Below are 72089 nucleotides of genomic sequence, written 5' to 3' on the forward strand. Positions count from 1 at the left end.
TTTTGTAATATCTGAATGCTAACACACAAGTCTTTGCTTTATATTTACTTGAAAAAAGTGTTATCTAAAAGAATATTTAGCATATTTACGTAGTGAGTAAATATTCTCTTCGCCTCGTATAAGTATACTGAAGTATAAAACAAAAGGTCATTATCTTGATTTTTTCCTTTTCCTAAACCTACTCTCTCTTATGACTCTTATTATAAGAACTTTCCTTTTTCCTAAACATACTCCCTCTTATGACTCTTATTATAAGACGATAAGAATACACGTAAATGTATAAAAAAGGCTCTGTAATATAAATAGGGGGTTAATCTATCTCTATCCTATTGTATGATCTGCATCATATCAAATGTTGCCAAAATATTTCTTGGAATTGGTTTGCGAAGCTTTTAATATTCATTAACTGTGTCAATATTTTTATTCAAAAATTTCATTTCGTCAATACTTTGACATGGTCAAATTGACACCTCTAAAACAGCTCTTTGTAGTATTTTCCTACTGAAAATTTCTACCTTGCGATATTGAAAACATCTTATTGAGCACAATAAGAATTTTTGCTACATAAAATGAAGTCTACAAAGGTCATATTTAACGACCCTGTCAATAGTTTGGTTCAAAAGGGTCATTTTGTCAATAAATGTCAAAGACATGTCAAAGGATTTTCAGCTAGTACCCAGTGAAACATAGGGCTCTACTTACTTAAAGTATTTTAACTTTTTAGAGTGATCGATTCTTATAAATAAAACTGACATGAATAAATAAGTGTGCGAAGGAAATATTTTTCTCTTCTACGAAGAAGTGCGTCTGTAAACTTTATAGAAAAAGCGCGGGAAAAAGTCATAAACAAAATAAAAGAGAGAAAATATTTTGAAGTCTTCAAAGTACGATAAAAATAAAAGAAGAAGTTTTAACTTTTTTTACCACCAAAGTTTCAGATTTTGCTAATTTTAACATGCTGAATATTTTACAGGTAATTTCGAGCCGTTTTGAGCTATTTTACAGTAGGTAGTAAGTAGTAGGTAGTAAGTATTAAGTAGTAGGTAGTAAGCGTTTTGTACTTGCCGATTGAGTATAACTTTTGATCTAATTAATCGAATTTAATAAATGACCCATCAAAATTTAAGTCTATCTTTCTTCATTCCAATGAAATAGGAATGGTTCTTTAAAAATTTTTAGATTTCGAGAAATTTGGTTTCAAAGAGAGAAACTTTTTTGTGGCCCAACCGGTAGTTTATCTAATATTCTTAGTTTTCCTATCGTATCCATTCGTATCCAATACCAAACCATTGAGCTCCTCTATTAAAAACTGATCATAAGATTTTAGTTAGTAGAAGTAATGTACAATAGTTTTTATTATAGTTTTGTATCAAAGATATAATTATAATTTACAATTATATATTTACAAATAACTGAACAAAATCAGATAAAATTTATAGCTATATCCAGGATGATATATTTTTTAATGTAATATAGTTCATAGCCATAGTTTAGCAAGTCAGTTGTAAATTTTCTTTATGATCTTGCACGGATCCATCCCATCCATCCCATCCCATCCATCCATCCATCCATCCTTTCATTGGTTATCAAAAGAGAAAGATTATTATAAGACATAACTGGTCAAAATACAAAAAAACATAATGAAAGCAGTGAACTGTTATCAGATATTATTATCCATATAGCGGTCATTAAGTAACCCATTAAAAATTCGAACGGCGGGCGTACCCGCGCTGAGAAAACTAAGGCGTCGTGCTTCAGAGGGCTGAAATATCATTAACCGCCCTGGTTATAGGGCGATAACGTCATTTGCGGCCCGCTCGGAACTTTATTGAAGTCGTTGCATTGAAGTGGCGAGACTAAACCGACGTCAGAAAAAAACACTTTTTGGTCATTTGCGGCCCGCTTGCAAGGGTACTCAAAACTTGTTGAAGTCATTGCATTGAAGCGAAAAGACTTGGCTGACGCTAGAAAAAAACGTTGTTTGAATTTCCGATATGGATAATAATAGTAATAGCGTTAAGCTTTCGTTCGTTGTTGTCATTAATTCTGCCCTTGCAGTTTGATTATTAGCCCTCTAGTACCATTTGCGCCCTCCGCTTCGCGTCGGGCCCAAATGACACTCGGGCTAATAATCAAACTGCGCGAGCAGAAAATAACAACAACGACCTCAAACTGAACGCTATTGTTATAATATAATATCTCCCTTTGGCTACTTCATCATCTATGCAGATTACCTTTGTTAACAGTGATTATAGGTCGTAAAAACAGTTTCTCAAAATCTGATACGTGGATAGACATCTCTTTATAATGGTATGTTTGCACGGTATTTTTTCTCAGTTACGAAATTTTTAGTTTTGGAAAACGATTGATATTTACAAATTTATTCTAGCTTACAATCTGGAATTTTATGAGCTGAAATTTAGTGATTCCATCGATTTTAGCTCCTAAAATTACAAAATCAATTTCAGTCTATACGGAAAGAAAGAATAACTAATTTATGAGAAAACTTGACACCCAAATTTATTTTCTTAGAAGTGCGTTTTCAAATAGTTTTCAACACTGGTGAATCTATAAAATGAGCTGATTTCAAATCGGCAAGTACAAAACGCCTACTACCCTGTGTCCTTTACTACTTTAGGTCTTTAAATTATTGAAACTTTCTATATACAGTTGGAAAAATAGGGTTATTATTAAATTATTTGTTAGAGTGCTGACGTCAGCATTAAGAATGACAATTTTTCGCCTAAAAGTAAGTAATAATAGTAATATGGTAACATGGTAAGTCCTGGGGCTGCCAAATAAACCTCAAATATTTGGGGGACCTCAGTCTTTTGGAGCAACTCAAAAAACCTCAGGTAGTCACCGTAAAAATTCTTAATTTGTGATTTTTGGCATTAATATGGTACAACTAGCTGAAAGAAAATAGAATTTAGCGACAAAACCTTTCTTCCCTTAAAAAAACAATTGTATTTTGATATGTCTCGTCAAACAAATAAAACCCCAAAGAGTTTTCCAGCTCGTGGAGCAATCTCGTTATTCATATCCCTTTTTACGCCGGCTCTTATTGGCGTTATTTTTTGGCCTCTAGACAAATAAGTTTCAGGTGGAGAAAATGAGAATATCATCATTAGTTTCTTACATGAGTGGAAAGATACATCAAAGTTTCATGAAAGATGTAAGCCTATAGACGATTTCACCTATGACATGTTTTGTTTTGAAATTCATTGTTGTATGATTTATGGCAGGCAAAAAAATGTGGGTGTTTAGCTGTAACCGTATGATCATTTTGAATTTACTCTTTGAGAAGATTCTGATTGACCGAACTTCAGTATGTTTTTCTTAATTATCAAATACAAAAAATAAATAATTATGAAAAAATTTCCATGAATTCTTTTTTGATTCATTGAGAAAGTTTTACATATTACAAGCTTTTACCTTATGTTTTATGCCTGCCAACATTTTGGCAGAACGTGCGCAATAGGAGTAAAAACGTAAACAAACAAAATCATCTATTACAAACTTTTTTTTTAACAGTCAAGTAAAAATGATAAGCCAAGATCGTCAAAAGGCGCTAATACCTTAACGGAATTTCGCGGTTCAAGGCTCAAAATTCGTAAGTTTCGCGGAATTTGATTTCGCGGGTGATGGAATTATTTGTCTACGAAAAGCTGAACGCCTGATCGGGAGTATAAAGATCGGAGCGGCGTGGCTAGATTCCTCAGACGATTAAATTTGATCGTGGTGATTTTTTTGGTCAAAATTGATTTTGTTTATCAATTCCTGAAAAAATACATAGATGATTTCCTCAACTTATTCCAATAAACACAAATAACGATTACGATCGGAAAAATCTCAGAAGTTTGGCCTAGCCTGTACCAAACCCGCACAGCGTTGCTTTTATACAAATTTTCATAACAGAACAAAAGCGTATTAGTAACCGATTATTGTATTTATTTTTTAAATAAAAGGGTTAAATTTTTTGGTAAAGATGAAAGAAACATAAATTTTGAAATATCTCAGAAGTAAGATTTGATGAAAATGCAGCCAACCTTCAACCTTTCGATTGCTACTTTTCAAAATCTGATTAGCTGATATATATGGGATCTACGCCATTCTATTGAGTAAAAATGGATCTACAAAACAGTAACGTTTATTGTTTGAGTCTTCATTACTGAGAAAATCGTGTTCAAAGTTAAGAAACAGGTACGTGTTTCATTGAATAATTTTCAGCACATTTTGAAAAGTAGCTCATCAAAGTTTAAAGGTCAACTTTTCGAAACAGGTCATTACTCATTATCAGAATGATATTCAAAAACTTTGAACACTACATTTTGGAAGCCCTTTAATGGTACTTTCCATTATTGAAAAATATTTTCTCCAAAAACTTTGAGAAATCGAATAAAAAAGATTTATATGAAAAAGGTGAAAGCCCTGTGTGTACCCTTAAGGTGATTAATTTTCGCGAAATTAAATACTCGAGAAACTTTTGCCTAAAACCCCTAGGGAAATGAAAATTAAGTTAAAAACAGGCGAAAATAAGTCCCATTAAGGCATTAAATATATTTCTCTATAAAAATTGGTTAAGGAGGTATTTGTTATAGTGACGATTGGCGTTATTTCGGCCCTAACTTTATCTCGAAATTGGGTATTATCATTATTTTGTATCTTTTTAGTCCCTTTTTTATAGAAAGAGCAAAAATTAGGTATAATAAATAGATGATTAAAAATGTGTCTATTTTTTAGCATTCGTGTGTTCATTGCAGGAAATTGTTATTTTTGTTAGGCTATTATGGTCCTAATGGGGAACCCCGGAAAATGGGTAGGTGGGAGAGAAGACCAAATGGGTAGTTTTAGTCCTCAGATGGGGGAACCTGAAAACCTGAGGGACACCATGATCCAAAATACTCTGCATTGAAGGTTTTATTTTACTTTATTGTTTTCTTTTTCTTTTAGGAAACGTGCCCACTTATCAGGAATTCGCCAAATCGAAATCTTCAGCTTGGTTTCAGCGAGTTACAAAATCAGGGAAAGGAAAGAAAAAAACGGATGATGTTGGAATCTTTGTTGGTGTCCTAGCATGGCATAAAGGTGGTATTTTGAAAAAAATACACAAAAAAAGAATTATTCTTAAGCTATCTCCAGAATCAATGATCAAACATTGAAACTTGCGAAAAAGAGAATAGAGGATTTTTTTTCCTGGAACCTTGGACTCCGAGGAACTGTATCACCTAGCTTACGAAACCGGAGTCATTGCCTATTTTATACCAGGAACGACTACAGATTTTATATTGCCAAAGTACAGGGAGGACAGTGGGATAGAATACAAAGATATGAATCTTTGCCTTTTATCTGATACAGATAATTTAACACTCGAACACATTGAAAAAAGTTTTATGTCAGAGAACCATGAAAAAGACAAAAGGAATGACGAAGACAAAAATGACCAGTGTCCGCCAAGTAAGAGAACAAAATCTGACTTTCCTTACTATGACGAAGAACCAGATTTTCAAATCTAGATGGTTATCTGTTTACACCCATACAGACTGTCCATCCGTTTTCTAATGATGCCGCCGACCAACAAGCTGGGTTATCCTCATTTCAATTCTCTTTGCACTCAACAAACTCACAACATACCTCTTTGCCATCGACAAATTCACACCCAGACAGTACTTCTGTACAACAAGCGAGAACACCCTCAGACCATACCGCTTTGTCATATTCAGATTCACACCCAGACAGTACTTCTGCACAACAATCCAGAGCAACCTCAGGCCATACTTCGTTGCAATCGGCAAGTTCACATCCAGACAGTACCCCTAGGAGAACCAATCTTAAATGTCCCCCCTGTCCAAGTAGAAGTGGACAATCAAGCCAATATTTTGAACAATTTATCCAAAAATGTTAATTATGATGAGCAATTTTTTTTGACCTTGCAGAGAAATATTTCTCTGAATCGTGCGATTTCAGTGTGGTCACGACAAAGAAAGCAGAACCCTACAAACCGTTTGATGGTGACATATATTGGGGAAAATGGTATTAATGCTGAATCTTCATAAATCCTGTATGAAATCACTATTCGTGCCGTGAGAACACCAAAAAATAGACTACAACTATTTATTATCAATTATGGGTATCAACAAAATGAAGTTTCAACAGGATATCTTAGATTTCTTCCAAGATTTCTTTTGTGAAATAGAAGACCAAAAAATTTCTTTACCAGATAATCTCGAGGTAGCAGCTTCAGCCGAGCTCGACGACGAAAACATCAATGAATCATCAAACCAAGAATATATAAGACCATAGGTGGATAAATATGTTGTCAGCATCCCTTTGATCTCTTCGGTTCGAGCTGTGTCCTCAAGCCATTGTTTAGTTTCAAGCTATTTTTCGCACTCCGACGCGGAGCCTCTATTTTTAACCAATCAGAACGCTTTATTTTCTCCCGTTTTTCCGATTTTCTTCCGGTTTTCCGATAGTTTCCCGTATTTCCCTTTCCCCGACTTCATTTTGTAAGCAAAGCGCGCCAGGTAAAAGAATTACCAAAATCAGACAGTTCAGTGGAAAAAGATGGACGAAGACCAAAATATTTGTGATAGTTTCTTAGAAGATATAGATTTTGATGAAGATATTTCACCAGAAGAAGAAAACTGGAGTAAAGAAGATGAAGTTATTATCGAAGAAGAAGAAATTGAAGAGGATTGGGAAAATTTTCACGAAGCTCCAGTGCCTAAAGTTGTAAAAGTGGTATTTGTGAACGAACAAGAAGTAGAGCAGATATTAAAAGTGGTCGAAGAAGCTCCACCAGATAAGAAAAACCCCAGGAAAAACGAGTCAAAGAAGTTTTCATGCCAAAATTGTGAAAAGAAATATGCAATTGAATACCACTTCAAAAAACACGAAGACATATGCAAAACCAAGAAGAAAGATAAACAAGAGAAAGGTGAATAGCATCACATAATTAAGTGTTTTACATGCTGTCCTTTTTTATCAAAAGTTAAGCTGCTTAAGCCAACAAGAGCTTCTGTGCTTCTCCATACTTTTCCGTTTTCCAGCTGTAAATAGTACATCTAAATATATTGAATGTATACATATTGAATATGTTGAATATATTTATATTTTCGCTGCAACGCAGCAGGATAACCCCCATCCTATCCTTGTTTGCCTTTTCATGATCATTTTCTGTGTTTCTTTGCAAAAATATCTATTAGTATTATGTTACGTGTTGTCGATAAAAAGAACAGGAAAAGATGCAAACATTCTGCTAGTTATAAAGAGAATTTAAGGTTCTGAATCGAATACATAGTGGGTTACTTTCTTAAAAAGCCATGAGTAAGTTTAATCACTGTTCTGGTCTGCAACTTGAAAATTTTCCTTAGAATTTAAACAAGCTATGTCATGTTCTGGCTTTTATGAAAGTTACCCCTCTCTTATTGAAAGTAACCCCAACTGACAGTAATTTTCAAAACATTCCTCATAAACTTTTTTATCAATTTTCAGGTCATGGTCTTGATGCAAAGCTATTCGAAATCAATGTTTATCTCTCCGTCAAGGAAGCAATTAAAAGTGCCTTGGAGGACCCATTTTTTCCAGACGCAGTCAAAAATCAAGCCAAAATTCTGAAGACAATGGAAAAAGACTTAAAGTCCTATTCTGACACAATTAGTGACAAATATTTTGAAATGTCAAATGAAAAGGACCCTCCAATGAAAATTTAATAAAACACTTCAGCAAATTTATCCAGAAAAAGGACACATTCAAATCCTGGCAAGAGAAGTTGAAAGTTGATTCAGATTGAGTTGGGCTGTATAATTATTTTCACCACAAAGTACTTCAAAATTTAATCGCCTACAGGACAAAGTTTTTGTTTCCAACACCAAGGAAAGTAGTAACAGAGCTGACGATAAACGAAATCCAATCAATAAGATATGTTGCCGGGTACATCTGCTACAGCATCAAAAAAGCCTTCAGAAAGTCCAAAACTGCAGAAGTGAATTTTGACTTTAAAAGCTCATAGGTAGAGAACAATTTGGTTAAATTTAAAAAGTGATAGCTCAAATTTTAAGTTAGGATATCTACTTTCTAAATATCAAAACTCCAAGCACTTTGGGACATTTGTTTGGCCTCAAGATGTTGGGAAACGTCTGAACTTTTTCGTGGGTCACCCGGTATGCTTGTAATAATGGTTAAAGAACAACATTTTTTCAAGAGCAATACAATTTGGATACTTTCTTGATTATCGTCAAGCTTTAAATGTTTTGAATTTTAGGAGGAAGATGTAATGATTGTTGAGTTGAAAATTCAAGGACGTACCTTGTCGAGAACGAGAATTAGGAGAGAACTTTTATAAAAATCACTCGTCATTTGGTTTAATACAACACATTTCACTTCCCTTGCTATGTTATGAGAAATTTTATTGGCAAACATTCAAGAATCTCAAGTTTTTTTGTATGCATGGATAAAAAACTGTTTGGTTTTATCACACGAACGAATTTTATACCAAAAGCTGAAAATATTTGGGTGGTCTCAAGTAGTTTTATAATTTCTTAGTTCATCAGATTTGATTTTAGTGTCTTTTATGGAAGAGCTCCAAAGTAAAAGTTAATCTGAAAATATTTTTGTTGCGTTTTCCCTTTGATTCCCAAGTCAGTTTCTCTGAAAGTCAGTTCTTTTTGGCTGTTTTGTTTTGATTTTTCTCCCGTCGCTTACCCAGTGCCCCAAAAGTCAACGCGGTCATATTTCCATACTAGAGAAATATGAAATATCACGAATATCTCGATGCTCTCGACCAATCAAAACGCTGATATTTTTTTGGGTCGGCATGTGATGACTTCAGTCTTCATGTTAAATATGAATATGAAGCTATAACCATGAAAAAGAATTCCTGACTAGCTTTTCTTGTGGGTGATTATACCTCCTGTCCCTGTGTATTCTCTGGTTGTGGAGTGGGGTGCATATACGAAGTCAAGAAGTCTAGACTGATCAGTCTTTTATTATAAAAAAAAAACAAATTTGCTTTGCATCTCCTTTAACATTAACTGAAGAATTTAAGGTCAAAAATACTTACAGTGATTTGATCCTCAACAAAATGTCTGGCACAAATGTAAACCTTGTCATTCAAAATTAGTTGTTTGAAGTGATCGTCGACCACTCGATCACGAGTGATAAAATTCAAAACATCACCTCTCCAATTTTTGGTAAAAGGGTCCCCTTTATCCTTGGTGAGCTTGAATATTGAAATGCCTGACTTCCTTGACGTATTGCAGCCAAACACTGAGCAATATTCACCAGGCATGCCAAAGAATAGTTGCAAAAACAGTAAAAATTGAAGATATTACTACAGTCAATCCGCCATTTTGTTCAATGCTATGAAGGTTCGGAAGTCTGGACCCGAGTAAAGTCGAATTCAATAACATCGAGCCGGAAAACAATAGCGCTATTTTAATTAATTAAATTCTCTTTCATCACCAAATAACGTTTTGGTATAATACTACTATGTCCCTTGAAATAAAATAAGTAAGAGCGTCTACCTACAATGTACAGTAAAAATTTCATTTTTAGGGTAAAATAAAAAAATAATCCTTATACCGTGTACTATCATACGTACTATTGTTCGCTTCCTAACTATGGAATTTTCTTGTGACTATGTCTTCACTATATATTCACGGCAGCCGACGAAACAAGATGGCAGCTTAGCTACGAAAATTTTGAGAACAATTTGAAAAACTAACTTTCCTCCAGCTTCAAAGCATCTACAACTATCTGCAACAATCTGCATAATCCTTCAACATACAATATTCAAAGAAACTGCATTAATAACTCAATAACTTGCTTCAACTGTCTTCAACCAATTTTATCATAAACTCAACCATGGCTGGAGGAGATAAAAAATCTACATCATCAAACAAAAACCTCAGATCATCAACCAAACAAACATCAAAGAACCAAGAACCGACTGAACTCACCCTTACGGAACTTCCGCGCGTTTTAAATGCATCGAATTTTTCATTGAAATTTGAGTTTAATTGCAATTTAAATGTAGTGAAACCTGGACCTGGACAAAAATGTTAAACGAATTTAAATCGCATTGCTAGAGTAAAAACTTTGTAAATAAAATGCATCATGGAATAGCATACAGTATGCACTTTAATTGCATTGAAATAACATTTGAAAAAATAGGATATATAATTCATTAGGATTTCATTTTAACTGCATTTACTTTTTTGAACAATTTTATAATTTTTTGATACTTCACAATTACAAATACATTTTTAACATGAAAAAGAGAATTGAGGAAAATTATAAATACATTTTTAATGAACGGCGTCAAAATTAAAATGCACTTTAAATAGCGGACAAGATTTCAAATGAATTGAAAATCCAAATTTAAAATGCCTTTTCAATATCTGAAATATTTCTTATAGGAAAGATTTTTCATAAGAATCGAGAATTTGTAATGCATTATTTTTCTTTTCTTTGTAAGAATACCACTACCAGTATTCGGGTTCTTATAGGGATTTTATCGGGGCATTTTTTTATTATTTTCCGAGGTTTATCGATGCTTGTAAGGGGTATACATTGTTGAGCTGTATTCGATGGGTTATTGGTTAATATTCACTCAGATTAACTGCGTTTTGAGATACAGGATACAAGTCTAATCGTTTGACTTGCAAATGGAATATTTTATTTAAAGTCTATTCACGATAAGTGTGCACTCTTTTTTCATTTACTTATAACTTTTGAAGGAATTCTTCAATCTTTATAAATTTGGTATCATTGGAAAGATATTAGTTAGTGGAACAATTTGAAATAAAAAAATCTTTAAAATGATACTAAAAATGAAGATAAAAATGAAGAAGAAGAAAATGAAGATCTTGTAGAAAAGTGCTATAACTATCATTTTCACTGAAGTAAAACCTTGATTATCGAACGTCTTCACTGTGAAAAAATTTCTCAAAAATAATCATTCAGTCAAAAGATATCAAACAAAGTTATAAGCTAATTGACGTCTAAAAGCGCTGTTTTCTGCTGTTTTCTGCTGTTTTTTTGGGGTCAATCACTTATTAACTTTGTATCATAACTTTGTATTGAATAAATATCTTAGTGAAATTTTACACAGTGATGACCTCCAAAGATCAAAGAATCTCTCCAGTGAAAATGAGAATTATAGCACTTTTCTACAAGGTCTTCATATTTTTCTTCTTCATTTTCATCTTCATTTTTAGACTTCTTTTGAAGATTTTTTTATTTCAAATTGTTCCACTCACAAATATCTCTCCAACGATACCAACTTTATAAAGATTGAAGAATTCCTTCAAAAGTTATAGGTAAAAGAAAAAAGAGTGCACACTTATCGTGAATAGACTTTAGTAGAATAAACAAAATTAAAGTTAAAATTTACAACGAAAATTCTAATAAAAGATTAAAAATTTAAAAAAAATTAAAAAATTGAAAAATAAGATGGCGTCTTCGTCTTTTGTTTGGTATATCGTGATTTTAATCATCCTTCAATTGTGTGTCAGTATTCCGTCGGTATATTATGGTTTTACCTGAAAGTTAGAAAGAAAATAAATATTAATAGATAAATTTTGGAAATAACATTGGAGTTGTTAAATTTAAGCCAAGAAGAGAGACTCTTCCTAACATAGCTCATGGCCTGACGGACATGCGACTGACACAACTGACAACTTGGCTTGTTAAAATAAAACTTTTAAACATCAATTTTCTCAAATCTTTTGTGTTCTAATTGCTCGTAATTTGATCAAACTAAACCGCCAATACACAAAACAATTTAGCTAACTAATTTGCTACAATTATCAATGGAGCAGAGCAATTTACCCAAATTATTCGAAAAAAATAAATGTATTTTAAACGTATCTGAGAATTTTGAACGTAAAAAAATTGTCACAAATTTTTACAATTTTGGTTAAGTTTCTTAACTGCATTGAAGGATAAATCAAACATCAAAAACGATATTTTCTTTGTGATAAAAACAAGATTTCTGTCCTTATTATTGTGAACTAGCTCAACTTACAAATCCATAGAAATACTGTGCTAGTCTCGTTTTTACAAGTAAGACAGAAAATTAGACCCTAGATTTTCATTTTTTTTGTCAGACAAAAAACTTATGATTAGAATCAGAAAAAAGTTGCGCCATTATTGTGAAATACTATGATATGTGATAATAATAACATCAAAAACTTTTGTTCATAATTTGCGGAAAAATTCATCCTACTTCAGGATCATGCGCTACTTGCAACTAAAAGCTAACATATTCTGTTATCTTGCGCGTAGAGCTTCTAAAAATGGCTGCTACGCGCTCGCTTTTCCAAGTTTTTTTCGAATATTTAAAGTATTTGTTGTTAGACAAATATTCACTTTTTGTCCGATAAAAAACTTATCGAAAGTTTATCTGGTTCAGAGAAAAAAAGTTTCGTTATTAATCGTGAGGGCGGCTGGGTCACTAAAATTTCAAAATTTTAAATGATTTCCCGACCCGCCCTGCATTGTGCACAAAAAGCTGTATTTGATTTTTTTAAAACTCGTGCACTGGTCGTGCTCTCAAAAAGACAGAACTCCTGAAAAGTACTTATCTATTTTCTGACATCATTTAATTTTGAAACCTACCACAATGAACTGTAATTTTTAACTCATGAAAAATAGCATATTCAATGACATATAACATTATATATTATTTTCAGATCCATTTCCTGACACCCCTGTCTCAGTGACCCTGTTAAAGTTATTTAGCCAGTGAAGATAAAATGAGCTATGCCAATGGGAGTGGAAAACCGCTTGTTTTTAAATGAGTGGGGATTTCAAATTCTAATGTTTACAGCTCAAAAATCCAGTGAGGATATGGCCTCAGTGTCTCAATGTTTTTTTCCCAGCGGCAATAAGAGCTCTTGTAGCTTTTCAATGGGGATGAAATTTCAGGGTATTTTTATCACCGGGACCATTTTTTGGCGGCTTTTTCCAGTGAGGAGGGGTCCCACCGAGTTTGTTTCTAGGGGTTGTTTCCTCTAGCTTGTGAACAGCTGCGAGAGAGTTAATCAAGGAGGAGATTTAACAAAACATGATAAACATGGATTAAAGATTTAAAATTGATGGCGAAATACTGTACTGTCATCAGTGTGCCTTATTTTTGACGATTACGATCTTCATTGTAAGGGTGCGATTTCGCGATAGCCGCATTCTTTCGTGGCTATATTTTTACTTAAAATATATTAGGTTGCATTTAGTCTCGTGACTATTTACTCTGGTATTAATCTTTACTAATTTATCTTTTTACTTATTTTTTGGTTTTACAAAATTAGAAAAAAATGAATCTCAGCAAAAAAAATTAAAACAGTATGGAATGGAAAGTGCATTTTATTTGTAAAACTATTTGAACTGCATTTTATTTTATCAAATTCGTGACCATATGGAAAAATTTAGTTTCAATACGTTTAAATATCGAATGGAAAGTGTATTTTATTTGTAAAACTATTTAAACTGCATTTTACTTTATCGAATTCATAACCATATCGAAAAATTTAGTTTCAATGCGTTTAAAAAATCGAATGGAAAGTGCATTTTATTTGTTAAAATATTTGAACTGCATTTTTTTTGTCAATTCATCAGCATATCGAAAAATTTAGTTTAAATGCGTTTAAAAAATGGAATAAAAAATGCATTTAATTTGTTAGAGCATCTGAATTGCATTTTATTTTAGTGAATCCGTGGTTCACATTAAAAATATAATTTTACTACGTTTAAAAAAGTTAATGGAAAATGAATTTAATTGAAACAACATTAGAATTGTATTTTCTTTGCTAAAGTTCAACGTAATCTTTTATTATACATTTATATGTAATTTAAAGTCTAGAACTTAAATACATTTTGATACCCAATGAATTAGAAATTCATCAAAGTTTTGAACCAAGAATTTTATTCTATTTTAATGCATTCTATATTCGTTTTCAATGGAATACGAGCATTTAGTTTCCGTAAGGGCATACCTGACCTCTCAACATCAATCAACTCTACACCAATGTCACCTGCAGTGGTTTTATCCAATAGTCCCAAGGAACTTAGGGCAATTATTGCTGCGCTACAAACAAAAGTAGACTACTTATCTGACAAAGTTGACATTCTTGGTAAGGAGGTTATATCTTTGAAGAAAGACTTGACCATCAATCAATCTGCCCTGGCTATCTCAAAGATAACATCGTCACACCTGAGAAATGAATTGGACCGACAGGAACAATACTCGAGAAGGAATTGTATTGTGATGGACGGTGTGGCTGCTACACAGAAAGATACGCCTGACGAGCAGACAACTAAAGCCAAGAGAATTCTAATAGAATCTTTTCCAGATGATGATGAAATCATAACTGGGTTCGACAAAGCCCATCCAATTGGGCCCATTCTAAATGGCAAACAATCATACATTATGAGGTTTGACAAACATTCGGTGGTCTCCAGAATCTATAAAAACCGCAATGATCTCAAAAAAAGAGGAATCACTGCACGTCCATCGCTAACCAAAACCCGATCTTCAACCTTACGACTGTGTCAACATTCTGCTGAAAGTATCAGCTCGATTAAATTTGTCTTTAGTGACATTGAGGGTAACCTCAAGGTCTGCTTCTCCAACAGAAACCTCAGAGGCAGAAATGTACATGCATTCGAGTCTGAGGACGACTTCAGACACCTTATCCTCAATCATGAACATGCAACTGATTTCCCTCAAGACACCGACACCAAAGAAAAATCTGTACTAAAATAACTTTTTTCAATATGGTTCTCACTTCTTCTTTGTTGCCGTAAGATTTAAACTTTATTTTTTATCTTGTTTATCCTTAACTGAACTTGTTTTAAAAGCCTTCTGTATGTACAACTGTTCAATATGCCTCAAGTCTGTTAGCAACAACTGCAACTGCATTCAATGTGATATTTGTGACCTATGGGTTCACCAAAAAAAATGCTCGGGCCTCAGTCGTGAAGAGTTCCAATCCTTTAGCGAGAATAATAATAATGACAACTGGTATTGTCCACGTTGTATCAATAATGCCCTTCCCCTCCCCCCAGAAGAAAGCATACAGCAGCCTGATGCTGGCGGCCCTAGTCTCAATGAAAACCTTAAATCTATCCTCTCTAACCTTAATGACATAGTTACTGGTATAACAACCAGTGACAATGATGAAAATTTTGATGACATACAATTCCAATCTAACACTTGCTCTTATACTACATGTGAAGAATTTAATTCGCTTCTATCTCACAAATCTGAGGGTCTCTCAGCATTTCACCTCAATATATCTTCCATCTCCAAACACTTTGACAAACTTCAAACCCTTTTATCTCAGCTCAACATTAATTTTGACTTTATAGGTATTTCTGAATCAAGAAATACAACTGATGATGAAAATCTTGCTCACCCTAAAGAGGGGGAACACGATTTCCCCTTAGAAAATTACAAAAAATTCTTCACCCCTACTGAGTCAACAGCTGGAGGAGTGTCCCTTTACATTTCTAGATCCCTTATTCCAGTTCCAAGGAAAGATCTAGATAGCATCTGCTATCTAGCTAAAAATCTTGAGTCCATCTTCGTAGAGATCCCTAGACCTGCACAAAGCAACCTTGTTGTGGGAACAATATATCGCCATCCATGTATGTCGATAGACCTTTTCAATACTAACTATATTAAACCTCTAATACACAAATTATCAAAGGAGAAAAAACAAATTCTCCTCCTTGGCGACTTTAACATAAATCTTTTGAAATGTGATGAAGAACCAGTCAACTCCTTCCTGGACATTCTAGGTTCAAACCTCCTACTTCCTCATATTCTTGTGCCGACCAGGGTTACTGATCACTCTAAAACTCTGATTGACAATATTTTTTCTGGACCTGCTACCTCCATGACAATCTCAGGAAATCTTTGCTATACAATTTCTGATCATCTGCCTCAGTTTTGTCTCTTTCCTGAACTTAATTACAACAAAATTAAGGATTTTGGTCCATATCTAAAACAAAATTGGTCCAAATTTGATAAGGACAACTTTATCAAAGACTACACTGCAATCGACTGGGATGCTCTATTTGACAGGTTTGACCTAGATCCTGACAAATGCTTTAACGTGTTCAATGATAAAATGAAAGTGCTTGTAGATCGGCATGTGCCCACTGTTAGGCTCACCAAACGTGAGATAAAATCTAAGCTCAAACCCTGGATTACACCCGGAATAATTAAATCAATGTCTAAGAGAGACTTCTACCAGCGAAAATCTCTCAAATCAAAATCCCAAACCATTGCTGACCACTTTGGCAACCTTTATGCGACCTATCGAAACCAAATTGTAAATCTCTGTAAGCAAAGCAAAACCAATTATTACACAAGATACTTTCAAAGATATTCAAAAAACATGAAAAAAGTTTGGTCCGGGGTACGTGATATCATTTCAACGAAGGACCAAAAAAATTCTAAACTCTATTTCAATTGATGGTCAGGTCCACTCTAGCCCTGACAAAGTTGCCAATCACTTCAATAATTTCTTTACGTCCATTGCTGATAATATCAGAGAAAAAATTCCTCCATCTTTTCAAAACTTTTCCAATTTCCTTAAACACAGAAACCAAAACTCCATATTTCTTAGGCCTACATCTTCTGATGAGGTTGCTAAGATAATTGGGTCCTTTTCTTCCTCTAAGTCATCTGGACCAAACAGTATTCCAATAAAAATCCTAAAATTACTTCAAGATAAAATCTCTAAACCTCTCTCTGTTTTAATAAATCAATCCTACACAACTGGAATTTTTCCCAATGTACTAAAAATTTCTAAAGTAATTCCAGTCTTCAAAAATAAAGGATCTCCACTAGAAGTATCAAATTATCGCCCTATTTCTCTCTTGTCCAATATCGAAAAAATATATGAGAAAATTATGTATTCTCGAGTTATTGAATTTTTCAACCAATTTAACCAAATTTATGCACGACAATTTGGCTTTCGAAAAGGTCACTCAACCTCTCACACCCTGATGAACATTCTAGAGCGAGTTCGAAATCACCTTGACTCTGGTGGGTTTGCATGTGGTGTATTTGTCGATCTACAAAAAGCTTTCGATACCGTTGATCACGAAATTCTTCTCTCAAAATTAGATCACTATGGAATCAGAGGATCTACTAAAGTCTGGTTTAGTTCATACCTGTCCAATAGATCCCAGTTTGTTTCAATTTCAGGAATAAAATCAAACTTAAAACCTATTAAACATGGTGTCCCCCAGGGTTCTGTTCTCGGACCCCTGCTTTTTCTTATATATATCAATGATCTCCATCATTGCATTAGAACTTCTGAGACCTATCATTTTGCTGATGACACACACCTCCTTAATCTTTCCCAAACCGTTTGGTCTCTCTGTGGTAGAGTAAACTCTGACCTCAGAGTTCTCGTCAGCTGGCTCAATGCAAACAAAATATCTCTAAATGCCAGCAAGACAGAATATATTATCTTCAGGTCGAACAGGCGTCCCCTTGACACTATTCCAAGGATTGAAATCTCAGGTCAACGCCTCACTCCAAGCAAAACCATAAAATACCTAGGTGTCCATCTGGACGAACATCTCTCTTGGAAACAACATGTTGCCGTTGTTGCCACTAAACTACGTCGAGCTAATGGAGCTATCTCCAAACTTCGTTACTACCTTCCTCTTCCAAATCTTATCAATGTATACCATGCTATCTTCTCTTCTCACATTCGCTATGCTTGTCAAACATGGGGTCTTTGTGATAATACTGTGACACATAGAATCCAGGTCCTGCAAAATACAGCAATCAGGCTTATGACTTTTCAAGAACCCAGAGCATCGGTTACCGTAACTTACTCTGAACTCAAAATCCTAAAATTCTTCGATCTTGTTGAAACTCTTAACATCATGTTTATATATCGCTATCTCAACAGATATCTGCCTTCCGATTGCCTTTCCACTTTCTCCATTTCCTTAATCCCTCATGACATTGAGACTAGAGCTAACCATATCAGCCTTCTCTTCATCAAAAACGTTAACACAACAACCTTTGGCCTTCACTCGCTTACACGGCTAGCTTCACGACAGTGGAATAACTTACAAGAGCATCACGATGACAAAAATCTCCAAATCCTTGAACCACTAGACTTAGTATCACATGTCCGAAAATTCTACCTTAATAAATACGCCCCTCAACCACCCCCTCATCAGGAACAGTAATTGCACACAGAATGCTTCTTAGATGTATATATTTTTCACTAAAAAACTAAAAATGTAAATATTTAACAAAAGTATATTTAAAAAACATACGACTAACATTAGATTTTATTTAGATTAGATTTTACAAAACTTTTATTTTATTTTAATAGTTTTCATTTCTTTATTAGGTTGCACCATTTGTAATTAGGTTTCTAAACTTGGTGTCCCTTCCTTCGGGTAAATATATGTTTTGAATTGAAAAAAAAAAAAAAAAGTTCGCCAGCTTTTGCGGTGAGCGGTCACGGGTGTACGGGGCTTCGAACCGGGTTCTAGTCCAACTTTTTTAAATTCTCATTCTTTTCCCACTCTTTCCATCTTCTTCTTTGAACTGTAAAATGTGTGTGAGAGCCACAGGGTTGGATAGTGGCGATCCAATCCCAGTTCCTTTCCTTCTAGTATGCTTTCTACAAAGTTGTGGCAGAAACGTGTCAAAGGTGTGGCAAATTTGTCTAGTAGAAAGTATACTTCTTTCTCATTGTTATTTTAGTTTCTTCGGCTGGTTCCTTGGATTTTAAGTTTTAGTTTATTTTATATTTGCGCGCGTTTCATACTTTCACTAAACACATCTTTTTACATCTTTTTATCTGTGGTGGTGTCTAATTAACACTGCTTGGCCTACCTACACAACCCTATTTCCATCATATAGGAGGATATTTTCGTAAAAGGCCGAAATCCTGTGTAGGTCGAAAACTGAGGAACAGATAATGTGTTTTCTTGAAATATTTTTTGACTCATATTGAGTTACTTCTTTCCATGTAGTCACTTTAGATCACTAGTTTTGCATTGAAGGATTTCTATGTAATCATATTTTCCTTTTCAATTCCAACCTGATTGATTTTCTGTGAATGTTCATTCTAGATTTTTGTTGTATTTATAGTGTCTTTTTGTTTTGTGAGTTTTGTCTTTATTGTTTCCATTTTGAGTAGTTGAAGGTTTTATACTTCAAGTTTTTCTGCGTTAGATCGCAGATCACGTGATTTTGATACCAAACACAAGCCTTGGAATATTTACAAGAATTAATATAACAAGAAGATATAATTTCAGAAAACACCCAACATAATAATAGTGTCCGTTTAATTGAGTTCAGAACTTCAATTAATCATTTATGAACTGTAATGTCATTGTGTTTACAATCATCGCAAACAAAGTTGGTAATGGGTTCCTTGACACAATTATGACAATACGCATGCCACCAATCTGCACAGCTTTCGCATTTACACCATTCAATATCTCTACTCTTTCTTGGCATTGCATCGATGTCACACTTCTCTGATGCGCAAGGCTCATCAGCATATTTGATATACTCTTCATCCTGTATTTTTTCTTGTCGTTTCGTTTTGGTATTTTTGGTAGATTTCTTTACTTTTTCCCTTTTCCTTTTGAAGTTTGTTTTTTTTCATCGAAGCTGTCATTTTCCCTTTCATTGGTTGATTTTGCAGGTTTTGGTAAGTTCTCAGTGGTTGGTGTCGGTAAGCGCTCATTGGTTGATTTCGATAGGCTCTCATTGATCGATTTGGCAAGCTGCGTCTTCTTAGTCAATTATCATTTCAGTGTTGTTTTCTCTGTCGCAATCTTCTTTGATATTTCTTTGAAACGTCAGCTCAACGTCGTTTAACCATTTCTTTTCAACGTCGCGTGACTAATACTTTTTGATCGAACGTGAGGCAGCTAAGCGACGTTGCTTTAGGAAAGTTGATGAGATGTTGTCGACGTCGTGGGAACGTTGTTGTCTCCTTAAGAAAGGGAGATTTAAGTTTTGTAAGTTTAGAATGTTTTCTTCTCTTTTCTTAACGAATATAAACCGAAAAGAAAATTTCATTAGAGCAGATTACAAAACTACCTCAATAGAATTCTATATGTTCGGTAGAGACTGTATATAAATGATAAAGCAGACATAGAAGTTCCAAAAGATGTTGAGATCGTTGGTTTGGAAAGTCTGTTTTGTTTTTATTTATAGATCTTTATCAATACTAAATATGAGATGAGATGCCTAAAGGGGAATATTTCTCCTTGCTTATTTGACCCCCCTTACAATTATGCACACGAGAGTATGTTCCTTGGGCTTTATAAAATATCAATTTCTTTAACTTCCAGGTATTACCTGGCAACCAGGAAGATTCACAAATGGATCCTACTTATACTGTTGAAAAAGAGCTGATTGAAACAAGTGAACGAACCTTCGCCTGGGTCAACCCATGCGAAGGGAAATTGGGAAGTCAGTTCAAGCTGCTGACGGGACACTAACTTGGTGTCTATAGTTGCGAAAATCCCTCACCAAAATCTTGCTGAGAGGATTGTACTTAATGTGTACTACAATCATACTTTTTTTGTACTTCTTCATATCGGAGTACATTTAAACTATACTTATTTCATACTTTAAGCAATGGAGTACAAAAAAAGTATAATTCGTCAAAATAGCGCATTTTATACTTTTTTTGTACTTCAAACAATGGAGTATAAAAAAAGTATAATTAAAAACAAAAAAAAGAAAAATGAGAGGATAAAGCCAAAAAAGAAATTTACGTTTTGGCTGTGTTTCTTATGGAGTACAAAAAAAGTATAAACTAGTAATCCGGGGTCTGGTTCGAATTCGATAAAAGCAATATAGAATTATACTCAAATGATACTCCCTTCTTTTCTTGACAGTTCAAAATTTCAAAACGAATCTTAAATCCCCATAACTCCATGACTGTACTTAAGTTATACTTAAATTGTACTTAAATTATACTTTGAACTTTTATTTCACAACTTGTACGATTGCAGACAAAAAGTAGCACGAATTGAAAGGTTTTTTTATAGTCAGATTCCTAATCAAAGTACAGCTTTCGAAGGAAAGTTCCAAACAGTTGGTTGAGTGTCGGACCCTTACAGTGCAGGAAAAATTTTGCTGAAAATCGACCCTTACCAGTGCAATTTTTCTAAATTTTTTGCCCTTTTAATGGCTAAATTTTTTGAAATTTCTCATATTTTACCTCAGAATTTGATATCTTTTCAAATTTTACACCCTTACAGTGCATATTTTTCCCACTTGCTCACCAATCGACCCTTACAGTGCACTTTCCAAAGTCCAAAAAACCTACCCTTAAGGGCCGCACATACCTGGAGTGCCCCCCCCCCCGCTGTAATATGTTAAACAAAATTGAAAAAAAGGGAATCTTACATAGATTTTGCATCCGATACTCTAACCAATGAAACCAAGATTATACAAAGCTTTTTACATATGCCAATCATCTGTCATCATTTGTCAAAGCTTCCAAATGATAGATTAAATATTAATATTATTTGTTCATATTGTTTTTTTTCTAAAACGATACAGAAACATGATCAATGAAAAGAGAGATCTCAAAAATACCAAAATATCAGTCTACCGTTGAATTTCTTTTAGAAAAAATACGGTCAAGTTAAAGGATACAAAGGAACAAGTCTGAGAATTTAATTACACTTCTCGCCTCGTCATTATCATATGATAAATTACTTTCCAAAAAAATAATTTACGGTCAGAGAAAGGTAGGTGCCTATACACAGGTTATAAGGGGATTTTAGAAACAAAATCAGAACAAGTTCAACTACTTTTTTGTCTTCGTTAAATAATTAACCAACTTTGTGGCAAGGAAGTACTCAACAAATTGTCTGGTATGTTTGGAACACCTTTATAACGTAGAAGTTCAAACTAAATAAATAAAATAAATCTCTCATTACAAGTCTAGTTTGAATATAGAATTGAATAGTTGAAGTTGACTCATAAATTAAGGCTTAACTTAGTAGTGCAAAGACAGAGGCCCAACAAAGGAAAAACAAGATGGCTGCCATGAATGAGAATGAATGAAAGCAAACACTGAAAAAGGCCACACCTACAAAAACAAAATGGCTGCCATGAAAGAAAAACAAGGAAAGCAAAACCTACCAGCTTGCCAGATATAAAATGCTGTGGCTGGCAGCAATAAGTCAAGTGAATGTATGATTGATCCACAAGACCATGAAAAATATTATTGAGTTGAGTTAGAGAGCTCCTTCCTCTGTGGTGACTTGATGTTAACTGAAGAAAAGTGTGAGTGTGCACTATTTAAGGCCACATTAAGGAGATAATAAAAACTAAGGAGATAAAATAACTAATCATATATGATAAGATTATCTCTATAATAATAGAAAATGTAAACAAATGAACTGTTCTACAAATTGACATCATGGAGATGTTTTGAAACAAAATTGTAATTTCTCATAATATTGAATGAAATTAGGGCAATGCCCGCTACAAACTTTGACTGATTCTGATTCCCAACATTCCTGGCGCTTTTCTGGGATCATTCCGCTAGTTTTTTTGGGCATACCGAATCACTCCACTCCAAGCTGGCAAATCATAAAACGGAAAAAAGAAGTCATGTTTGGATTATTCTTATAATCGGCCAACTTGGTTCATTGTCTTCAACTAGTCAGAATTTCAAGTGGCGAGTGGAATGTTATGTCGGGAATCTTATGTGATCCTACGGTATCAAAAATAAAAATAAAATGGTTAGCTCTAGTTAAGAACGAAAATTCTAAAGAAAACTAAATACAAAAGACTGATATTGTGACCTTTAATCATTCTCAAGTTTGTTGGGAAAATGTGCAATGTAATCTCCAGATGCAAGTGACAGAGAAGAGCATACTTCCAAAATGTCAGCCACCTTACATACATCAATATTGTTGCTACTTTTAATTGGGATGATATGCTCAATTCCATTCAACATAGTGTCTTTCCTTACTGTAACTATTTCAATAATTGCCAGGTACTCAGTTTTAGCTTCTAAAGATACCTTCAAAAAATATTTGATAAAACCATAGGAATATCCAAATCGACCATGATAGTATATAGTGTAGGTGTTTCGCTTAGTCACACGCTTGTAAGCTTTTGATTGAACAATGCACCCGTGGAAATATAAACGTTTAAAACGCATCATGTCAGAAATAGCAGGGTAGATATGGCTAATGATTGACTTCTCTGGAAAATCAGGATCAAGTTTGGATAAAATACCAATTGTTTTGATACCAGAAGCAACAAAGTCTCCAGTGGCCTTGGTCAGCTGGTGAAAACGCACAGTCATCTTCATGTACAATTTATAACCAATGGAGCCTGGTTGAAGTGTTCTTGCTATTTCAGGAATTCTATGTTGCATTATTGTATTAGTGACAATCTGCATGTCAACGCTCTGTGTACCGTAAAAGAGATGTTTAAAATCACCATTGTAATCCTCATACCAAAAGGAGGACTGGGCCCAGAGTGGCCCAAGTTGCCTAACACTTTTAGTCATGTGAAGAAGATTGTGTGAATTGTAAGAATTATATCTTTCGCCATACAACCGCTCAATTTGCATGCAAAATTGCTTCAAAAGGAGAGAACTGCATAAGAGATCACTTTCACTTATTGAGTCTTGTAATAACAAATACAAGGCCTTGACCAGGAAACAGTAGTGCTTGAAGTATTCTGTAGGTAAAAAATTAACAAGAATAGGAGCGGAATAACATAACATGAATGTTCGATACTCTGAAGCCTTCCATTGTTTTAAATCATCCTCAATATTTCTTGGTACCCTACTAATGAGATTAGGCAATTTCAAAGACTTTATGGCTCTATCTACTTGCTTGACTTTATCCCCAATATACCATTGTTCACTTTTATATTTCTTGTTAAACCATAATTTTACCAACATCTTGATTACACCAAGTAACGTGTTATGCAAATAATCAACTCCCAATCCGTTGATGATATCAAATCTTGGTATGAACATTGGACAACAGAAACCTTTTACACCAAATTCTTTGGATTCTTTACCAGATTTAATAGTCTAAAAGCATAATGAAAAAAAACAGTTATATATTTCCTTTAATTCATACACACACTCAATGCGCACCTAAAATTGGAAACTTGAGGAACCTTTTTCCATTTCCTCGATTATTGCAAGTTGTAAACAAAAAATTTAATGACAAACAAACACCTTATATTAAAGTATGATGAAAACACTATAACACTCTCAGGGGATCTTGAATTTAAAAAGAGTTGTCGCAATAAACAGACTGTACCCTTATAATCATAAAGGTTGGTGAGTCCAGTCAAAACATAGATTTGATCTGTAGCGTCATGCTTCACCTTACACCTTTACTTTACAAAATGGAGAACGTTTTACAATAAACCAAGGAAAATGTCAAAATTTCTGAGAGATGATTTTTTTGCATACTATCATGTGTAAAAATACAGAAAAAAAGGAAGAAAAGCATAGTACAGACCTTTTGCTATTTGCAATGTCATGTCTGAATGAATAAAAAACTCTGCTGTTTTTTTTCAATAGGAAGGAATAAGAAAACTTCATCATCATTAACCATTTCTTGTGTTGTGACAATCACACAAAAATCATGATCCAAAATTCAACTCTTCACAAAAACCAAAGAAAAATTGTGAAGGAGCAACAATTGTTGTACGAAGGTGGTACTTCCCTAGGCTATAGTTTGGCAACAGCCTGACAGCAGTTTAATCATCATGTAGAAGGTGTAGACAACTCTTTGTTCTTGAACCAGCAGAAGAAGAACTATGCTGGCAAGAACAGAAAGTTTTTTGGAGGTAGGCAATAGCAACTGGTTTAAATGAATAAACGCGCGGGAAAACGGAGAAACAAACCAATCATAGAAGTTCTCTTGCTGCAATATGAGGATTTAGTGCGAAAACGGAGCGATCTGAGGAAACGCGAGAGTCATGTAGCAATGCACGAAACAAAAAAGTTTAGCCATATAGGGCAATTTAGTATATCGCGCGCACATTTTACCAAACAAGATACGCGCTGCGGCGCAATAATCAAGAAGACTATAACAAAACTGTGTAGAGGGTTTTTAGTTTGACTAGGTCACATATAACTTCAACCATTATGGATTAAAATGTAAATTTGCCTCTTCAAATTTGAAGTTTTATTCCATAATGACGGATTTTCGCTAACGTACGCAACTTTGGTAAAACCTGAAAACCTCTATAATACTCACCTCATGTTGTGCTTTTTTAGCATGTTCTAATGTACCATTGTGGGTTCTTGAAGCGGCATGTCCAGTTTGGGAGTCAAAATTAAATGGATAGCAATGTGTATGTCCTTTAACACCAACTTTGACTGTTTTCCCAGGCTCAAGACAATATGGACAACCATATTCCCCATTGAACTGCACTATGTTCTGAAATTGAGCTTTGGCAGGGGCATCAAATACCCCAGACAATAAACCTTTACCAACTTTTCTCCATCCATTGTATTCAGCAACTTTCCTATAAAATATGTTATACTTTTCATTAATAAGTAATAGTTATCGCACGGTACCGAGTACAATATGGGATATATTTTTCGAGCTCTGATTTTTCGTCATATTTTCCGAGCCTTTAGGCAAGGAAAATATAGAAAAATCCGAAGAGCCAATCAGATTGCTTATATTTTTCAAGTTGATGATAAGGATTATTATTTTTGTATACGTAAAATAACATTTAAATTGCTTTGCTTCATGATTCAACATTCTAAACATTGGCAAAACTGAAGAAAGAGAAGTTTTCGCTCTGAACGAAGGAAAAGTTGTGTGTATAGCTTAATAGAAAAGAATAATTTCAAAAGTAAGAAATTACCTTCTTCAAAGTCAACAAGCTCTTTAGCAAACGGAGTTAGAAATGATTTGAAGTCAGGCTTTTTTTTATCAAACCAAAGGCCACCAAAAATACGATATTTTCTCTGATACCTGAAAACATAAAAATGTAAATGAAAGTACTTAAAGGGACTGCATCTCTTTATGTATAATAAGAAGACAATTACTTCATAATCATATGAAAAGCAACTAAAACTTCCCAAAATATTAGCATTTAAAGCTCTTTCTTCGCACAAAGTTGTCAACAATTTCGCACAGGAAAGTTAGTATGAGTGTAAGAAAAGGAAGTTGAGAATCAGTACTGGCTTAAGAACTGTATCCCAACAAGAACAAGCAGTAAGTTTTATGTTTTTTGAATATGTATTTTTGGGGGTTTTAGACTAAGTTTCATTGTATAAAGATCAAAAACAAGGAAAGGGGTCCTTTAAAACTTAAACAAATAGTTTCCTTTGTTATTTAAGGCAAATGAAATGTCATTGAAGCAAAACTTTTGAAATTCTCAAAAGAAAGGTTGACTATGCGTTATATATTGAAAATATAATGAAAAATACCTGAAAGATGGAGCTAGTTCATTAATGGTATAATAAATCGGCCAAATTTGCATTACAGAACTTTTAAACAAACTGACACCATCAGTGTTGACTTGCAGGGAGATATGAATTTCATTCGATTTCTGCTTTTTAGTGGTGCCATGTAGGAATCCATCTGACGAGAAATGCTTTTTGTAAACCTGGCGAGTCATAAGAAGCAGAAACAGAGACAATTAAGAGATATATCCTTTGACTAAAACTTTAAACCTGTAAAAAATATTGTTTTTAAGAGCCAGCATTAGTGTGGAAGCGGGTTTTTAAGTGATTCATACCTTATATACGTTGTTTATCCAGTGTCTATATTTTAAACTCATGATAATACATTGAGAGATTGAAGTCAAAAGGTCAATAATGAAACTGAAATACTTAGCCCCACACTGACTCAGATTTGCTCTCCTTCCATACACATTAGGTCTCACTATGGGTTGAAGTGTATGAGGGAGCTTTTGCAGCAACTTGTACAGAGGAAATACTTGCAAGTGATGTTAACAATAGGGGGAAGGGGGCTGAGGCTAAAAATAATTTGTATTGCATATAACTTTTAACAATAGTTTTTTTACATGAAAACAAAATTGTACCTGTCCATCGATGATATCTTCTATGTTAGCGTCACATTTCTTCTTTCTTTGAACTGGATACTTCAGTTTATCAATGAAACCGTCATCTGGAAGTGATAGATTGATAGGTAGATTGTAGTTGGATTGATAAACAGGTAGACATAATTTTATATACTATTTGTAGTAGTAATAACATGGTTTAGAGGGTGATTTAGGATTAATAACCCGAGGTTCATTGAAAACTTTTCAAAATAAACCGAACGTAGTGTTAGTGAGGGCTATTTTGAAGTGTTTTCAATGAAACGAGGGGTTATTAAGCCAAAATCACTCAAGAATACCTTGTTATTCCGCGTTAATTAAATGGTCAAAAAAAAGAATTGAAGAACACTCGATCACCATTCTTTTCGAAACTTATAAAAACATTCCAAAACTATAAAAAACATTCGGAAACAGTCGAAAACTATAAAAAAACATTCGACTGACACTCTGATTTTGAGTGGCTTAAAAATTTCCTACGATATTTTGTTAACCAATCAAAATGCTCTAAAGATATCGCACGATACTTTTCAACCAATAGAAATTTTTATTTACATCAGGGCAATTACAAAAAAGCGGAGCTATTAAGGATTTATCGCCCCGCTTGTCCCTTACAAATCTAAAACTAAATGTAATCAACCATATATTTAGAGTACAAATGGTAGAGGAGCTGTGCTGTCATGTGTTTTTAATAATTACGTCAATAAATACTGGCAGAAATAAAGCTTCGTGTTCAAATTGATTTTAAGACTGTAATATTGGATCCAACCAGAACACTTTTCAAAACAATTTAGAGCAGTGATAAAAAAATCAAATTAGATGAATGGGAAACATACATAAAAACAAGGACTGGAGACTTTCCAACAATGGTATTACCACAAAATATCCATTATTTTTGGTACCAGCCATACAAACATTACACTCGATGTCTTCTTTTCCAACATATGTGAGACACTTGCGACAAAAATAATGTAAAGTGATTGCACCTCGAGCTCTGGTAAATGCTTTACGAATAAATTTGATTGATGTTTGAAATATATTGTTTGAAACCATGTGAACTTCAATCAGTGATAACAAGTCAATAAGTGCAACTCCAGATATATGATGCCTATAGTTATAGAATAAGTATATTAATTATAACTGATACCATACCTTATGTGGCAAATTCAACCCAGAGATTCCTTTGGGGCCATTCAAAAAGTACGTTCATCACTGAGGGGGGAGGGGTCAGCAAAAAGTGAACCAAAACAAACGGATGAGGGGGTCAAGTCTATCTGAATCAATAACCAGAAACAATTGTTAATCCCCTAAACTACCTTTTTAAGGGAACTAATTTTCGCGGTACGGTACAAAAACGTGAAAATTAATTCCCGTAAAAATTAGCTCCGCGAAAATTAGTTACCGCGAAAATTAGATCCCTTAAGGTTATTGTGTATAAAATGACAGGATAATGCTAAAATCATATTCTTTGAATATCAAAGTCAGCCAAGAGATAGGTGGGGGGGGGGGTAAAAATATTGATATAAAAAGGAATGTACAAAAGGGGAGGGGGTCTAGAAATAGGGCAATTTGGACGAACGTAATTTTTGATTGGCCCTTTCCATAGACCTTAAAAAACCTCTTTTTAATTTTCAAAAATATTTGTTGATTCAATCAGGATTATGGAAGGAATCTACTCTCAGGTAAGCGTCCAGTCCGCTAATCAATTTTTTGAAAATTTTTCACTCAGGACATTTTTTTCCAACTCCCCTGCTTACCTTAAAGGAAGAAATTTTGGCGGGAATTTAATTTGGCGGATGGCCAAAAAAGTTTTTCAGGCGGATGGACGAAAAAACTAAATTTGGCGGTCGCTTACAATTTAAAAAAGGTTCCAATTTTGGCTACCAACCATCCGACCCATTTTTTTAAAGCTTCTAGGACACAAACCAAACAATCAATTGGGCTCTTGGCCTTTGTTATGTTTACCTCATTACAAATGTCATGATAAGCATTATACTGACTGATAGGGTCAAACTGGAACCTTCAAATATGGGAGTATTTTCATCACAGCCTGACGTCTCCACAATTTTAGGAGTAAAAGAATTATCTTCATTATTAGAGTCATTTCTGTCCACATTTTGTTCCATATCATCTTCTTTATCATCAATATCGAAATCGAATTGGAGGTCATCTTCATCGGGTAGATCATCATCGTTACTATCTGAATCTATAACCAAGGCAGGGTCATTCTCTTCTAAATATTCTTTGGTATCGGTAGTAAATGAATCTTCTTGCCACCCTGGGTGCACTGCTGAATCAGTATCCTTTGTCATGCATTCTATTGAAGAATTGTTCTCTTTATTAGTGGTAAACAAAACCATTTTATCATTATCAATTTGATCAGCAGAATACTCAACTAATAAGTCATCATTTTCTGTGTCGTTGTATGTGTCGTTATCAGTAGAAGAGTCTGTGTGTTCATCATCCTGGTTCTTATTTGGAGCAGAGTCAGCGTCTTTTAATGGCGAGATTGCTTGTGAGCTGGAAGGATTTGCATTTATCAATAATGATGAGGAAAGTTTGGAAGCACTGCTATCATCATTGTTATCAGCACCATCACCAGTTCAGTAGCAGCAACACTACTGCTACCACCAGAACATTCTTGATGTGCTGCATAATTCTTTGCCCAATATATTCTGGTTCTTTTAGGTGTGGGTGAATCAGTTCTTAAGTATTGCAAGTATGGACCGCGAGGTTTGCGCTTCTTGATGATGGAAGGCTCTTGATTTTCTGTCATTTTTGTTGCCTCAGAACCACATTCAGATTCACCTACCGCCGCCATTTTGTTCTTCCGAATTAGAACTCAAATTTAGATGAATCGGCAAAATCTCATTTTTACAAACAAAATGAAGACCGAAAATTTTATCTATAATAATTCTTGCAAAATAATGATAATCCATTTTTACATCAAAAAGTGAATTAAAACTGAAAAAACTAATAAATTGAAACTTTTGGTACTATTTTTGAAGTTTCTTTTATACTATTGCTTAAAATTTTATAAAGTGTTTTGGTCTGCATTATTATGGAATGTTCTTACATTTCCCGCCTTTTATAAAAACGGTTCACGATTGGTTGGTTTACTGGACCACAATGCAACGAAGGATTAGACCTTAGACCCTTGAAGAAAGCTGAGTCGGGATTCTTGCAGCTTTTACAGCGTTTGAATGCAGGGTTGACCTAAAGGGAGATTTTTATATAGTCGGAATTTCTCTGGAAAAATATTATCATGTCGTTCGTAGTGATCAACTGGACCGACGGTGGTGTCAGTTACGAGTCGAGAGGTAAATTGACTGCTGAAGATGGTTTCCTCACAGGGAAATCTGTTTCCAAACCCCAAAAGGACAAAGATGATTGGATTGGCATCATTGATAGTGTTTGGAGTAAGTATATAGTCTAATTTGATTAATTATTGACACAAAGTATAGCTGGTCTGTTCCAGTTATAGTTCATAAGGCTTCCTCTAATGATTGGATTGTTTATTTAAAGTGTCCATAGACGTACCGTGAGGTCTGGTAACTTTGCATCAATGGAGACTTTGACATGCATAGCCCTCAAATGATTGACCTGGCTGGTTATTAAAATACACAGTTAAATTAGCAAAAATAGTAGAATGGAGCTGCAAGCATAGCTGTGCAGTTCATTTGTTTTGAAATTTTGCTTCTTGGGGATTGATGGCTATGCAAAGTTTCCCTCGACTGATGCAAGTTACCCGACTTCATGGTATAATTGAAAGTAAGGGTCACTCACATATCAATTCTTCCCACAACTAACGTCGAATTGTCGTTAATTAAAAAATATCCCACCTCTTAACGTCAAAGTTAAAAATTGTCAAAAATTGATGTAACTCTACATTTTCCCCTTCATTATTGTTTTGTAGGCCATCTTTAATTTCGCTACGGCTTCGCTTAGTTTACGTTTATAAAATAACAGATACTCAGTGTTGCAAAACTTTTCCGTCTGTAGACGGAAATCTGTCCAGCTAAAATTTAGAATTTGACTTTCCGACTCCAAACAGTAGACTTTAAAAGGAGAAATGATGTATAATTTTACCTATTCTGTCCAGACTCGCAAAACCTAGTTGCAACACTGGATAATTTCTTAAATTTATTTTCTGAAACTTGCGGGAATTTATCTCCATAATCATAACCAAAAGAATAGTGGCATTCCAAAGAAAAAACTGACTGTCAGCGAAATTAAAGGGTTGGGCGGCCTGTCTAAACAAAAGGAACACAAGTTATAAACATTTGGTCGTTTGTTTAGGTTAAAAATGTTCCAAAAAAAAATATGGAAAGAAACATTTGAATGAATGTCTCAAAAATTGATATTTTCTTGTGAAATTTCTTAGCGTCACAGACTCAAACCCCCCACCCCTTCGCATAAATTTGACGTTAGTCTTGGGAAGAATTGATATGTGAGTGAGCCCTAATCGATTTGATTTATGTTTTAATTCATCTCTAAAATCCAACCTAAAATCTTATCATTTCTGTTAGTCTTGATTAATCGAAACTATAATATCATCTCGTGTTGTAAGTTTTGGGGGTAACGCAAATAAAATGATTTTTTGAAAAAAGCTATAAGGCTGTTCGTAAAAAATTCCTTGGTTCCCGTCATTCCATCCATCAAAAAGTGGGTTGGTCAGTCAATCGGGCGAAAAATATTTTTCTGTTTCAACAGACATCCGAGAGGGCAGAATTTTCCTTAAAAAGGGTGGTAAAACAGGTTTTTGATCGTCCTTAGCCCCTTTTTCACTTTCGCTTCCATATGGTCCGCAATGAAAAATCGGACTTGAAAATCGGGAAAAAACAGAATTAACGGGTTTTAAATTGTTTTAAAACAATTTTTGTTGTAAAAAACAGTATTTCGTGAATTCTTTGAGCTGTAAATACTTATATTTTGTTTTCATGGAAATTTTGCACACTGATGTAAAAGTGGCAATATAACTATATTTTTTTGGCCTAAATTGCAGAAAATATGCGGGAAATAACATTTTTTGGCCATCATGATTTTTTCTGAATTTTTGTAGATGAGTGTTGGCGGTGACTTTTGAAAAAGAAATATTTCAGCCCCAATTCTGGAAATATGCCAAAAATTGCCTTTTTTGCACTCCAATTTCCAACATGAATAAAAACAAGTACGGTTCAATTGTTGGAACTGCCAATTTTCAACAGGAATGATATTTGTAGAATTTTTTGTGTTTGTTTTGCATAGAAAGAAAAGTGACTTATGGGAATATTCTTTAAAAAAGTTGCAGTTTTTAAGGGATATGGATTTTAAAAGACACTAAAAATTTTTTATAGCAACCCGTGTCAAAGCTCAAAATCGAGTGGACGAGATCTTGCCACCAGTCCAAACTCAACCATTACCCAGCAAGAGAGTCCGCAAGCGGAAACATTTTAGCGATGATGATGACGATGATGAGGATGAGGCTGAAATAAATGACAACGGGAAAGTAAATCGAAAAAGAAAGAAATCGGAAAGAAGACGAAAGAAAACAATGAAAAGAAGAAAGAAAACAATGAAAAGAAGAAAGAAAAAGACGCAAAGAAGAAAGAGAAAGAACAACAAAAGCTGGAAAAGGAAAAGGAGAAGATTGATAAGGAAAAGGAGAAGATTGAAAAGGAAGAACTGATGTGGAGGAAAGAGGAAGCTTTTATGCAAAATTCTGTACATTTTATACGCTCTCTCAGCGATGGAGAAGGCTGTCATGATGCTGATCGCCATGATGAAGTTGATGATGACAGTATGCCAGAAGTTGACCACCATGATCATGTTGAAAATAATGATGGCAGCGACAATCCAATCGAATCAGTAAGTTCTGAAAGTGATGATGATAATTTGAAGGAAGTACACAGCATGCCATTTGATAGTCCACATAATAAATCTACTGCTAAATTGCCAAAACCAAAAACACCGTCCACGCCATTGGATAAGCAGCACAAACCTGCAAAATCGTCACTTTCCACACCATTGGATAACCAGTGCAAACCTGCAAAATCCTCACCATCCACACCATTGGATAAGCAACGCATACCTGCAAAATCGTCACCATCCACACCATTGGGTAAGCAGCACAAACCTGCAAAATCATCACCATCCACACCATTGCATAAGCAGCACAAACCTGCAAAATCGTCACCGTCCACACCATTGGATAAGCAGCGCAATCCTGCAAAATCGTCACCGTCCACACCATTAGATAAGCAGCACAAACCTGCAAAATCGTCACCGTCCACACAAGTGGATGGTAAGGGCAAACCTGCTAAAACTGATTTCCCAAGTCACAATGAATCTCCGAAGTCTTCCGCATCAGAAATATTGAGTCCAAGAAAGAGATTAATTGCCAGCCAAATGAAAGGTGCTGCAAAAAGCCCTTATTTTCAAAAGCCAAAGAGCTGTTACTTTTGCACACTCAAAGAAAATAAGGCCAAAGAAACGAATGCCAAAATTGCTGAGTTGGAAGATGAAATCGCTCGCCTCAATAGAGTCCTTGCAGGTGGAAACTATATCGGTATGTATACGCAAACTATGTTTCTTGTTTAAGCCTTCTTTTTGGAAAATACTCTTTTGTGCCTTTTTTAAAAAAAAATTATTGGCGGTCAATGGAGAAAGATTTCCCCTTGCAAAATCTCTCTGTTTTACAACAAAAAATTGTTTTACTTATAATGAAAAAATATATGCTAAAAATTTTGTCTGTTTCATAAAAAAGTTGTGTACATTTGGTTGGAGGATATAACATATATGCAAACTTTGATATAATTTTAGAATCTCTTGGACGACCAAAGTCAGGCCTGATTCCAAGCAAAATTGCCAAGAAATATCAGGTGAGATTTTTTTGTCTTGTAAAATCAACAAATAACAAAATTTACTTTAAATTTGAAATTTCGCAAAATCTTTTGGGTTTAATTTTGTGCTTCAGCAGTTTGAAAAATTTGGACGCTTTAATTTAATTTTGCAAATGAGTCTGACTGCCTGTGACTGCTGAGAATATCAATTTTTGGGCATAGAGAGTTTTGACTCTTCTTAATCCAAAATGCTTTGTCAAAAAATTTTGTGGAGAATTAATAGAGTCAGCAAATATCTCGCACATCTTCGTAAGTTTTAATTTGACGCATAATAGGCAAATAATAGGTTTCTTTCAGTTTCTTTAAGAGAGTTATTATTTATTTTAAGCTTGAGCAACTTGCCCCTGGCTTTGATGTCTATGTGGACCAAGAGGAATTTCGAACAGCAGCAACTAAAAGTAACGGTACCGGAGCAGTTTTGTTTTTGCTTAGCTGTTTTTACACACACAGCGAGTTGCTGGAGATGAATTTAACAGGGGAGAATGGGAAGAAACCAGTGAACAAAGAAATACTAAAAGCAATGTATGGTAAGTTTACGATCATTATATAATAATAAAAAATGAGATTCTATATATCCTCTTGGTTTCATGAGAACTACATGCAAGACCTTAATATGATCATTTCTTTTCCAATGTAGCCATTCCTGTAACGCAGTTTTTCAACAAATGCCGGATTGAAAGTTTTTCTGCTAAAATTTCGAAAAAGTATCACTCAAAACAAAGAAATCCCTAGATTCAATCCAAAAATTATACAACGCATTTTTTAAGGCTTCACTTTTTCTTACCTCAGAAAGGTTAAAGATTCTGCTCTAGCCCTTCCGGCTTACTCTCGGGTACCTACTAGACAGGGAGTTGGAATAAGCGGGGTGGGTGGAAAAATTATCAAAACTTAATAAGCGGGGGGTTGGAATAAAAATGTCCTGGGTGGAAAATTTTTTGAAAAGCAGCATAATACAGAAGAATCAGGGCAAAAAAGAAACTTCAAAAATTACTTTTCCGAAAAATTAATAAGTGTGGGGGGGGGAGGGTTGGAATGAGAATGTCCTGGGTGGAAAATTTTCGAAAAATTAATTATCAGGGGGACGCTTATTAGGTACCCGAGAATTCACTCGATGATTGTAAGCATACATTTTTGAGATGACATCCTTGTTACTGCATACATAATAGCCCATATTATCTCTGTAAATCTCAAAATAATTGAAAAACCCATGTTTCCTTTTTGCTTTCTAGCATATGCTCTGGACAAGGGGGATTCCAAAGCAAAACTTGCGGTGGCGTTGCGCAACAAAATAGAGCAAATAAGAACCAGGCATCGCAAAGCTTCGAACCAAGTTGAGGGTGAAAATGCATTGACAAACAACAAATAGATTCATGAGGAGCAGTCAAGAAATGTGATTTGCATATAAATGTGATGTATGTGGAAATTTGTATCTGGAAAAACATTAGATTTTTCTGATTTTTAAAGTATCGTATAAAACTTTGAATAAATGCCCCTTTTTTTTAAAGGCTCGCCCTCTAGGGGTAAAACAAAGAGTAGATTTTCCCTGAAAATTCAATATTAGTTTTCAAATAATTTATTATAGCCCCTCTAAAAATTTAAATGAACTCCTTGACGTAATACGATATATTCACATAATTATTTAAAAAAATTTATTTTCATACTTTTGTTATCAATATTTTACTGTTGATAAAGATTACTTGATACAATTACTTGATCACTTTGGTTTATGGTTATTTTAATTTGGAAAATTTATTGATACATGTTACCTTGTCAACCCAGTTTTTATAGATTTCACACTCGATTTATTGACATCTGCCCGGGGCTGCTTTAAATTTTTGAGTGCTATGTTTTCTAACAGTCTCGTATTGTGGGTTAGCACTGTTTGCGTTATCTTATACACACCCAAGCCGTAGCTGCTTGTTAGAGAAGGGTACAGAATTAATGAGATATATTCTTCAATGAATATGCTTATAATAAAATCATTGTCTTTTTTTCCAGTATCTTAAACTATTCTCATTCATTTTTAGAAAAAACTAATACATGAAATAAATGATATAATTTTGTTTGCTGTGAAATTCAATGGTGGCAATAGTACAATGTGAACTGTATGCAATGTAACATAGAAGGTAACCAATTTTTTAGTCTTTACATTTTCACTTTGGGTACCTTAGCATTTTCATCTTGATCGGCCTTGGCAAATAAAATAGTAGGGATCAGGGGGTCATGCAGTTGCCATCTGAACACTCTGACACTTTGTACATGGTGGATTAGCTGAAAATTTAAAAAACGGTTTAACTTTTTTTAAAAGATTTTGCAAAGTTTCCGCAGAAAAAAAAATTATGATTCCAAGCATTCATAAATACAAAGATCTGGCGAACCTCCTACATAATATAGAAAAGCCACAAATTACCCAGTTTATAGGGTGGTCCCTTTTTGAGCACTAAAAACAGTTGCTCCAAAGTGGAGTAAGTGGTGGTGGTGGGACAAGAAAGTTGGGGAGAGATCAATTTGGAATTTCAGCCAAGCTGTGACAGGTTTCATACTACTGGATTTACATATACTTAAAGTATACTTCTTGAGGTGGTTTCAATCTACTGGATTTACATAAATATACTTTAAGTATACTTCTTCAAGTCTCAAATTATTGGATTTACATATACTTTAAGTATACTTCTTCAAGTCTCAAATTATTGGATTTACATATACTTTAAGTATACTTCTTGAAGTTTCAAACTATTGGATATCCATATACTTAAAGTATACTTTTGAAGTGCAAAATAACACATACTTTAAGTATACAAAATGAAGTACATAATATGTATACATAAAATATATTTTACATATACTTAAAATGTACTCTGTATGTCTATTTCATATACTCCATGAGTATACATTTTGTACATTTGATGTATACTTAAAGTATACTAAGTATTGGTAAGGGTAGGCTTCTCACCCTCAAACAACTAATTAGAAAAAAATGTTCTCCACTTTTTTCGTTTTTATCAGTTTGAGTTATTTACATATCAATACTTTTCTTTTTCTACAATGACAGATATTACATATCTTCTTCCCCTGATGAAGTTCTGAAAATAGAACGAAATATCGTAACAAACTGTGTTGATTTTACTTTTTTATTCTATTATCTTCGCTATATATATGCCCGGTAATGTGGTAACTATTGTGGCATAAGTCTTCTGGAGTCAGTGGGTAAGGTCTTTTCCAAGGTGTTTCACTACGCGGAACCAAATATCTTTGTTAACGGTACTCAACTCGAGGTAGTGGACAGTTTTGTTTATCTTGGTAGTTCTTTATCAAAAGACGGTACACTTGACTCTGATGTGTTATTCGTATTCAAAAAGCAACAAAATATTTTGGTGCTTTAAAAAATCGTGTTTGGTCAGACCGTAACATTACTTTTAAAACCAAGGTCAGTGTCTACAAATCTTGTGTTCTTACTGCTCTGGTATATTCTTCCTGAAACCTGGACCACATATCACAGACACATTAGGTTATTTGAACGTGCCCATCAAAAATTCCTCCGTCGTGTCCTCAATATTCGTTGGGATACTTTTACTCCAGACACGGAGGTTCTTTCTCGAGCAAATGTTGATAGTGTTGAAAGTATAATTATGCGAAACCAAATGCGATGGACGGGTCACTTAGTGCGTATGGAAGACAAGCGGCTTCCAAAAAGGCTTTTCTTCGGTGAGCTGAAAAACGTCAAACATCCGAGTCATAAACCAAAAAAGAGATTTAAAGATGTAATCAAATCAAATTTGAAATTTATGGGTCTTAATGTTAATAATTGGCAATGGACAGCCAACAATCGTCTGGAATGGCGGAAAGCTATACACGATGGATGTCAACTTTTTGAGGCTAATAGAATTAATCATTGCAATGTAAAACGCGCACTTCGTAAAGGTGATTTTGATTCTCTCGTCTTTTATCCTCTTTTATCTTTTAACCTTTTAGTTTGATAGTTTTTATACCAACTTAGAAGAGATGGTCGTCTTCTTAACAGAAGTGACAATCATCATCATCATCATCATCATATATGCCCGGACTCAAAATACCTGATCACCTGATGCTTCTAAAAATAATGTTTTGTAAGCTGATGCAAGCAAACATGGATTTTTTACCTCACAATAGATAAACGGTGAATAGGGACAAAAAGGCCGATCTAGCGTTCCGAAATTACGGGAAAGGTGTATTATAAAGTTGCAGAGAAATTAAAGCAATAACGAGATTGAATTTACCCTCCCCCTCCTCCTCAGAGCGTACATACTTTTTGAATGGCCCCAAAATTAATCTGACTCTAATCGTTCGATTAGGTTCGATTAGTTCAAATAACTGGGTCTGGTGTAATGATATGTAATATCTGTCATTTTAGAAGTACAAAAGTATGGATACATAGAAACAAATAAAATGTAATATACATTTCTTTCATAATCATGACACTCTATGAACTCTGTAATTTTATTCAGTTGTTGAATTGTGTACAACAATAAACCAAAATAAAAGAAAGATCAAAGGAAAACGATTGAAGCCAAAACCAAATAATTAAAAGTAAATCTTGAATCTTGAATATTTCTCCTGTTGCAGAAGCCCAAATGTCATTCTGCCAGTCTGCTTTTGCTGCGCGCTGGGCCAAATAGCATGATGGATTCCAATAATTCGATTTTGAGCTTCCCAAAATATGTTCCCCACAATAATATAGAACACAGACGTTTTAAAACTTGCTTGCTAGGAAAAATTATCCAATGACTACTCTGTGGCTATTATGGTACTACTGTGTTTAATTGGTAACGTACCTTTTTTGGGATGAGTGAAGTTCTTTGAGCAAACTCTTCGGTTTCATCTTTATCGATAAAATAGTGTTTCTTGTAATAGCCATTCAGGATTGCCTTCTGTTGGCTGGTGAACGATGAAAGCCTCGGCGACGACTGAGTTTTCATACCGCTGAGTGCCAAATTATCTAAAAAAGTTTAAAGATCTTTTAGAGAACTCCTGTTTACAGAGGTCTTCAGAATGAGAAAAAGTGATCCTCTAACACTTTAAACCCTATTAAATGACCTATACCCATAATTGGAAAATTCAATTGTGGAGTGAATTTCAAAATACATGAAAGACTTACCATGATCACGCGAGGCTTTCTTGTTAAGTAAAGCATTTTGTGACAACTTATCATCTAAGAGGACAGCCATTGTTGTCCAGGGCTTTTTCCCGGCTTCTGAGGTCTCGAGTGTGTCAATGAGGTGAATTTTCTGGTTTGTAAAATTTATCAAAATTTGCGATTTTCATAATGAAGAGTATTGAGCTCAAATTTAAACGTGTAAACAAGTCAGAATATTGCGTAATTGATTTAATGTGAAAATATAACCTTTTAAATTTAGTTTAGGGCAAACTCTTTTTATAAAACTGTCAAAAACCGTGAGTAAACGATCACTGAAGTAGGGTCCCAAAATTGCTGTTTATCAAAAAAAGCAACGACTCGGCCGAGAGTTAAGGGTTAAAAACAACTGTTAAGTGTGGCCTGCACATAGGGGCACCTGATCTAGGGTCGGGGCTAATTTTGAGGCTTAAATATTTTCTTCAGGAAGTTATTTTGTCCAAGGAAATTTCGAAGTCCAGACTTTGATCTCCTGTTATTCGAGATAGGGATAATGAAAAAATAGCCCCGACCCACGGCTCATTCCGCTATTTATCTGGCTTTCAAGAAAATCTAAAATGGCTTTTTGATAGCCAATACAATCGCTGCATTTGCAGGTTTAGTGGGACCCATTACTTTGATAAAGAAAATTCATTGGATTCGAGGAAACATCAAAATTACAGACCAAACAAAGAATTACGTAATGCCCTCTACAAGCCACTGTGATTGGCTGATCGGGAAAACGACGCGGAATCTGATTGGCGTAGAAAAAAGTGAATTTTTTTTTAGAAGGAGGCGGGGAAGAAAAACAGGCGAAATGTCCCAAAATGAACTTCAAAAGTCAAGAAACTTCCAAAAATTGAAAGGAAAGAAATGAATTTTATTCTTCTTGTGAAATATTTTATAGGTCATTCATAGGACAGGGATGTATCTAAACTAGAAGGACTAGATATCAGATTTAGAACAACAAAACAAGGTGACTTTTTGAAACACAATGCACAATATATTTTAAACTTTCTGTTGCTCAGACATAAAAAATCCAGAAAAAAAATGACTCCAAAACCATCTGAAATCCATTTTCGATTTTCACAGTGCTGTTTACATTTGAAAATTCGAATGTATTTTCGGCGTAAAGCTCTGTTTAGACTTAAACACGGAAAAAACTACAGACTCGCAAATTTCACCTCATTGATTTCCTCGAGGTTGGCACAATGGTCGTTTTCATGTAGTCGGAGAAGGTACTAACCCCTTTTTGAAGGGGTCCTCTGTGAAGAATTTTTTCGTCGCTGAAGGGAGGGTGATTAGCAAAGCTGTAATTTTGGTTTGCATATCTTTAATTTGGTGCAATGCCCCCGGGGGAGGGGGCACTCGTATGATCTGGCCTACGTCATGTGCCGCGATTGAAGGTGGGGTTTTCAGCATCCCAAAATGCATTGTAAGGGTGTTTCTGTGAAAACAAATTCCAAATAATTGTTAAAAAGAAAGGTTTTTACTTCTTGTTTGTTTGAAAAAGTTTCTATTGTCTGATAATTAAAGTTGACAAGAATAATAATTATCTCTATTATCTATCCCAAAATTCTTCTTTCACGCACATTTATTTACAGCTGAGAAATATAGTGCACTATAAGGGTTGGGTAAATAAAGAGAAAATGCATTGAAAGGGTACCTTTTCACCCGTATTGAACTGCACTGTAAGGGTACGATTTTGAAAAGCAGATTTTGTGCTGCACATACCGTCGCTTCGAAATCGAGTGCCCCCCTATGGGGCAATGCCAGACCAATCTATGAAAAGAGAAAGAAGTTTAGAAAAGTTCTCGAAAGTCAACCAACGTATTACATAAACAGTGAAAGATCAAATCAAAACGAATCCAAGAAATTCGAAGAAACCAAAACAGTGAAATCTAGCCTGGGCTTGATTACAAGATTTTATGTGTACAGTAAAGTCTCCATAACTCGAACGGCTAAGAGGAATGAAAATTTATTACAATTATAGAGACATTCGAGCAATGGAGACTCATTTTAATAAGAGAGTTTCTTAGCTGAAATAGTTTTGAGTGTAAAAAAACTTAATTTTCACGAGGATTAACTTTCGCCAGTGATCAATCATATTTCGTGAAAAAGGCGAAATTCGCGAAAACGTATTCACTTAAGGTATTGGAAATTCTACAAATTTATAAATGAAAAAATAAAGGTTTTTCTATTCTACCAAATCTGAGAATCATTTTGACGAATCTTTCAATCTTCTTATAGATGTTGTGTTTACAGTAGTCTGCTGTCAGCTTCCACTGTGACATAAGGAACTTCTAGATAGAAATTTTCTTTTCCTTTCAACTGGAAGCCCGTGATTCGGATCAGTCAAGAACTGCGTAGAATTATGGAATATAAATAGCCTGTATTCGAATTTGCTTGTGAAAACAGCCCATAAGCGATATCCTAGATTGTTTTTACAGGAAACACAGATCGAGAGAGGTCGATGGGTGTCATTAAGAGCTGAGGTGTATCAATGTGACGGCAACACGGTTTCTTGACATGTGTTGCAGGAGCAGCTGTCTTCGGTTGGTGATCATTTTTTTGTAAGATCGGGTGTTGGTGGTACCAGCGGTAAGGTTGCGTCAGTCACTGGTTGGAAATTTACTGTAGATCCAGTCAGTGTTCTTTCTGAGCTATCTGTATCACGATGATCACGTATAGGTGAAGACGACAAAGATCTTTCTTTCACCTGTCGTATCAGGTTAGGTTTTGAGTCGTACCGTATTATGGTAGGTTTCGACCTCATCAACAATATTTTTAGCTTTTCCTCCTCCATAACAGGAAATTAAATTCACTTTTATGATATTCTACGTGATTTCTGATTTTTCTCAGACTCGAAGTCAATATCAAGTATTTTCATGTAAATAGCACTTACTAGGTCATTATTTCAAAAACTTCGATTAAGACCTCCAAATTTCTTATTAAATCACTTTCCGGTTAGACTCTTCCTTATGACTTTGTTTATTTCTCAATTTAGGTTCTAACCTCATTAACACACCTATTTTCGTTATGTAACTAACTCATTTGTCTTTATTTTTAGGAGTAGGCTTTTGTATAAATAGGACTTTTCTTTTTATAATATGCAGATACGGTTTGACTGAATCGCAGTTAGGACAAACATTATAACAATGTAGTTTTACGTTTATGGTGATTTTAAGAGAAACTATCTCAGTGAACTTTACTTGTTTCAAGTTCATTCTGCACTCATGTACTCTCTCAAATCTAGGATACTCCTTCTACTCTGAATTAAGTAGGTTTAGAAGGAGGACCGGATCCTGACCTTACACCAACTACGAATTTTTACTAAGAACTAACTTTTCGGCAATGTTTAAATGAGAAAACTTTCAGTGTTTTTAAATGTATTTCGAATAATATCATCAAAAAATGTTTTTGAGTTAATTGAGAGTTAAAGTGATCTTATCACTTAGGACAAGGCACATGGCCACGAGATTGTCTTGTAGGCCCACTTGTCCACTCTCATAATGAATGCAGTTTGAAGTCCTCTTTATCTTTCGCTTCTGTTGGCCACAGAGCTCATTTCGATTAACTATTAATGTCATGAAGTTTCAATTACGAAATTTCGCAAAAAATTTTTTTAAATTAATAAATAAGTTTCGAGGTTCAGGACTCCTAATTAGAGTGAGATATTGATCTTGAATTTTACCAATTAATTAACTATGACGTCAAAGAAGTGTCCACACGCGAGTTCTGGCAATCCCTCTCACCCCTTCTAGTATTGAGAGGATGGTTAACCCTCACTGGTCGGAGATGCTGCCTCCAGACCCTGTTAAAGATAAGGTACCCAATTTCTTTAACACAGCAGAGGATGAATGAGGTTTTCGCATGCATGAATTGTTTTTATTTTTTTTTTAGAAGTACGTACGACTTATACAGATGTCTAATCACGAAGGATTAGAAGCAGCCCAACGAAACGCATCGAGTGCGATACAATTACATCAAGAAGAGGAACACGATTTTCCCGGATTCACTCAAGAAGACAAAGAAACAAATCACGTGACAATCAAGAGACGCATACAAAGATACGGGAGCGATATATGCGCTTTATCTGACGAACAATATTGAAAAACATCAAATTAATACTTGAACAGTTCGTTGCACAAAATAAAGAACGAACAAAAAGAGAAAACGAGTTGGCACTTCGAAAAGTCGAATTATTACGACAGAGAGGAGTTATACAAGAAAAAGAAATAAATCTGCAAAGAATTTGAAAGGATCTACGAAGGATTAACAAGGTTAGATCACCCTGATTTTCTAGAATTAGGTAGAGAGGTGAAATTTCACCTTGGGAACCTAAGAGAGTCAGGCTCGACATTAAAGAGATTAGTGGAAAGAGTCAATAAGGCTTTAAACGATTTGGAAGAAAAAATTCTTCCAAAACCACAAGACGATTTTACTGAACTGGAAGGGTTGTTTTCTTCAAAAACTCCTTTTCCAGTAGATTTTTCCACTCCACAAATACCAAAAACACAATCAGAGACGATAGAAAAAAGAATTTTTAAAGGGCCGGAGAGAATGGACACAGTCCTAGATCCAGGTTCTATTGCTGCCCTCCTGGCAAACAAAGTAGACGTCTCCTCACTCTCAAAGTTTGGTGAGAACCCCAATGAGGACGTTATTGAGTTCCTCACGAAACTGGACTTGTCACTCTCGTTCTACCGATTAGACGAGAAACAAAAAGCCAGAGTATTACCTCTACTCTTAAAGGAAAGGGCGTATACATTTTTCCTAACATTGTCACCCACAGTGAAAGCTCATTACGGGTTGCTAACAGGGTCGCTTCGAAGGGAGTTTGACGCCCCAGAACTTAGGGGTATTGATGATCCTATGGTATTGATGATCCTGCAATCGATCATGAAGATGGGGCCCTCTAAAGGACAGAAGAGTGGTCCCATCTTTGTCAGCAACGGAGATTATAAAGACAACCAAAGATCATGATATCGGAGACAACATTCGGAAAGTAGACGAGTTGAAGAACAACACCGAGGACTTACGACAACACCTGAAACTTCTGAAAAGACGTAGACGAAACAAATCAAGGAAAATGAAGAGAAACTTTCTAAAGGAAACAAAACAAACAATCGTTAACAGGAGGGAAAGGTGGTATGAGAAGACAAACCTGGAAACATTCTCTTGACACATAACCATGTTACGAACACTATACCATCGACAGACTTGAAACAATCCGTCAGTATTGAGTGGTGGGGTCACCACTTCTTCTAAGACCCAATGTGTCGTATTAGGTTAGGTTTCGAGTCGTATTAGGTTAGGTTTCGAGTCGTATTATGGTAGGTTTTGACCTCATCAACAATATTTTTAGCTTTTCCTCCACCACAACAGGAAATTAAATTCACTTTTATGATGTAAGTCAATATCAAGTATTTTCATGTAAATAGCACTTACTAGGTCATTATTTCAAAAACTTCGAATAAGACCTCCAAATTTCTTATTTAATCACTTTCCGGTTAGACTCTTCCTTATGACTTTGTTTTATTTCTCAATTTAGGTTCTAACCTCATTAACACACCTTTTTTCGTTATGTAACTAACTCATTTGTCTTTATTTTTAGGAGTAGGCTTTTGTATAAATAGGACTTTTCTTTTTATAATATGCAGATACGTTTTGACTGAATCGCAGTTAGGACAAACATTATAACAATGTAGTTTTACGTTTATGGTGATTTTAAGAGAGACTATCTCAGGGAACTTTACTTGTTTCAAGTTCATTCTGCACTCATGTACTCTCTCAAATCTAGGATACTCCTTCTACTCTGAATTAAGTAGGTTTAGAAGGAGGACCGGATCCTGACCTTACACCAACTACGAATTTTTACTAAGAACTAACTTTTCGGCAATGTTTAAATGAGAAAACTTTCAGTGTTTTAAACAACAAATAAAATCATAACAACATGGCGTGACCACTCTTCATTTTCCATATCTTCCAGATCATAATCTCAAGAGCGCATCCACAATGGTTGGGTGCGATTGCGAGTAGATCGACGTGGTAGATTTGGTGGATCAGCAGTCATAACTGGTTCTTCGGGCTGGTAATCAAATTCGATATCAATGTCACTATTATCAGACAATTGATCTGGTAACGAATCAGTGTTAGGAAGTTCATTGACTACTGGCGTTATCTCTGTTAACTTTAAATCGTAGCGTTTCGAACGGAGCTGCGATTTCACGAGCTTTTGAAGGACGCATGAATCGTTTTCCATAGATATTACGATGTATCTTTCACGAGGTTTAGTTTTATCGTGTTCGGACTTGATGTACACGAGCGATCCCATTTTGATATACGCGTTGGAAGCGGCACGGCCGCCACGGGCTTTGAATCTTGCACTTGACTTGTGGTTTGATTCTCGTGAGTGTAACTCGACCTCAGCGATAATCTCATCGGGCATGTGAATCGTGTTGCCAGAGAATTGATCACGTTTGTGATAAACCTTCCATGCTGACAAGCCAGACATACGGAGCCTGGAATTGAGTTGAGAGATGCCATTTGCAAGTGAGATGTTTGATAAGGGTCCCCCGTCAGATAGTTGACAAACGATTTCTCTGTGGAGTTCAACGATGGCTTTGTCTGCAACTGGATTCTTGTTGGGGTTTTTGATGCGACCGAAATCAAGGATAATGTTGTTGAAGGATTGTTGTTGAAGGATTGGGTTGTTGCGAAGAGAGTAGTCCAGGGGCGTTATCAACACGAACAGTAACTGTTGTTTGTGGGGTTGGACGGAGGAGTGATATTGATGAGATGACGGCTTCGAGCATAGTGTCTTGGTTTTCGTTCGGATAGAGTGTAGCAACTGTATATGACAAAAGGTCGTCACGAAGAACAAAGATTACTTGTTTAGAACGGCGAACGACAATTGCAGCGAATTCAGAGCCAGGGGTCGACGGTAGCTCTCGATTGGTTGTGTAGTTCTCGTGGTATTGATTGAAGAGCTCTGTATTCGGTACAAGAATTTGTGACATGAGAGATGTGATGATTCCAGAAAGGATATGTGCGGGAATAATTGCTAATTCACTTTCTGGTTGAAATGGCTCAGCATGACGAACGACAAGGAGACCATCACGACTCGACTGATGGTAGCTTTTTTAAGGTAACGTTTCACGGCAGTTTGTTTCTTCTTTTTGATTGTAGGTCGTGTACCTTGAGATAGATGGGCGTGTACACGTCTGAGGTCAGGGCAATCCATTTCTGCTTGATCGCAGAACGATTGAGGAAGGGCATCGGGTGAGTACCAGATAAAATTTGGTCAACGGAAACATTTCGTACAGCCGAATCACTGCATTTGTTGAGAAATTTGCAGATCTGACAGGACGGTGAATTACAGTCTGGTGGATCGCTTGATTGAAAGTCGCTTGGAAGATTATCAGATCCTTTAACGTACACATGGTTTATTATCGGTCAGGATCTGAGACGTTTGAGTTTATTGTCTGATGTAAGGACCGAAATGTTTGACTGATGACGCAATACTTGCCTCGATCTCACAGGGGCACCACAACGCTCGGTGGTTCTTCGATTTTGCGCTGAAGAATCCACCTAATTTAATTTCACTGTTTCTTAGCAGGTACAAGACAAAACCAATACCAACTTTTGATCCGTCATGGGCGATGATCAACTGGTCGGAGGGTTGGGGAAGTGTGATACTTTCAGCTGACAAGAGACTGTCGTGAAGCTTACGAAATGACTGGTGTAGACTTTTTGTCCATACAATGGGGTCGTTCTTCGATTTTCCAGCGATGGCTGTTTCTAGATCTTTCAGGTAGTGAAGTACAAGCCGATGAATGATCGCAGTGCGGTCACAGTTTTCGGTGGTTTGCAAGAGGCTAAGGGTGTGATCTTATGCTGGCATGCTGAAATAGTTCCGTTATGCCAGTACAATCCAAGAATTTGTAAATGAGTAGGAGCGATTACAGTTTTATTAGCTTTAAGAGTAAGTATTCTCTCAAGAGTTTTTGACCAATTGGAGAGCAAACTTAGAATGTCCTTACCGCCAACGTATAAATCATCTGCTATTTTAGCAGCACAATTTTCTTGGATAAGTGGACCAAGAACTGCACACATAGCTTCTTCCGTGTTTCCGATGAACCTGGCATCCCATGGGCTGGAACAGCATAAACGCGAAGACCTTTGAAGGGTGTAGGTGTCGCGCACCACATCATGGATCCTTTCTCCAGAAGTATTTGATAGAATGCATCTTCTAAGGTCAGTAGCAATGATGTAATTACAAGTTGAAATAGTTCGCAATGTTTCATCGACCGTATTATTTGTATTGTTTGTCTAGTGTAATGTCACTGGTGGTAGGAGAGACGATTTTGGGAACGGATGGCAAAGGTGGTGATGGAATCTCAACCTTTGATGGCTCAACTTCTGACGTGTTTCGAATTTGGCAAAAATGATCGCTGTTCTTTAGGCGAATTGGAGAGTTGGTGTTATTGGGAAGTGTCAATTTCCCTTCAAAGAGAGGGGTGATCTGAGGTTGGGGCCAATCATATAAATTGTAGATTTTTGAGTGGGTTCGAGGTTCTAAAGCTACAAATTCCTCATCAAAAGAAGTTTGGTACATTTAACACAACACTCTCTCCAGGAAGCACAGTACTTTGGATCTTTGGACGACAGAATTAAGTCTGTATTCTACGTAAAGATGGGTGTTCAGTAGTAGAAGAAGATGCATAGGGGACAAAGTCTTTCCCTTTAATGAAGATGTGCTTCTTAGCTGATCTGATAGCTATATCATCCAGTTCAAGAAATTGCTCACGTGCAACAATATCAGAGCCAAGATCACTTTTAATAACGAGGGCAACAAGATTAAACGTACGAGAGCCTTGTGTGATAGAAATGTTCTTGACTTCACCAAGAGTTTTTAAAGGGGTTGTAACATCTGCTTGGACAGCTCCTTGGGTAGTAGGTTGAATATCTAAACCGACCGATTTGGCTAAGCGTTCACTAACAAGGCTTGACAGTGTCAATACAGACTGCAGCAGGGAATTGTTTATATAAGCATTGCATGTGGGGTGAGCTCCTTGTGCTAACACGACGTTGGATAACTTGGGATCTTTGGATAACTTGATGAGAGAAGTCTTCTTCAAGTTGAAAATTGTTCATTTCAGAGTTAAATTCATCATCCTCAACTTGACGAATTCGACTATTCATACGTTTGCGATCAGCTTCTGGCAAAAAAAAAACGATATTGAGAAAGATAGTGGGTATCATACGGTCTGTTTGCGGTACGACACAAAACACAATATTTGCTGTTAGGGGATTGACGAGATGGGGTCGACGGGTTACGATAATTGTTCATTTGAGAACGCATAATTCGTGAATCCTCTACAGTTTGTAGTTCACTAAGTAGAGCATCAAGTACCTGTGATATCTCAGGCTTTATAGAAGCAAGAGTTTTATTTCGTAACTCTGCTTCATAAAGTTGTTTTACCAGAGCTCGGAGTCCTGGATTAATGCGTTCTAACCATAATAAAACAATAAAATTCTCGATGGAAGGTGATATTTCTTCGTCAATATTGATGGGGGTTCCATGGTGGGTCAAGCCGCTTTCCTGAGTGACTAGGTTGTCATCGAAAAAGGATACGAGCCGCTGGTAAAGGTCCTCAGGGCGTTCGTCAGGTTGCATGCGAATTTGGGTTAAATCAAGGAAACGTGAGCCAGTGGTTTGGAAACCGTAATGTTCTCTAATTTTCGTCTAGATACTGTTCAGGGAAGTAGAACCTTTAAACGGGAACTCAACAAATTTTGGATTTTTTTGTTTCTATCCTGAAATGGTTTGTTTCAACGATAACTTTCAAAATTTCAGGTTGCAACTCTCCTTTCACTCTAAAAATTAGTTTGATGAGCTTTTAAAAGGAGACTCCCCTCTGATTAAATGAAATTGTTTATCAAATAAAAAAGACGCACTTTCAGCTGTTTTATGACGTAGCCGTATTCAAAAAGAGGAAGATACTTATCTTTTCGGGCTAAAAATCAGTGAAGCCCTTCAGTAGAGGGTTTGTGACTAAATTTTTGTGTTTCTTGTTGGATTTTTTATTGTTATTCAGCTAAATCACCCACAATTTACCAGGAATACTTTTCTATGTGTTTATTTCTTATTTAAAACAGAACTCTGAAAACATACTGTAATCATAAATGAATTTGTTCTGTTTTCTGAATACTGTGACGTCATAATTCAAAGAGAATTTTTTAAAAGAAAGGGGTAGATTTTTTGAACATATTTTTAACTGAAGTTAAGAGAGATTTTTCATGATTTTTATTTGAGAGATCGGACTTATATACTTTCTTTCTCATTTTTGTACTTAATATTACCAAAAATCAGGAAAAAAATAAAAATGAAAAATTTGTTGAGTTCCCCTTTAACAATAGTGTTTTGTGAGATGATGGTAGCATAGTTTGCGATCTGACCGAGCATCAGTTCTAAATGAGCCCATTTCTGGTTGGCCGTTCGACGACGTGCTTCAGGGACGTTTTCTCCACCATCAGCGAATCCACGATTTGGTGTGGTGGGTGACTTTTTAAGCCAGGTAACTCCATTCACAAGGAATGGAGCAAAATTGTTTTCGAAAGATAATATATATAACAAATTCTCTTTCCAGTTTGTAAACGAATTCAAAGTCTCAGCCTTCGTTAGAGTCCATTGCTTTGGAGCTCTCGAGTTCGCCATGTCTTCTAGGTGTTTTGGTATAGAATAATGAACCAATAATTATTCTTCCAGTGGCCAAGTAAGCTCCTATCACCACGTAATTAAGTAGAAACAGCTTATAAGAAATAACGTGTTAACTCAGTGAAAACTTCGATTATAATGAAAACACACGAGGCATGACAAAACGAAAGTGGCTAGCAAGGAACTCGATAAACCTAAGACAAATAATAAGATAAAACTAGAAACATAAAAATAAACGAGACAAATAATAAACGTCTCTACTCACTACAGAGAAGTTCATGACGCGCCCAAGCAGCAATAAAAGAAACCTCCACGATGGAGTTCATATATCACAATATTAACAAAGGCGCGCCAAAGCGCCAAAACAACAAATAAAATCATAACAACATGGCGCTCCTAGTTTAGGCTCTCTTAATGACAAACTTTCATCATGTCAACTTGCTGACATAGAAACAATTTAATCTGAGAATATGGTTTTCCAAAAGCATTTTTATATTTGTTTAGTTTGAACAATTCAGATGTTCCTGGAACAAACAAAACTTCACTCAAGTCAGGGTACAATAATGCATAGTTTTCTGTTCCACAAAAGTCGTTGTTGCTGTTGACTCTGCGAATTAGTTGATAGTCTTCGTAACTTTCTTACGAGGAGCTCCACATTTGGGGCAAAATATATAAAGCTTACATCATCAGCATACTTGAATGGACATATAGAACATTTAATTTCCAAGTTTTCCGCCATGTTGCGCTATGTTATTTACGAATCTCCATGCACACTTGTTTAAGACTCGCCGGGCGGCGGGCAAAGCGGACAAAAACAATTTTGCAAGAAAAGATTTCGCAAAAAGAAAATGAAAAAAAAATAAAAATTGACCTAAAATAATTTGAACAATTGGGTTGTTCCTTCTCGGCTTCCGTATAATCACGATACCACGCAATTTTTTTTTCGATTACTGGTATCACGCAAATTGACAAAAAATTGGACAAATTACGATCAACTTTTATTCAAATCACGACAAAAAAATTCCATATTGCGTAATCATCCAAGAAAAAACTCCAATCACGTCATCATGAAAACCGCTGGGGCCCCTCATTAAGAGAGTACAATACTTGTATACAAGGTAGAGCAAGGTGCTGGTTAATAAAGAGACAGCAAGCAAGAGACAAAATTTCTTCTTCTGAATTAATATAAAAATGCTCATTAACATCTTCAGTATTTGCAAGGCAGTCAGTATGGCATGCTTCATTGTAATAGTAGCATTTGACTATTTCATTAGTAGCTGGGAGGTAACAATCACAAACGACAGGAATACGTACAGTTGATTCTGCCTTGAAAACAGCATTATCATTTTCAATGTTATCTCTAGGAAATCTCCCAATGTTATTCGACTAAATAACTTTGGAAATGATTTCTAAATTTGTCTTGCAGATAGCAATTATTGTCAGGTAACACTCCACAAGCAATGTCAGTGGCGTAAGCCAGGCAGAATAGACCACAATCTGAGGAACCTTTAAGGAAAGGAGACCTGAAGGTTGCCCTCAAAGGCTTTCATCAATATTTCCTCACTTAGCCAAGAGCTGTGAGAAGAGGTCAACTTCAAGTTTTGGAAAATAGACAACTTTTTTGCAGCTGTCCCTCTTGAGGAAAGTTTTAATTTTTCATTTTTCTCAGAACTAGTCAGATCATTAGTTTCATTTTCCGAGATACTTCTCTTGGCACTTTTTCTTTCCTTTTGATAAATAGTAGATTTAGTCTCCTCCAAAGGAATGATTTCACTTTTGGCATTTTCACTTTTTTTAATTTTTTGAGGCTTGGTCAAAATGCAACTTTAAATAGATATTTGTCTCTTACCTTTTCCTACATCATCTTGATTCATCTGACTAGCATCAGCAAGGAGAGGATGTTCTAGTCCAGACCTTTTGTTGTAGCGAACAGGACGATCAAAACAAGAGTAAGTTAACCAAGCAGTCAAGCTAAAATCTTAGTATTTGCAATAGTACAAATTCTCGTAACTTTTAGGATCGAGTTTTCTTTCTATTATACTTTCAATTTCTTGATACTCTAATGGAGCTAAAGATTTAAAAATTTCTTTAGCGAAAGTCAAATCTTCAGACTTTTCTAATTCTATCGTGATCCGCCAAATGTTTTTTAAACTGAGGCTATATTTGAATAGATTTTTTATCATCATTCACTGGCTTCATAATAATTTCCTCGAGTACATGAGAGGCTTTCAACTCCTTTGTCACTATGAGAGATTCAGGAAATTCAAAGATGAAGGAGCTTAAGACGGTTTCCTTCAAAGGAATTAATCTGCATTTTACAGCCTCATCATCACTAGAAGCACTATGGATGAAAGTATCATTCTTTATAACTGACGCTACTTTGCAAACAAGTATTTGATCCTTCACAATTGCAATTATAAAACGATAGGCAATGATATTGTAATTTGCATCATTAACCACCTTTCCCGTTACGATGTGTGTCTCTAGACACATATTCACGAGTGGTTAAAATGTTTAATGCCGCTCTTACATGAATTTTTGTCATTTTTGTCATTCAAACTTCTATATTTTCTTCTTCAAGTTCGTCAAGTAATTCAAAACCTTTTTCATCTTCTTGACCAACAAAAAAATTTCTTTTAGAGTTTTTTTCAGAGAGAAAATCGGATGGTTTGACATCTCTTAACATTCTTAAGGCTTGGGGACACGAGAAGTTTTTTCCGGGTTGGTACAATGCAACATGCTATATCCCACCGACCTAAAAAACGGGCGTGTCCCAAATTCTGTTTGACTATGCATCAGTAACCCATTCCTACGAGTTAGACCAAAAATAATGATTTCTAACTCAAACTGGGCACTACTGCACTTTGTCGAATGTCGGATATATCCAACATTGGATGGAACGTTTAGGGTTAAACAAAATAAAGAAAATTGTAAAAAATATTTATGATGTTTCAGCATTTTTGAGAATTATAAGAAAAAAAAATTTTCTAGGAAAAAGATTGAGTATGTGAATACCTTTTCAAACACTTCAGTAAACCGAAGAGCGTCATATTCGTTTGTGGCTCTCAACATTCTGGCACTCTTTAAACTTTTTCTTCTTGTATGTTTTATTTTGTGTACATCTTTTTGCATGCTGGAAGTAGCAGCGTGCTTTGAAGAGCATCTTGCAATGAGGGCAAAAAACAACGTCCTCATTTTTATTGTGGTGCCTGGCACAGATGAGGTCGTCTTTCTTTTTTAAGGCGACACAATTGTATTCGTAATCACCTGTAACAAAGAGGAATCAAGTAGCTTCAGAAATGAGTTCGTCGCAAAGCTTTCCCGAGAATTTTTTACTCCATCTCGGCCTGAAGTTGCTAAGGCATTTAGGCTTAAAGAGAGGTTTTTCTCAAGACCATTAGAAGGTATCTGTTGACCAAATATCAAAACCATCTGATTGTCCCTTTAAAAGATGTTCATTGATTTTGGAGTCTAAAATACCTCAAAATACCTCAAAAAGCCCTCACATTAGGTATGAGAACATCATCATACCAAATAATTCCGGTAATATCTGTTTTAGGTAACTTAAGTACTTTCATTTACTTTTTCCGTTTATGCTCGGGTTAGCATCAAAATTATGTTCTTATTCAGTACATATAACTTATCCTCGTACCCTTGATCATGTTTTTTTTATTTATTGATGGCGTGATTAGCCCTGGGATTGTCTGGATGAAAATCTCAACACATGTGATTTTTACTAAATTGATGTAATGTTTTGATGGAATGATTTGTTACATCATGTAATCGCTCCTCCTTAAAAACAGGGAGTTCGTTTGAACAGAGGATAGAAAATATAATGTGACAAAAATCCCACGGTACAATAAAGAAAGTTTTTAACCTACCTTCGACAGTTAGCCGTTTGAAAATTGCCAACCTTTCCCGCGATCTTGGTGCCATTTCAGATGCCATTTTTACTAAGGGGTTATCACCATGATTCCTGATGTAATTTCTATTCATCGGCAGTGGGGTTAGTTTTCTGCAAAATTGGCAAAAATGTGGTAGATGGCCATCCGCAGTTTTTTTTATTTCTAAAAATAGAAACACAGATTTACTCAAAGGGAGGCTGATCTTGTTTTTTTTTGTCTACACGCATCTAGCTAACAAACATTATTTTCTAATTATGATTTCCCGGCAAGGAGTACTTGGGAAAAATAGTACGGGCTTGTTACCTTCATCACCTCCATAACTCGCAAAACACCAAAATGGAAAATCAATTCTTTGAAGAGTTACTCTGGTCATTTTGGCGAAATTTAAACTCGCGAAAAAGAAATTAAATTTAACGCCAAGCCAATCTTTTTTTCGGTAGAGAAGTAAATCCAAACTATCCATTCATTAAATACTTTCTAGCTCATTCGCAAAATTAAACCCTAACGAAATCTTTTAAAACTGTGACTCGCGAAATAAATCGAGATAATTTAGGCTCGTAAAATTTAATCCGATGAAAGTAAGAAAATTGCCAATAGGAAGGTTTCGAAGAATTGATTGGAAGTCAATGAGAGACTTTCAATTTCATGTCATTGTACTTGCAATTTGATATCGTGCATTAATACATAAATAAGAAAATCTTACCGCCTTTATTCCTTCATATTCTATAGATGCATCATCTTCATCGCTATTGATTGCCTGTTACAACGGGAAAGAATGGAAAAGTTAATGTTATTTCCAGCGTCAATAGTGTATTTTTTTAAATTTAGGAAAAAAGTTGAACATTTCGGGAGTATTTTGTAATTGCAGTCCCACTAAGGGTCGTTTTTTTCAAATGTTAGAGTCCATTCAATCTCAGCAAAACACCCCTGTCAGTCGGCAATGGTAGTCTCTCAGGTTTTATGTAAGCTTAGTCTGTACCAAACTCTTCTTCACTGTCTGAAAAGATAATGGTTTTATTTGTTTTTATTTTTTTTTAATTTTCCGATTTATTTAATGTTGGTCTTACATAGTAATAATGAAACATTAATTTATACCAACTGTAGAAAAAAAATTATATAAAGTGAAAAATATAGTTTCTAATAATAAAACACTAATTTATACCAACTGTAGAAAAAAAATTATATAAAGTGAAAAATATAGTTTCTAAAATGACATAATTAAAATTTTTTTAGGTACATATTTTACAAAGGCAAATATTTGATAAGTTTAATTTTTTCAGTGAGGATTTAAAAGATTCAATGGAAGACTCAAGTTTCTTATTTTCAGGAATTTGATTCCAAAGTAAGCTTCCACAGAATAAAAAGGATTGAGTTCCAAAACATTGAGAAGTTGCCTTGGGTATTGACATCAAGACTTTATTTTGCAAATTATAAGTAATTTTCTTCGATAAACTTGCTGCATGAATTCAGGATTTAATTTTTTCTCGGATTTAAAAACCTCACAGAGTAGAAAGCGAAGATGGATTTCATGGACCGTTTTACATTCGGCGTTCTGTAAGAGGACTTCGTAGATATTTTGAAAATCACAGAGTAAAGCTCTCAAAGCCCGCTTGTGGACTTTTGTGATTTCTTCATATGTGGTCTTTTTACAGAACATCCAAGTGCATAGTTAAAAATAGTCAAGACATAAGCATTAAAGATTAATTTTCGTTGGTCAAATGTGAGAAGGCTACGAATTCTGTTTAGGCTCCAAATTCTTGATCTAGCTTTAGAGCAAAGTGAATTGATATGTGCGCTAAAAGATAGGTTATTGTCAATGGTGATACCTAAGAGCTCAACAGAATCAGTTGATGAAATCGTCACACGTCCAACAGAAATATTTACAACAGTGTTTTTATTTCCTAATACCAACATTTGAAATTTTCCAGGATTTGCTTTAAGATAGTTATTTGAGAACCACTCTAGGATTATTTCTAAGTCAAACTCAAGGTTTGAGATGACTTCCACAAGAGTTTCAGCACAAGAGTGTAAAGTATTATCATCCGCAAAATTGCAGATGCTGGCTTTTACGATGAAAAGAAATAAATCATTTATAAAAATATTAAATAAAAGGGGTCCAAGTATTGAGCCCTGAGGAACACCTAGATTAATTTCCAACCATTCGCTATATTGAGAACCTATTTTTGTTCTTTGATAGCGATTACTGAGGTAGCATTTCAGAAGGTCAAGACTTTTTGAATCGAGTCCATAGGCCTTGAGCTTGGCTACAAGAAGTTTGTGGTCTATACAATCAAAAGCCTTTGATAAGTCCATCAAAACTGCCCCAACCTTACCGGAAATATCCAAGCTTTGATGCCATTGACCAATCATTTTGATTAAAGCGTGCTGAGTGCTGTGTTTAGCTCTAAACCCGCAAAGTCTTGAATCAAAAATGCTATCAAAGTAAGATGAAAGTTGGTCATGCATAATTCTCTCATAAATTTTAGAAAAAACTGGTAATATGCTAATTGGCCTATAGTTTTTCTTCATAAATTTGTCTTCTTTTTTGAAGACAGGCGTAACTCTTGCCTTCTTAAGACTTTGAGGAAATGTGGAAGAAGTGAAGCCAAGATTTATGAGTTTCGACAATGGTTCTGATAATATGTCAGAAACTATTTTTACAAGCTTTGCTGAAAAAGGACCGCTCACTGATTTATCTTGATTTAATTTGAGCATAACACGATGGATATCTTTGGGTGTTAATTCGCTGAATGAAAAAGATTTATCTCCAGATATGGATTCAACAATGCGAAGTATGCTAGGGTGGTTTTCGAACGGATCGACTTCGGGATTTTCAGTTTTTAGGCCAACGTAAGAAGCTATATTTACAAAATAATCATTAAAAGTTTGAGCTATAGTAGTCTCATCATTTATCAATTCATTAGGTTTATTTGAATCTTCAAGCAAGAAGATTTTTTCGTGATGTTGGATCTTCTTGGAAAAATATGGTTTTGCAGATTTCCAAAAGTTTTCTGATGTCCCTAAATCACGAAAATACTTTCTTTCTGCTTTCCTATTCAAATTTACAATATAATTTTTTTGTTTACGATATAAATTTTTGTAGAAGGGGTTTCCGGTCTTACTAGCTTTATTTTTGTAGAATGAGCGAACCATGATTGCTTTTCGCACAGCTTTAGTTATATGGGGCTTTTGGTTCCCCCTGATGGTTCGCTTTTTCATTGGTGCATGAGCATCAAGAATATTTTCAAAGGTGTTGCTAAAGGATTCAAAATCTGGGAAATCGCAATCGAGGTTTTGAGAAAGATCTGACCGGAAACACGCTTCATCAAATTTTCTAAATTCTCTATAATCAAATTTTCTATAATCTTTGGAGGAGCTTTCTTTAAACTAACTTTGAACATGCTGTAAATCAGATGGTGGTAGTCACTGATTCCTGTTTCAAAGGACCCGGTACTTTTGAAGCAAAGAGATCGATTTGTTAGAATCAGATCAATCTACCCTTTTCTGACTTAAAGCATGTTGTATTTTTAATCAAATTTTTCAATGAAAATGAGTCTAGAAAATTTGACATATTTTTATCAGATATCTCCTAATTAAAATCACCAAAAATTAAAAAGATTTCATACGAAGCACCGTAATTATCGAAAGCTTTGGTTAACTCCTCATGAAAAGGCTTAAGTTTTTGTAGTCTTGGATTTCGATAGATTGAAAGGATAAGCCATTGGGACTTTCTTAGATTTAATTCCAGTGTTAAGCATTCGATTCCTGGCGAGAGTAATTTATGACTGCGTTGACGAAGCAAGTGGGAGGTGGTTTTTGACATAAAGCAAAAGACCTCCACTGTTTTTTGAGAAATCGAGACTTATTGGCTTTTTAAATCCTTCGACAAGAAGTTTAGATTCCGGAAAAAAGGAGTCAAGCTTTGTCTCTGCGATGCATATAGTATGTCTACGTTTGGTAAAATTATACTTTTAACGTCTTTTCTTTTATTTCTTAAAGAGAATAGGTGAATAAGATCCCACTTTCTGTTTTCAAATGTTCCAAAGGATTGGAAAAGATTTTCTTACCATCGAGGTTTGGTCCTGGGTCATGCAGTTCCCATCAGCAATTTATCATATTCTGAAGGTTCTTTTCTAGTTCATTCGGCCCACTGATGTTTAGGTGAAGACGACTTTTATTTAGATGTTCACGAGGATCAATACCACTATTGTCCATATAACCAATATTGCATTCATTACATTTCCTTTTCAAAATTTCATTTACTTCGACAACCTTTACATTGAGATTATCCCCTCTCGACACAATACCAGATACAACCACAATCGTATTTTCACTCGCACTGCTCACCGATGTCGCTAGTTCAATAATATTATCCGATATTTCTTCCGGCTCTTTGGATTTAAGATCGTTTGTTCCGCAATGTAGAATTAGCATGTCAGGCTTTTGTTCTAGAGTCGGCTTTAGGTAGTGTTGCATGCAATTTGTTTTGGCACCCGGAAACGTCTTGACAACCACTGTTTTGTCTTCGTTTGTACCCTTTTACATGTTTTACCATTGAATCACCGATTATTGCGACTACTTGTTTGTTGTTATTGCTATTTCTAATTTGTGTTTTATTTCCACGAGATTTACGTTTTGTTACGTTTTCATTTTGTGAAGGTGTAATAAAAATGTCATTATCTTGCTCGTTTGCGTTTTCTTCTATTAGAAGCCCGTTATATCGATTGTTAAAAGTAATTGAGCTTTTTTCAGTTTGATCTTTCTTGATGATAGCTTTCAAAGGATTTTTTGGTTGTAGAAAAATATCACTAGGAGCTTCTCTTTTTTTGTTTTGATGCGAAAGTTCAGGATTTTTGTTAACAAGAGTGTAAATGAGATCGTCTTTATTTTCGATTTGTTTTCTGAGGAAATCAATCTCATTTTTCAAGTGATTCAAATATTCGTTTTCTCCTTTTCTGGATACTGTCTAAATTTTAAGTTTTGATCAATCCTAAGTTGCTCAAGTTCACTGGTTACTGTTCTTGTGATTTTACTTCCTCCATCATTTCCTTTTTCAAGTTTGTCTGTGCATTGAAATTGTTCGTCAATATAAGCTTCAGTATTCCTGATCTCTTTCTCAAAGCTGCTGTTATTTTCCATGAAATGTTTTACCAAAAATTGAACTTTATCTCATGTACAACAAATAATCCCAATCTAGAAAAATTCAGTTTAAATCCAGTTTAAATAATGCGAAGTTCGGTTTGTTACGGTTAGGCAACATTCCGTGTCTCAGACATTTTTACATCTCTGAGACCATGTTCAGACGTTACGGTTTCGTATCGCTCCGGTGTGGTATTTGTTACGGATAGGAAGTGCCCATACCGGTTTCAGAACGTTTCGGAGCAAGAAAACAGAGCAGTTCCGTTCCGATTAAAATAGTTGAGCGAAACTGTTTCGATCTGTTTTCCTTTGTAACGTCTTCTTTTTTGACGTTTCCAATTTTGACGTTTCCAATTGTGACGTTCACACGGTTTCTTCGGAACGAAACGGAACGTAGTGTGTGAACGTGGTCTGAATATCTCCGCGGTAGAGCTTAGCTATTTTAAGCCTTCAATCCAGCTCAACTAAAGTGACGCTACGTCTAACGCATAAATGCAATAGTATCTTTCTATTTTAAAAAGATTGAGCACTCCTACGCTTTTGTTTTCTCGGATTTTGTCCCAGAAAACTGGGACAAACTGAGACACAGAATCTCGCTAACCGAAACAGAGCGACACACGGCAAGTTCTTTCAAAATATAAATAAACGCCTGTGTGCGGATAATGTAAGCTATGAGTAGGTAAATTTCTAATCGCTTTTTACTTTCTTACGAATCTTTTTTATATCATCGCTATTGTATGTTTTTGTTTCTTTTTAACTTCACTTACATCAAGAGCAGATTTCAAGATGCCATCTTGGTCGTCAAAAACATCTTCTTCCTCGCTGTCATTCTGAAAATGTGGATGCATGAGTTGTCAAAACTTGAATACTCTTACATATGATATCCCTTTCGGATTATCAAAAATATCGGTAAGTGGAGGAAATAATACAAAACGAAATGCTAGATTCTCCCCCCGCCGCTGTCCAAATATTAATTGGAAAATAATGTAGGATTTTAAATTGAGATAAGGGACTACGAAATACAAATAAGGGACAAATTGATTTTTTTTATTTTGATAATTTTGATAATTTTGGTAATTTTTTACAGGATATGCCAATATGCTTATATATGATTATCTAAGAGTTGAACAAATTACACTTACTATACGCTCGCTCTTGTTTTCGTCAGATTCTTCTTCATTAACATCACCATGAAAGAAAATCGAGGTTTTTGTATTTCCCATTCAAAATTAAAAACTAAAGTTTCTTTACACAGGCATCGGTGTGATTGAACTTGATAGGAAGTCAGGAAGTTTTGCATCCAGAAAATTTCGCAGATCAGACCATTCGCGGCATTTAAACGTTTTGATTGGATTCAATTTTGCGAATTAACAAGATTGATTTATTTCATTGTAATCATAAGTCTTCGACTATTGGGATTTTATCTAGTCGTCAAAATATCCCATTTTACCCCCTATTCATGGACAAAAAGATTCTTCAATTAGGTTTTTATTCCTCGATTTTTGATCCTGTACGATAATTCTCTGATGTACGTTTATCAGGCAATCGAGTATTTTTACCTCTCAAACAGTTAATATTATCTCAAGTTATTAAGAAACTTACCGGTACAATGTCGAGATCATTTGGGTCATCTTCATCATTATCTTCATCATCATCTTCTTCTCTAAAATCGATCTAAAACACCAAGTTTAATGTGACGTCACCTTACTCCATTCTTCTATTTTATTCAAACTCTTTTTATTAAGCATAATGTTTATAAGCATCGAGACTCAAATTCGTAAAAAAATCAAGATTATTGCTAAGCATAGCTCAAAGCTGAGAAAATTCACCATTCAAATTTTGATCTGAAAATGGGAACAATGAGACAGGGGAGTATTTTGACGTAAATACAAGAAATCAATGATCTTCAATATGATATAAAACGTATGCATATGGTCAATTATTGTCCTTGTGCTTAGTTATATTAACAGGAATCAGCACTGTAAAATCTTGAAAAATGGGAAGTGGAAAATCGGTAAAAATTGATGATGTTTTCAAAGAAGCTCTTTAACCTTTTGAGATTTTGCTAAGTTTAATGAGCCTCATCCCAAAGCCTCATTCACGTACTCATAAAGCAAAACGAGTGCATTAAAGTCCATTAAATGATCAGACAAAGAAAATATCAAATATTGGAATAAATTTAAATATGAATAATGCCCACCTGTGTATTTTGGGAGGCTTCAAGCCCACTATCATTTATGCCAATCTAGATAAGATTATAAAAACATAACATGAATAAAAACTTCGATCAAAATTGTAACGTTTAATAAACTTGTTGAAAGATGTTTGTATCGAATAGAGGTGTGGATGTTTCTTGCTCTTCTCTTTCTTGTTTTTCTCTTTCTTGTTTTTCCTTTGGAAAGAAACAGCAAAATAATGTGTTTAAAACTTCTGAGTGAAACAAACTTTCCTCTAAATCTAAGGGCGTGTTCAGAGATTAAATCGACAATAACAAAATAAAATAAAAATTGCATTCCCATATCGACTTAGTTTGGTCTGATCAAAACTTGTTAGTTAAATCCTTTCAAGGTTTTAATCAGTTAAAGATAAAAAGCAGCATAGCAAAGCCCCCCTGGGTATGAGAATGCTGATATCTAAGAACAGTTTTGAAGTGGCGCAAATATAAAACCGATTATCAGATCAGTGAATGGAGGCATGGACTCTCAATAATTGCGTCGGTGCATCAATTCAAATCTTTTTAAAAGAATAATTTTAAAGATATCCGTTTGTGAAATGTTTTTTTTCTCTGTTTTTAGGGGGTACTATGGCAGAGGAGTATGCTCCATAAGAGGGGCTAAGGTACAGAGAGAGTGTCTGATTTCTAGTCTACTGTCAAACGGGATGAGTGGTTGCAACATGGGATTGTTGATTTCTGTTCGTATTTTTAATTACTGTTTAAATCTCTTTAGCAAAAAGTTTTTGATACTTCAAACAAGGCCTTCCTGGTGAGAGTAGCGTATTCAAATTATTCTCAACTTCAGTTGAGCTAGGATTTCAGAATGTATGTATGTGTGTGTGTCCGCGAACTTTGGGCAAGCGTAGAAAGCAGAATAATTTATCTACGGAGCTGAAATTTGGCATACGTGTTCCTAAGGTAAATGCCCAGGTTTATTTTTTTCACTTTTTTGAATTTCCTTTTTTTCGTGAGTTATTCCTGTTTTACCAGTATTTTGCGCTCATTTAACGTCACTAAATCACAAAAATACATGACAAATTTTCATTGAGTACATACATTGAAAAAAATTGAAAAATATTTGACGTCAATTTTTTATCGAGATGCCAGCAACTATTCCAATTAAACGAAACATTTTTTCTACATATTTATTCCTAAATTTACCTACGATTGAGCCTTCCCTTTCCTTGGTGTTTAGAGCTATGGTTTTAAAATTTGACATTCCTTAATCTGGAGCCTTTATCACCCTGGGTTAACAATTTTAACGATTGGGCTTCTTATTACAGCGTCATTTAATGATTATAGATTAGATTAGATTAGGTTGGAAGCCGGCAACAATGAGCACCTTGGCCCGTGTGATACCCCCGTCTTTGAGCGGCTAATACAGAGAAACGTCTCTGGGGGACCGGTGGCCATTTAGAAATGTTCTTCAGCTTCCCTCACTCTGTTTAAATTCTTCAGTTTCCCTCACTCTGTTCTCTGTTTAAAAAGTGTTTACAATTGAGCCTTCCCCTTCACACATGAGTACTGAAGTTGAGCCCAGTGCTTTAGCACGTTACAGTTTCCTATTCTATGATTTGTGATTATGTTAATTAAATGACTTTAGAGGTTTAGTAAAATCTAGCCAAATTGCCATCCCATGTTGGGTCCACTCATCCCAAGTTAGAGCAGTTGACAGTATGCGTACGTACTATGTGGATGGTCCCATACTAAATTTTCCATTTAGAAAAACCAAAGAAACCAAGAGGAAGACCTACATCAAAACAAAAACTTCAGGAAGAGCAGGAAAGGATTCTTCAAAATCCCAAGCGGAAATGTATGACATCCTTTTTCAGCAACATCCCTAACAAAAAAACCATCAAGAAACCAACTTCTTCCTCTACTTCCTCAAACCAACCGAAACCCACACCTTCAACTTCTGAACAGAACATTGCAAGTAAGCCTCAGCTCTCGACTGACAAGGAATCTATTTTAAGAGGAGAGATATCACATTTGAGGAAAGAGAATTCAAATTTACGGTTTGAAGTGATGCACTTAAAAAGAACTGAGAAGAGAGAAATTGAAGAATTGCAGACAAGAGTACACGATCTTAAGGAGAAAATTAAAAACTTTTGAGGATAGGGAAAGCTATTTAAGCAATCAATTGAAAGTAGAAAAAGAAAAATTAATTAACATTCTGAGTAATGACTTGGTAAAGGACCTTTTGGTCTCTTTATCAGCTGAAAAGAGTACTCTAACTGATATGAGAAAAGGCAATAATTAAAACCATTCTCACAAATTCCGTTGCAGGGAAGTCAATTTATTCTGAATTAGAGCATGACTTTTGGTGTGACATTTATTACAACTGTTCACATAGAGTGTTCAATCGAATATGCGACACGTTGAATGGACCTTGGCGTAATACCGTTGAACGATGGGGGGTCCAAAAGAAAGAAAGAAATTCCTATAATCTCTCTTGGCGTATGTAGATTTCATCACTGATTTTCAACAAATGTTCATGACCATTGTTTTCTGTATACAGTTTTTAGCTACTCCCTCTAATTTCTCTACTTTAAGCTTTACCTCCTAATGTTGAATTTTGCTTGAATAAGTTTGATAAGCCCTCCTTTTTGACAGTTTTGGATTTTTATAACCTATCTGCACATAGATTTAATATGTCAGCCTAAACACTTCATATATAGCCAAATAAAACATGGAAATGATTTTTCTCTATGTTTGAAGTTCAGTCAAAAACACATATCAACCATATATTCTTCTTTTTTTCACAGGAACCGTTGAAAGAAGTTGTAGATTTGTATCGGAAACCCAAAATCCCATGACAGTACCAAAAATTGATCCCATTTTTGAAAACAGTGCAATTCCATGGTTCCATAAAATAACAAGGTTACAAGACCTAAAATTTGTGACAAACTGTATGATTGATGAAACTGCTTTGAAGCCATAAATTCAATTCAACCAGCTGGATGAACGTTTGTATGGGCTCTCTGCAATGCCTCGTTTTGTTATTATGAGAAAGGTCAACAAAGACCTAGATATTCCCAATTTTTTTCATGGCTTAAAACTCCAACGTGACTCCAAAACCAATAAACCGATTTATGGAATTGTTGAATCTGAAACTGGACATATTGGATTTGCACAGTTTGAAACGTATCAAGACTGGAAAATTGCATTGTCATCTGGAAACGAAGATATCACAGTTCAAGCAATTGATTCAAACCCAAAAGTTCACACTGAAAATGCTAAATTTAGTGTGGATGAAATATTTGAAGAAGCCAAATGCATAGGACGGCCAAACTCAACTTATGTTTATTCTCTCATGATCTCCAATTGCTGCAAATCACTACCTGTTCAAGAAGTCACTTCCATCAGTACGAATAACCGTTATCTCCAACACCAAGACCATCAGTTTCTTGCACACAGTATCATGAAGATGTTGAACTTTTATGGTGTGCCATTATTTCAATTTGTGGCTGATGGTGACACGCGATTTAGGAAGCAAATGCTTCTGATGGCTGGTTATGTTCCCTCTCATAGTATGTACTTAGTTGACTAATTGTGAATGGGCTCTTCTTCATATATGGAAGATGGAGGATATAACAATTTTCATTGATTTACCCCTCAGACAAATTGACTATTGCACACCCCTCTCCCCCCCCCCCCCGACAATAGGTTTTGCGACCCAGAAAAAAGACCCCCACACACCCAAATTACCCCAAGACAGAGCAAATTTACTCTCCAGACAAGGGGTAAATTTTGATGATTTTTCGCTACTCCCTCTGGACAATATATCCTTCACCAACATGTAAAAATAGCCTAATGCAAGCTTTGGACCCTCTGTTGAAATTGTTTTACAGCAGATTATAAAGCAAAAATGATGTATATAATTTTGTATTCAAAGTATCTACATCTTCATAAACAATAATGATATAATAGAGGGCGCAGTGTGCTAATAAAGAACATAGCAAAAATTTGTTCTTATATTCCATCCAGTGTGGTCTTAACCCCCATTTTTTTACTATTATTTTATTATCAGAGGTTCTAATTGCTTGTTTGGGATTCCTTAATTTTTTTTAGAGTCAAACCAGACAAATGAACAGCTAGCAGAAATCAGCCACAACCTTGTTGACGAATCTCGTCAATAAGGTTGGGAAATCAAGCAACCTACTGATTTTCAAGTCAATTACTATATCAGGAAGTCTGAGGAAATGATTCGGTCAAAACAATGTAACTATTTACCGTCAAAACCATCAAAAACATTTTACCAAGAAGACAAGGCTGAAATCAAATATTATCTGACTGTGCCATGTCTTGCTGACGTGTTTCCTATGTCTTCCCCATTCATAGGAGGGCTTCCTCGGATTGCCACTCAGGATCAGATGCATTGGCTCAGGAAACTGGTCAAATCATCAATTTTGTCAACCAAGCCATTGCGACTGGGTGATTATGTTGTTACCTTTCAATCCTTGGTTGATGTCTATCAAATGGGTGCAGATTATGGGCTTCTCAAACAGGATATTGATATAAACAACAAAGCTGAGCAAGCTTCCGCTGAGAGGATTATTTCAGAATCTTGCTTGACTGGTATGAAGACAATCCAATGGGCCAAGGCCACTCAATTCTTGTTGTATGTTGGTTTTTTTGGTTGTATTTTTGATTCCTGTTCAAACTCTGGAAATGCCCTACTGGAAGAGAAGAAGTTGCTTATGACCCAGCTTTCATTGAAATTAAGGTTTTGGCATTCTTATAAACACTGTCTGAATGTTCACTGTTGTATGTTGGTAAATTGGGATTCGAAGCTTGGTGGCAGCATGACCTTCATCCTATTGAAAGAATTTCATACTGCTATTATGTGTGCAAGGTATCCAAATTTTAAACATGTTACCTCAAAAGCTCTGAGAGTCGAAGGCAAGGCTTTCATTCTTGAAATCAAGTTCCCTAAATATTTTCAGATGCTCTCGTTAGTATTAAAACTTAGTATCAAAACAATGCTAACAAATTTTTGCTATGTTGCTCTTTAAAGTAAATTCATTAAAAACATCCATGAGGTCCCATGAAAGGTGTTTTAATGGTACCCAACTGCTGTGGGTCTAAATAATGCCCTGTTTGGCTGCAATTTGATGTGAAACAACTTTTCAAGGTTGCCTGATATTGGTTGGCTGCCAAAGTGATGAAAACTTCCTGTACTTAGAATGAACGTAGGTCACTTGCTTCAACAACCCTTATTTTAACAGGCCTTACATCTGTGGCAACTTTGGATCAAATCATCAAAACTCAATATGAAATTCTGTTTTGTTACTCTGGAACTTTTCAGGGACATGTGCTCCTCAATGCTTCATTTAGCTTTAACATTCAAGTTGTTTATCCCACACCTACCTTTCATGCCTTGGAAATGGTCGGAATTCCCTGTAGAGAACTATTACAGTACAGTCCGGTTAGTCAAAATACGCTTTTCTTAATTGCTACAATGACCTGCAATGATTCTTATTTACCTTGTTTCAAACTGTGTTTTATTTTACAAATACCAGTTTATAGTAGTCTACATAGAAGACAGCTCCAGGCTTTCCTCTTGGTCTATAGGTTTTCATATACCTGGCATATAATGCCCCCCTGAGATTTGGTTAATAGATGTAAAACAAAAACGGAATAAGTTATCACAGCTAATTGGCTGACAAAGTTTAATGTTAGGAGTTTCCACTCTTTGATGAAGGAGATTATGACGTAGCCTTAGTTTTCTAAAATTTCCTAAATTTCTACAATGTGCCTTTAAGGTAAAAGGTAAAGATCTTTTAAAACTGATATGAATGTTCCTTTTAGATTTTTATTTGGAAATGATGACGAGTTCACTGCGCTAGAATATCTTCATAGAACTGCAAAGCTAATCGCACAACAAAAAGTTGACATCAATGGCAACATATCAAACAAGCGGAATAAGCCTGATGCAAGTAAATGGAATCATCCTAAATTCCCTTCAAATGAAAAGAACCCCAATCTTTTCATAAATGACTGGAAATTAATAGATCTTCTAAATCACTTAGAGAAAATAGACCTTGGAATTATTGAAGATTTCAAGGTTCTTGGAATGGATGGTCTTCTTTATAAGAATACTTTATTCAAGGTATATTTGCATTGTCTTTGACTAACTGACGTCCTATCATACTAACAGACAGATACATATTGTAAAATTTCAGTAATTATTTAGAGGAATCTGGTCTTATTTCACTTCAAAACTCAGTGATAACTGATAATTTTTGATTCCTGTTCAAACCCTGGAAATGCCCTACTGGAAGAGAAGAAGTTGCTTATGACCCAGCTTTCATTGAAATTAAGGTTTTGGCATTCTTATAAACACTGTCTGAAATGTTCACTATTGAGGCCCTTTTTGTGAAAATGTCTATTTTAAATGCTCCTTAATCATGAAAAATATAGAAAAAAATTTGTTAAAGCTTTTTTTAATTTTTTGTTTGATAATATGAAGCTTTATTGAGCTTATTGAGTTATATTGAGCTTTATCTTGAAAAATCACAACCTCTCGAAAAATTGTACACCTGAAATAGTACATGGTTCTTATGTAGCTAGTAAAAACTCTTAAGTTTCTGGTTTTCCACATTTAGGCTAAATCAGCAAAGGAGAGACTCAAGAATCAGTGGGATCGATGGGACTTCGGACAAGCATCAAATCAAACATATCGTTTCATAAATTGCTTCAAATCATCATGTTTATCTCCAACAAATCAGAAATATTCGACAGGTAAGCCTTGTAAAATGGTAGTTCTGGCTAATGTTAAGCAAGATCTTAAAAAATTGGATACAGATTTTCCTCCGATTTTGGCTTGAATTTTGAGAGAAAAAAATTATCAGCTGACAAAACCGGGTTAGGGTTTTATTTCGTTCCCCAGTGAAAACTTTTTTGTTAGGTTTTTTGTTACTCGAATTTTGAGATAAATGATACTTTTGGCTGACTAACTTTTGACCAAATAAGAAGAGACTCATAACAGCTCATAACCATATTTCTACAAAATCCTATGAAACAAAAAACTTAATAGTTATTTTACAAGTTGAATACCATTTGTATGTTAAGAATTCTTGTCAATTTCTTTTACAAACTTTCCTATTGTATTTCAGGCACCAAGTGTTGATGTTAGAGGGCGAGGTATTACCATTGCCAAATACGTAACTCTGTACAAGCAAAATGGTGGTGCAGTTCCAACCGGTTCCAGAAACACAAAGCGATTTAGATCGGTCGCTACTGTTGAAGATATTGAAGAAATTAGCGAAGAAATTCGCCCTGGAGATTTTTTCTGTTCCCTATCGTAGGGTTGACAACTCCGACGTTCATTATGCCTGTCCCAGTTTTACAAGAAAATATTATTCGGCATTATCTGATATATTCAAGAAAAAGGTTAGTCCTTCCCAATTCTTCTTGGGAGTTTTATAAAGCGAGATCCCATTTAAGACAGCTTCTTACTTACATCCAGACGTAGCAATTTAAACATCTCGCCTCCATTTAGGGTACAGTTTAGGAATTTTAAGTATTGCGTGGGCTCTCGTTACGTGGCATCACTTTTACGACACCAAAATATTAATAAGATTCTATTCTGAAAGGGAAAATTTTACCCTTTGATTCGTTTATTTAGATCGATGTTTCAGAGAAGTGGAGCATCGATGGAAAACACTATGTGAAAAGCGCTACTAAATATCCGGCTAGATCAAAACCTAAAGATAACGTCGAAGACGAAGAAGGCGATATGGAAAGGTATTGCTTTTGCCGCAAACCAGGGTGGCTCGGGGGTAATTTTGTTGATTGCTCCAAGGATGATTGTAAAATTACTTGGTACCATTTAAACTGCGTAGGCCTGGAATCGTCACCGGAAGAGGAATGGATATGCCCTCGTTGTCAAGGTGAAAATCATTGGTGCATTTGTGGGAAAGAAAGTAAGTACCACTTTTGTGTCAATATTCTTCTTACCAACATGGCAACAATGAATAGCATTAAAAAGAAAGTTGAAAGTTGACGCTTCGTTGATGGTCAAAGCTGGTCGAACCTCTACTAAATTTTGCAGTGCCGTAGCAACTGTACTGAATTCGTACCTGAGTACCTAAAATCCAACATTTTGCTTTGCCTTTTTTCAATTTGTTTTCCTTTTTTAGTGATATTTAAGCCAATCCAGACTCCAAGCTTACCAAACTAAAATTTTGCCCCTTCCCCAATGTCAATCTGAGATTTTTGTGTACTACTGTTTTCTTTACTCCTTATCCTTAACCTTTTCTAATCTTATTCCCACAGGATCTCCCACTATGGTGGAATGCAGTCGTGAAGAACTTTGTGCGACTAGATTTTATCACCTTAAATGTTCGGATTTAACCAGACTACCCGTCGGTGATTGGATATGTGGCGAATGTGTGGATGACTTTTGTGATGATACAATTACTATATGTTTTTGTTCTCAAAAGATTAATTTGGATGCTATAATCAAATGCAACAATCCAGTTTGTGAGGTTCGTATCTTTCATAAATGTTGTGTTGGTATTAGAGACGGCGACATCCTTGACGGCTGGACCTGTCATGCTTGCTCGTGAAAAAACTTTTCCAATACCAACACAACATTAATTGTATCGTGTCTTTAATGTAATATTTCACCATATAAAGTCCCACAGTTTTCGCGCACTGCTACTGCGAAAATAAAAATGTGACGTTTTTATTGTAATATTGTAATACTTAAAAAAGTGGAAAAAGGACAAATTGTGAATATTCCTTTTTGAAGGATGCGACGCAAAAATTAATGGGCTTGAAAACAAAAGGAGTGTGAAAATTGAGGGACTTGAGATACACTAGTCATTATTTTTAGTCTTAATTCTGCTTAATTCGCTAAATTTCGATAATTTTAAACCATTAAAATTGATTCGAGTTGAAAGCTATTCTTTGCTCTCAAATAGACTAAGAAATCAATCCTATCTCCCCCGTGTAAATAGCATTAAATAGATACATCTCTTCATTATTTTTTTGATTTTGGTCCATCATTGTTACACCGTTCCTCTGTTACCCTATTACACGTCTCGGCAGAACTCTGCGTCTCCTTCACATTCATTATCAGGCGCTCTCTTTTAGCTTACTTAAGTATTTTCGTATTTTCAAGAAAGTAGTTTATTGTTATATTTATATATATTTGGTCATGAAAGAAAAATCAAGCCTATGCTTTCCTTTACATATCCTATTTTCAATCTAGAGTTGCTACGGAAATAGATACACGTTTTTTTATAAGGAACTCGACGCTGAAAATGGTCCAAAAAATAAGGAATTGTTAAGGGATAGTATATTTTGCGAATCCGGACGTAGCAGCTATGTAAATTAGGAACGGAACTTTGATGCTGAAATTCTCTGTTAAAAAAAAGGAACTCCAGACTTAGAGCAAAATTAAGGTTACTTATTAAAAAAAGAGTAGGTCGTACGGATTGTATTTTTTTTATAAAAAACGAGTAGAAAATGAGAAATATATACATTGATTGAAAAATATATTTATTTTGCTTTTTTGCTGGGATAATGTTCTTCCAATATTTCATCTAATGCAGTTCGAGTACTTGAAAAAGCTCTTTCGTATGTTCTTTTTATTAAACGAGATTTCAGCTGGCGAATGGTCATCTCCAGGTCCTTTATGTAATCTTGAATTTCTTCCCGAGTTTCATTGTCCTCTTCCGTTTGTGTACCCTTCTCAACAAATCTGACGACTGTCTCAACACTGCATACCGGGATGATCTTCCTTTTCATTGTAGCATATGCCACCAAAGATCGCATGGAAACACATATGGAGCAGGTCCATCAAAAAACTTCCAATCATCAATGCAAGACTTGCATGAAGTATTTTCCGTCGAGGGTCAGGCTTGGAAAACATATTTGTAAAAAATAGCTGTTTGAGATATTTAAGACATTTTTATATAGGAAAAAAAACCTGCATCAACGTAATTTTCAGAGTCTTTTACAGTGGGGAGACCGGGAAAAAAATTTCTTTGTCTAGTATCGTATTAATAACTTTCCATTAACGCTCTAAAGTGGACCGATCATTCTGTGTGTTATTTCAACATTTTATCAAGGAGGTTTCAATTTTCTAGAAAATCTTTCAAAAACTAATCGTAGTTTGATAAGAATGTCCCCAAGATGGAGAATTTTCCGCAAATTTATTAGCGGGTGCGGATGTCTATTAAAAGTCAGAGAGAACCATTGAATGAAGATTGTGAATCATAAAGAAAGCAAATGACGCAAATGAGACTCTCATTATATTTAGGTTAAGGAAGGTTTCTATCACATGTTTCTCTTTTTATCGGATGTTTATTAAATAAATTTTGTTGAAGTAGAACAACAATACATTATATTTCTAATATTAATAGCCATAATTTTGTCTCAGAGACGAGGGGCGGGTTTAGCTGACAAAGTGCATTTAACCCTCATCTTTTCTTATTGTAAAGAGTTTTTTCAAACACAAAATAACAGCGTCAAAATGTTAATTTCAAAGATGGCGCCTACAGATGGTGTTAATTCCCGCCTCGGTGCTTCTAGTGTGGTCTCGTGTGGCACAGTTTCTGTTTTTTTTTGTTGGTCGCTTTGTCATTTGGGAAACTCCTTGATATGATTCGGAAGGTGTTGGAATAACTAAAAAAAATTAAAATAATAAAGCTGTACACGTTTTTTTTACAAGAACATCCAAAATCTTTGAAGCCTTGGAATGTACTTAACTTTTTGAGTTTTAAGCCAAAAAATGTTCTTAATTTATGTTCTTATTTTTGCCATTTTTTGAGTGTTTTTGTCAATTTTCTTAGAAATTGGGTGTTCTAGGGCCCCACAAAGCCTAAAAATGTTCTTAACTTGTTCTTAGCATTTTGGCTATCGAAGCCTTATGTTCTTATATAGTTTGTTCTTATATAAAAAAACGTGTAAATCATATGAGAAGTACTAGTTACTGACACCCAGATAGTAAATTTTCATCCGACAGGCTAAATAAAG

At 35.1% G+C, this 72089-nt stretch overlaps 2 protein-coding genes across 2 annotated transcripts; one reads left to right on the top strand and one right to left on the bottom strand.

Annotated features, from left to right (window-relative positions):
• Positions 1 to 22382: 22382 nt before the first annotated feature.
• Positions 22383 to 29909, bottom strand: LOC136819018 (uncharacterized). Its single transcript, XM_067075176.1, has 7 exons — positions 29054 to 29909; positions 27925 to 28196; positions 27074 to 27159; positions 26457 to 26635; positions 25889 to 25998; positions 25270 to 25540; positions 22383 to 24086 (listed from the first exon to the last, which is right to left on the bottom strand). Exons 1-6 carry the CDS (start codon positions 29446 to 29448, stop codon positions 25446 to 25448), a joined length of 1137 nt encoding a protein of 378 aa, XP_066931277.1. The 5' UTR covers positions 29449 to 29909; the 3' UTR covers positions 22383 to 24086; positions 25270 to 25445.
• Positions 29910 to 30353: 444 nt separating this feature from the next.
• On the top strand, positions 30354 to 35668 carry LOC136819095 (uncharacterized protein DDB_G0286299-like). Its single transcript, XM_067075264.1, has 5 exons — positions 30354 to 30507; positions 32574 to 33635; positions 33890 to 33948; positions 34298 to 34496; positions 35199 to 35668. The coding sequence occupies exons 1-5, from the start codon at positions 30354 to 30356 to the stop codon at positions 35333 to 35335; spliced, it is 1611 nt and encodes a 536-aa protein (XP_066931365.1). The 3' UTR covers positions 35336 to 35668.
• The last annotated feature ends 36421 nt before the right edge of the window (positions 35669 to 72089 follow it).

Source organism: Clytia hemisphaerica, unplaced genomic scaffold (assembly GCF_902728285.1).
Source record: "Clytia hemisphaerica strain Z4C2 unplaced genomic scaffold, Clytia hemisphaerica genome assembly, whole genome shotgun sequence".
NCBI lineage: Eukaryota > Metazoa > Cnidaria > Hydrozoa > Leptothecata > Clytiidae > Clytia > Clytia hemisphaerica.

Bases quoted from the DNA above. Each gene is read 5' to 3' on its own strand.
- LOC136819095 (XM_067075264.1), top strand. From the start codon at position 30,354: ATGTCGTTCGTAGTGATCAACTGGACCGACGGTGGTGTCAGTTACGAG. The intron at 30,508-32,573 runs GTAAGTATATAG...AATGACAACGGG, and splicing joins CATCATTGATAGTGTTTGGA to AAAGTAAATCGAAAAAGAAA. The intron at 33,949-34,297 runs GTGAGATTTTTT...ATTTATTTTAAG, and splicing joins AAATTGCCAAGAAATATCAG to CTTGAGCAACTTGCCCCTGG.
- LOC136819018 (XM_067075176.1), bottom strand. From the start codon at position 29,448: ATGGTTTTGTTTACCACTAATAAAGAGAACAATTCTTCAATAGAATGC. The intron at 26,636-27,073 runs GTACAATTTTGT...ATGACTCGCCAG, and splicing joins AAGATATCATCGATGGACAG to GTTTACAAAAAGCATTTCTC. The intron at 25,541-25,888 runs GTAATTTCTTAC...CATATTTTATAG, and splicing joins GCTTGTTGACTTTGAAGAAG to GAAAGTTGCTGAATACAATG.